Genomic DNA, 66,827 nt, shown 5'->3' with positions numbered 1-66,827 from the left:
CACTATGGTAATGTAAATATAATATGGCCAATATTATAGTATTGTCAGATTATTATGAGATAGATAGATAGATAGATAGATAGAGATATATATCTCTATCTATCTATATATATATCACTGACTGTCAGCTTGTTGTGTTTGTGGATATATGACTGACTTTAATTATCCATAAAATCATCAGATTCTCTGTAAGATTAAGGTCGACTATATGTATATTTAGAAGTAGAGGCTTTAAAACCAAGTTAATGCTGAAAGTACAAACATCACTAGTGTCACATAACTTTGCCAACATGTGGTCAACAGCAATGTTTTAATGTTCTTCGTTATTAAACATTCGCACATGAATAAGTGACGTCATATTCAGTACTTACTTTTGACAGTTCACTTTTCGGCCGCTCCCTTCTGCCGTATTTTGCGGCAAAATTATCCACACCCACCGCCGTGCTATGAATTGTGGGATATATGGGACCACGAAGCGTGCACCGGACCACGCTTGATATTTGGGGAAATCAGCGGCGCATTTGGAGTATGCATTTCAAGTACACTTCGAATTGGGACAGCCGTCGTCGCGTGGCGGTGACGTAACCGCACTTAAAATGCGTACTTCAAGCGTGCATACCCCGAATTGGGACACAGCATATATAGCACCGGACGCTAACGTAAACACAGCTCTCCCTCTGCTGCTAAATGCCATCACTTTTCACCAGCGCATCCACCCTAATGGCGTCCACATCATAGCAGGGGATTTTAATAAGGCAAATCTCAAGACTGTTTTACCAAAATTTTACCAGCATGTAAAATGCCCAACAAGAGGGGAAAACACTCTGGATCATGTGTCTTCCAACATCAAGCATGCTTACAGAGCCGTACCCCTCCCTCACCTGGCCCAGTCAGACCACCTCTCTCTGCTCCTCACCCCAGCATACACCCCTCTTAGCCAGCAAACAAAGTCCATAAAAAGGACCATCACCACCTGGGGACGCCCTGCCCCGACTACAGGACTGCTTCGAACACACACAGTGGGATGCCTTTTACAATGAAGATCTGGCAACATTCACAGATATGGTACTGTCTTATATCAAGTACTGTATTCCCGAACCAGAAACCCTGGATGAGGAACCAGGTCCGTATGCTCCTCCAGGCCCCCGATACAGCCTTCAGGTCAGGTGACAGAGCATTGTAGAGAGAAACATCTCAACGACCCCAGACAGGTGTGGCGGGGCATATGGACTATTACCAACTACAAAGGATGTCCTGTGACACCTGGGGACTCAGATGGGGGGCTAGCGGAGGAGCTCAACAGCTTTTTTGCCCGTTTTGAGTCTCAAACACAGCACTCAGCCACACCACTCCAATGACCACAACCACCCACACCAGCCTCTAGCAACCCCCCACTCCCTCTTGAGGTTCAGGATGTGTGGGTCCACTCTGGACACCATAGCCATTGCTTTCCACACAGCACTGAGTCACTTGGAGCAACAGGGTCGCTATGTCAGAATCCTCGTCATTGACTTCAGCTCGTCATTGACTTCAGCTCAGCCTTCAACACAATAATACCGGACATTTTGATAACCAAGTTAGCCAACCTGGGGCTCCCTTCACCGACCTGCTCTTGGATAAAGTTTTTGGTCAACAGACCCCAGCGGGTGAAATTGGGTCCTCACCTCTCTTCCCCTCGCACTCTCAGCACCGGCTGTCCCCAGGGCTGTGTACAAAGCCCACTACTCTACTCCCTCTACACATATGACTGCAGTCCTGCCCACCCAGAGGACATCATTGTCAAATTTGCTGATGACACAACAGTGATGGGGCTGATCACAGGGGGAAATGAGGCGGCTTACAGAGATGAGGCCCCGAAACTGGAAGAATGGTGTGCATTTAACAACCTGGCACTTAACATCACCAAGACCAAGGAACTCATCCTGGACTTCAGGCGAAACAGAGCTGCCGCTGCCCCCCTGCACATCACCGGAGAATGTGCTGAGCGAGTGGAGTCCTTCAAATTCCTTGGCGTCCACATCTCTGCAGACCTCTCCTGGTCAGTCAGCTCCACGTCGCTAGTCAAGAAGGCCCAGCTGCGACTACACTTCCTAAGGGTGCTCAGGATGAAGCAACTAACCACCCCACTTGTCACACTGGACGGAGGCCAGCAACTTGAACAGAGCCCAAGCGCAGACACCCAGGGCAGAGGGAAGGGAGCGTTTTAACACAATTTATTAGTGAATGAAACTGTGGCGTGGAAGCGTAGCCGTGAAACTATTAGAGTGGCATGAACGTAAGGACAACTGGATCTGGGCAGGTAAGTAATGGTCACACTGGGGAGAGAGGAGAGCAGAGTTAGAGCTAGGTTAAAGTGGATTACCAGAGAGGGTGAGTATAACAGTCTTTCCAGCTTACTTGCAGGAGGTGCAGGTGTGGTATTGAGGGGGAGGTGATGTAATTCCTTAGAGTTTGAAAAAGGTGAAATGGCTGACCTGGGGTTCGTTGGATCCAAAGTGGTGAGTGAGCAGGAGGGCAGGCAGGTGAGGTTTGGAGATACTTCCCAGTGAGTGGAAACGAACCAAGATCCAAGTGGTAAGCAGTGGTCGACACTGGAGAAAAGTCCTGAAGCACAAGAAACAACGTGAGTCAATCTACCTGGGAACAGAAGAATGAACGTGAGAGCCAGTTACCAACATCAGGTAGCTGACGAACTGGCAGGGAGGAGATGACAGCGCAGAGCTTAAATCCCCTTTGGCCTGATTGCCCCAATTAGCTCCAGATGCGTGAAGCTGAAGTAGTCCTGCCCATGGGCGGAGCCAAGGATGCTCAGGCACTGATGGAAATTTCCAGCTGCTCACTCAGACCATGACACCACTTCTGGTGACCTTCTACAGCTCCACCATCGAGAGCCTGCTGACCTATGCAGTGACAGTGTCACACACCACCTGCACAGAGGCAAGGACTGCAGAGGGTGGTGAACACAGCACAAAGAATCATCGGCTGCCCCCTGCCCTCCTTGTCTGCCATCTACAACTCCCGTTGTCTCAGCAGGGCCACAAACATCTTGAAGGACATTAACTTCCAGCGCCGCTCCGAGCTGGCAGCCAGTATCAGCGGCTCCGACCTGACCGAGTCCTTTTTCTCTTTCTTTGTTGTTATTGTGTTTCTTGTTCTTGTTTTTCTATTGTGGACTGTACTACTCCACAATGGAGCTCAGAATTTTATGGACAATTGTGCTTTTTATCACATTTTTTACGGCATCTGTGTCCGGAGAGTGCGTGAAGGTCCGACCTCCCATTGTTTACAGCAGGGATCAGCTGTTAGCCCTCGGGGCCTCTGCTGTTCTGCCTACCGCCGAGCGAGCCAACATCCCCCACGAGGTGAGGAGGAAGAGAGGCGGCACTTGGGCCAGGATCGGGCGTTGCAGTAAGGTTAGGAGGTACCGGCCAGCGATTCCATCTGTTATTATGGGCAACGTGAGATCTCTCCCCAATAAAGTGGCTGAATTGGCAGCTCTAACCCGACATCAGAGGAGCTACAGGGAGTGCAGCATGATGTGCTTCACAGAGTCCTGGCTAACTGCGCTATCTCCAGACTCATACATAAACATCGACGGTTTCCATTTGATCTGGGCCGACAGAACAACGGAGAGTGGTACGAAGAGAGGAGGGGGTCTGGCTGTGTTTGTGAACGATAGATGGTGTAACTCTGGGAATTTATCTATCAAAGAGACGCTATGCTATAAGGACATTGAGCTGCTAGCAGTTAGCATGAGACCGTACTATCTACCGCGAGGGTTTACACACGTGATTATGATAGCTGTGTATGTCCCGCCCTCTGCTAACGCTGCAGCAGCCTATGAGGTCCTGCGCACTGTAACCAGCAGACTCCAAACACAGCACCCTCAGGCCCTTTTCCTGATCTCTGGGAACTTAAATCACATCTCCTTGTCCTCCACTCTCCCCACCTTCACCCAGTACATCATCTGCCACACCAGAGACAATAAAACATTGGACTTATTGTATGCCAACACCAAGGAGGCATACAGCTCATCACCTCTACCTCCCCTGGAGGGCTTAGATTACAACTAGGGAACGGTATCGTTTAGGTTTTATCTGATACTTTAGAAATGGTGCCGGTGCTTAAACGGTGCTCAAACCGGTGCTTAAAGAATGGAGAACACAAACTTTGTCCAAAAACCTCTTATGTTTTTATTTTTAGCAGTCTCTTTTTTTCTGCAACACGATAACCAAGTTAGCCTTTTCTGTTGATGCAACATACCTCCTTTGGTTGGAACCGGTGCTTTAACAATAGGAAACACAAACTTTATCCTAAAACCTCTCATGTTTAGCTGTTTTTTTTTGTAAAAAGTTAACAATGTTAGCCTTTTCTGCAGCTATAGGGCATATATGATATCACTCTTGGCTGGAAGCAGTGCTTAAACAATGGACAAAACACAAACTTTGTCCAAAAACCTCTCATGTTTAGCTGTTTTTTTTGCAAAAAGGTAATCATATTAGCCTTCTCTGGAGCGGCATTGCTCTTGGCTGATGGCATGCCCAGCACAAGAGAAAACTCTTTCAGAAGGCGTTGAGGCTGGGACACACAAGTATTTTTCTGATAGGGCAGATAAATTGGGGAGTGTATCCCTCTTACTCCACCACCAGGCCACAGGGTCTTGTCCAGAGGGAATTCCTGGCAGTGCTTTGTATATTTCAAGCTCCTTCTGTACCTGCTCTGTGATGGAGGGGACTCTACCTGCTTGAGAAGCAGCCTGTTGAAACTCTGTCCTGTTTCTGGACCTTTCTTAGCTGAAAAACGAAAAAAGATGTGTGAGGTTTGCAAAATAAATAAAGATCAATTTTAGAATGTAGTGGTTGTGGTTGTGTTAGAAAAACTCTGAAATTACATATTTTTCTGGCTTGTCCGCTGTGTGCTTTGGGGTCCTCGGTGGGAAGCTATGGACACACAGATAGTAAAAGAGCATTCCTTCAACATAGAAACTACATCATGATGCAAAAGGACAAGATTGTACACATGCAGTGAAAATACTGTGCAACTGCTGCTGTGGCATTTACAACTGCTGCTTTCTCCAACCTGTCCCAGATGTCAGTAGCTGCCTCACCATCTAGCCTGCCTTTAAAACGTGGGTCCATCATCGTGGCCTCCTTCAGAAATTTCTGAAGGTTTTCATCCTTTAAGTAAAACAAGATATAACATAGGAGCTGATACTGTAAAAGGTACCCCTATTTTTCATGCGCATTGATATTGTCTGCAACTACCTGATATCTGTTCTGCAGACTACCCCAGACTTTCTCTTTTATTGAAGAGGTGAAAACACTGTCTTCATCACATCATCTGAAATATGCCTCCAGCTTGGCCAGGATGGGGATGATTTGGCTGCATGTGGGAGACTTGTCACTTGGCACACACATGGTTGACGTGTACAGGACTTTCATGCACTTAATAAACTTCTCTGCCTTGAAAAATATTCACAATGTTAAAGGTAACTGACGTAATTTAGCTCTTACAAGTGATGCTGATGTCATTCACTCACTTGTCCTTCTCAGTGACAAGTGAGAAGGACTTGCTCAGCCGGTGATCCAGAGCAGCTGCCTGGATTGCATCAAACTGCTCCATAAATCTCTCCACCATCAAGAAGAGAGAATTCCAGCGTGTCTTAACCTCTAGAATGACTTTATGCTCTGGCTCTAAAGCACAGATAGACACAAACATATTTTAAATTACTATAAAAAGGTCATATGAATAAGAATACTTCTTGATATGTAACTGCATGTGCTACTTACTCAGGATTGTGTGGCAGCAATTATTTTCCCTCCCAAGTGAAATTGCTCCACAACGTTTGACATTTCTTTAGCCACAACTGGACCTGTTTGTGACTCATAAACTGCTTCAGTGCTGAGGACATTCTGCTTCATTTTGCCTTTGTAGATGTAGTGAACAGTGACTGTGAGGAAATGGTCCTGAGCAAACACTGGTCCATCCATCACAGGTGATAGCGACCTTGTTAACCTGTGCCAAATTCTGGATGAGGTTGCTTTTCTCCACGGAATACCAAGCAGGTATAAGTGTGTTGGATAGATCATCCCTGGATGGGGGCTGATACTTTGGATTAAGGGCAGTGGACATCTCCCTGAATTAAAAAAAATAAAAACTAAATTTATAAAAAGAAAGTGGTTTTGACTTGAAATTTAATTCTTTTTTCCACATAAAATAAATAAAACATATAACCCATCTCCCTGAATAAACAGAAAATACATTTGAATTTGAATTCGATTTTTTTCTTCCAGATAAAAAAGAAAAAGTAAAAACATATAGCTCACACTTTATTCAAATATAGTTTACCTATAAACACCTACGTCAGTCTGCCCCAGGGCAGCTGTGGCTACAACTGTAGCTGCCTCCACCAGTGTGTGAATGTGTGTGTGAATGGGTGGATGACTGGGTGTGTAAAGCGCTTTGGGGTCCCTAGGGGGGGCTAGTAAAAGCGCTATACAAATACAGGCCATTTACCATTTACTTACATATTTACACCAATAATTTAGAAAAGACTTACAAAGCTAAGCAGCTATGAACATATTAACTTTTACAGTATTATACAGTCTATAAGATACTATTTTTTATGTCAGAGTAATACAACATTTTTCACCTGAATGATTCAATTCAATTCAATTCAATTCAATTTTATTTATATAGCGCCAAATCACAACAAAAGTCGCCTCAAGGCGCTTCATAGATACAGAGAAAAGCCCAACAATCATATGACCCCCTATGAGCAAGCACTTTGGCGACAGTGGGAAGGAAAAACTCCCTTTTAACAGGAAGAAACCTCCGGCAGAACCAGGCTCAGGGAGGGGCGGCCATCTGCTGCGACCGGTTGGGGTGAGAGAAGGAAGACAAGATAAAAGACATGCTGTGGAAGAGAGACAGAGATTAATAACAGGTATGATTCAATACAGAGAGGTCTATTAACACATAGAGAGCGAGAAAGGTGACTGGAAAGGAAAAACTCAATGCATCATGGGTATCCCCCGGCAGCCTACATCTATTGCAGCATAACTAAGGGAGGATTCAGGGTCACCTGGTCCAGCCCTAACTATATGCTTTAGCAAAAAGGAAAGTTTTAAGCCTAATCTTAAAAGTAGAGATAGTGTCTGTCTCCTGAATCCAAACTGGAAGCTGGTTCCACAGAAGAGGGGCCTGAAAACTGAAGGCTCTCCCTCCCATTCTACTTTTAAATACTCTAGGAACAACAAGTAGGCCTGCAGAGCGGGAGCGAAGTGCTCTAGTAGGGTAATATGGTACTACAAGGTCATTAAGATAAGATGGGGCCTGATTATTTAAGACCTTGTATGTGAGGAGCAGGATTTTGAATTCAATTCTGGATTTAACAGGAAGCCAATGAAGGGAAGCCAAAACAGGAGAAATATGCTCTCTCTTTCTAGTCCCTGTCAGTACTCTTGCTGCAGCATTTTGGATTAACTGAAGGCTTTTCAGTGAGTTTTTTGGACATCCTGATAATAATGAATTGCAGTAGTCCAGCCTGGAAGTAATAAATGCATGAACTAGTTTTTCAGCGTCACTCTGAGACAGGATATTTCTAATTTTAGAGATGTTGCGCAAATGGAAGAACGCAGTCTTACATATTTGTTTAATATGTGCGTTGAAGGACATATCCTGGTCAAAAATGACTCCAAGGTTCCTCACAGTGTTACTGGAGGCCAAGGTAATGCCATCCAGAGTAAGAATCTGGTTAGATACCATATTTCTAAGCTTTTCAGCACCGAGTACAATGACCTCAGTTTGATCTGAGTTAAGAAGCAGAAAGTTAGTGGCCATCCAAGTCTTTATGTCTTTAAGACATTCCTGCAGTTTAACTAATTGGTGTGTGTTATCTGGCTTCATGGACAGATACAGTTGGGTGTCATCTGCATAGCAGTGAAAATGTATGCTATGTCTTCTAATGATGCTGCCTAGGGGAAGCATGTATAATGTAAACAGAATTGGTCCTAGCACTGAACCCTGTGGAACTCCATAATTAACCTCAGTGTGTGAAGAGGACTCTCCATTTACATGCACAAATTGGAGTCTATTAGATAGATATGATACAAACCACTGCAGTGCAATACCTGTAATACCTACAGCATGTTCTAATCGCTCTAATAGGATATTATGGTCAACAGTATCGAATGCTGCACTAAGGTCAAGAAGGACAAGCACAGAGATGAGTCCACTGTCAGAGGCCATAAGAAGATCATTTGTAACCTTCACTAAAGCTGTTTCTGTGCTGTGATGAGCTCTGAAATCTGACTGAAACTCTTCAAATAAACCATTCCTCTGCAGATGATCTGTTAGCTGTTTGACAACTACTCTTTCAAGGATTTTTGATATGAAAGGAAGGTTGGAGATCGGCCTATAATTAGCTAAGACTGCTGGGTCTAGAGATGGCTTTTTGAGTAAAGGTTTAACTGCAGCCACCTTGAAGGCCTGTGGTACATAGCCGATTATTAGAGATAGATTGATCATATATAAGATCGAAGAATTAATCAATGGCAGGACTTCTTTGAGCAGTTTTGTAGGAATGGGGTCTAAAAGACACGTTGATGGTTTGGAGGAAGTAATTATTGAAGTTAACTCAGAAAGATCGATTGGAGAAAAAGAGTCTAACTTAACATCAATGGTACTAAGAGTAGCTGTAGATAATATTACATCTGTGGGATGATTATTGGTAATTTTTTCTGTAATGATAAAAATTTTATTTGTGAAGCAGTTCATGAAGTCATCACTAGTTAACGTTAAAGGGATGGTTGGCTCAAAAGAGCTCTGACTTTTTGTCAGCCTGGCTACAGTGCTGAAGAGAAACCTGGGGTTGTTCTTATTTTCTTCAATCAGTGATGAGTAGTAAGCTGTTCTGGCTTTGCGGAGGGCTTTCTTATAAAGCAACAAACTATTTCTCCAGGCTAAATGATGATCCTCTAAATTTGTGACACGCCATTTCCTCTCCAGATTACGAGTCATCTGCTTTAGGGTACGTGTTTGAGAATTATACCACGGGGTCAGGTACTTCTGATTAGAGACCTTAGTTTTCACTGGAGCTACAGTATCCAGAGTCGTACGTAGTGAGGAGGTGAAATTATTAACAAGATAATCGACCTCTGTTGGGGTAGCGTTCAGATAGCTGCTCTGCTCTGTGTTGGTACAGGGCATTGACGATGATAACAGTGGCTGGATTATATTCTTAAACTTAGTTACAGCGCTTTCAGAAAGACATCTACTTTGATAAAGTCCACTCTCCACTGCTGCATAATCAATTATTGTAAATGTAAATGTTATCAGGAAATGATCAGTGATGATGGTGACTACTCTGTTTAAAATGGATGGGGATCTTTGACTATAAATTTTGTCACTGCCCTATGAATTTTATCCACTTTTTCTTTGGTCATTTTAGCCTTTTTGGCCAGGGTGAAGGGAGTATCTGCCATCAAACAAGAAGACAGCCGCATGTAACTATGACGGTGTTTGCTAGTTCACCTTAAGTGCATTAATGTAATAATGTGGTTAGCCTACTCAACGTAAATTACACACGAACAACATTAAGCTACTGAGACAGAGAAGAACGGCTGCTGCTGTTGCCATCATCATCTGTCATCATTTCTGCTACACTGGCAGGGCTAGGGGCCAGGACTCTACTCTTCGGGTTCTTGGGAGATGTTGCCAGCCCCGGGTCCGATAACAGGCACCACACACGCAGTAGATGTGCTCGGTGTGAGCTCTCGCAGCAAGCTATCAAATACAGTGGGGCAAAAAAGTATTTAGTCAGCCACCGATTGTGCAAGTTCCCCCACTTAAAATGATGACAGAGGTCAGTAATTTGCACCAGAGGTACACTTCAACTGTGAGAGACAGAATGTGAAAAAAAAAATCCATGAATTCACATGGTAGGATTTGTAAAGAATTTATTCGTAAATCAGGGTGGAAAATAAGTATTTGGTCAATAACAAAAATACAACTCAATACTTTGTAACATAACCTTTGTTGGCAATAACAGAGGTCAAACGTTTACTATAGGTCTTTACCAGGTTTGCACACACAGTAGCTGGTATTTTGGCCCATTCCTCCATGCAGATCTTCTCAAGAGCAGTGATGTTTTGGGGCTGTCGCCGAGCAACACGGACTTTCAACTCCCGCCACAGATTTTCTATGGGGTTGAGGTCTGGAGACTGGCTAGGCCACTCCAGGACTTTCAAATGCTTCTTACGGAGCCACTCCTTTGTTGCCCGGGCGGTGTGTTTTGGATCATTGTCATGTTGGAAGACCCAGCCTCGTTTCATCTTCAAAGTTCTCACTGATGGAAGGAGGTTTTGGCTCAAAATCTCACGATACTTGGCCCCATTCATTCTGTCCTTAACACGGATCAGTCGTCCTGTCCCCTTGGCAGAAAAACAGCCCCATAGCATGATGTTTCCACCCCCATGCTTCACAGTAGGTATGGTGTTCTTGGGATGCAACTCAGTATTCTTCTTCCTCCAAACACGACGAGTTGAGTTTATACCAAAAAGTTCTACTTTGGTTTCATCTGACCACATGACATTCTCCCAATCCTCTGCTATATCATCCATGTGCTCTCTGGCAAACTTCAGACGGGCCTGGACATGCACTGGCTTCAGCAGCGGAACACGTCTGGCACTGCGGGATTTGATTCCCTGCCGTTGTAGTGTGTTACTGATGGTGACCTTTGTTACTTTGGTCCCAGCTCTCTGCAGGTCATTCACCAGGTCCCCCCGTGTGGTTCTGGGATCTTTGCTCACCGTTCTCATGATCATTTTGACCCCACGGGATGAGATCTTGCGTGGAGCCCCAGATCGAGGGAGATTATCAGTGGTCTTATATGTCTTCCATTTTCTGATGATTGCTCCCACAGTTGATTTTTTCACACCAAGCTGCTTGCCTATTGTAGATTCACTCTTCCCAGTCTGGTGCAGGTCTACAATTCTTTTCCTGGTGTCCTTCGAAAGCTCTTTGGTCTTGGCCATGGCGGAGTTTGGAGTCTGACTGGTTGAGGCTGTGGACAGGTGTCTTTTATACAGATGATGAGGTCAAACAGGTGCCATTCATACAGGTAACGAGTGGGGGACAGAAAAGCTTCTTACAGAAGACGTTACAGGTCTGTGAGAGCCAGGGATTTTCCTTGTTTGAGGTGACCAAATACTTATTTTCCACCCTGATTTACGAATAAATTCTTTACAAATCCTACCATGTGAATTCATGGATTTTTTTTTCACATTCTGTCTCTCACAGTTGAAGTGTACCTCTGGTGCAAATTACTGACCTCTGTCATCATTTTAAGTGGGGGAACTTGCACAATCGGTGGCTGACTAAATACTTTTTTGCCCCACTGTATAATGACAATAAAGGCTTTCAATTCAATTCAATTCATCATTACTTGATGATCACCTTCGTTGGGTGGGATGGTGTACCGGGGGGCATAACGGAGGTGTATGGGGGGCGTACAGTAGGGCACTGCAAATGCAGTCCTGTGAGCATCTGGTGCTGAGTGACAGTGGGGGGAGAGGTGGGGGGACTGATTGAGGCAAGTTGGTTAGGAAGTCTTTGAGGGGGGATCTGAAGTTGGTCCAGTCTGGTGGTGAGGATATCTTGGATTATGATGTTGAACACTGAGCCGTAGTCTACAAAGAGCATCCTCACGTAGAACATCCTGTTCTCCAGATGGCATGGCATCCTCCAGGGACCGATTTGCTCTCTAATCAAACTGGTGGAGGTCAAGGGAGGAGGGTGGTCTCTGATATGCTGAGACAAATCAGAGACTGTCTACTGAGAAACTCTTTGTGGTGGAGGTATGGTCCCCGGCTCGGCTACAGGGGAGGAGTGGTGCAGTGAGCTCAACGAGGCGGTGCTGGGGAGGCAGTTGAGTACACACCTGGTGGCGTTTGGATTGATGACAGTCTTCTTTCCCCTTTTTTAGTGAGGCGGGAGACGAGAGAAGGTGTGCTTGAAAAAGCTGAGACCGGCGCTGACCAGACTGTGAACTGTCGCACAAAAAGTGCAGGTAAGTAAGTAAAAAAAATAAACGTGACATCTCTCTACATCAAACTGTGTGGGTGTGGAGTGCATTCTACACTCTTCACTTTATGCCATGAGGGTCTACAGTCTATAGGTCTGTAGTCATTGAGGCTATCTATATTAGTCTTTTCGGGGATGGGAATGATGGCAGGGGCCTTAAACAGGTGGGAATGGTGGTATGAGTCAGGGAGAGGCTGAACAGCCTTGTGAAGATCCCTGCCAGTTGGTTGCGCAGGGTTAAACCACAACCCCTGGGATGCCGTTGGGACCGGCAGCTCTCCTGGGATTCACCACTCTTAGTCTTCTCCTGACCTCAAGTTCCTGGAGAAGGAGGTGGGGTGACCTGGGTGAAGGGAAGGCGGATATGGGGGGAAGTGGGGTGCAGAGGAGAAGTGCTATTAAACCGAGCAAAGGTGTTTAGCTCCTCTGCGAGTTTGAGGCTGCTGTCAGGTGTTGGGTGGCTCTGTCCTTTGTCGTTGATCAGGGCTTAGATGCTTCTCCACACCTGGCGGGGGTTGTTGTCAGTGAGTAAGCCCTCTGTCCTCCTCCTGTAGGCCTCACTGGCCTGTTTGATCCCCTTCCTTAGGCTGGCTCTGGCAGTGCTGTACAGGGAATTGTCCCTCAGCCTGAAGCTTCAGTTACGTGTTTTGGTCACAGCCTGTACTTCACTCATCATCCAAGGTTTTTGGTTAGAAAACACCTGGATGGTTTTAGTAACCATCAAATTCTCTTTCAGTGCTTATTGTATAAAAAGACTGTGGGAAGGTCTCCAGGTCCTGCTGTTCAAAGATGGACCAGTCTGTCGGATCAAAGCAGTCCTGTAGCTGCAGGATAGCATCATCTGGAGGGTTTAGTTTCCTTCCTTAGGGTAGGGAGGGATGAGGAGCAGGTGAGGTGGTCATATTGTCTCAGGTGGGGGAGGGGTGTTGCTTTGTAGGTCTGTTTGATGTTGCACATGGTCCAGTGTCCTGTCCCCCCTGATAGAACATGTTGGTGGAATTTGGGTAGTCCCCAGCAATAATATGGACTTCCTCCAGGTGCTTTCTCTGCTGTTTACTAATGGACGTGGTCTCTAGATCTGGTGGCCTTTAGGTCTGGTGAGCAGTGACTGTCTATAATTCTACTGTTATGGGACCTGTCCTGGAGCACATAAGCACAGAGCCCACCACCGTTTTCCTTATGGCAGGGGTGGGCAACTCCATTCCTCAAGGGCCAGTGTCCTGCAGGTTTTAGATATCACCCTGGGTTAACGCGGTTAACCTGAATCACCTGAATTATTTTATTACCAGGCCTCTGGAGAACTTCAAGACGTGTTGAGGAGGTAATTTAGCCATTTAAATCAGCTGTGTTGGACCAAGGACACATCTAAAACCTGCAGGACTCCAGGACACTGGCGAGTTGGCCACCCTTGCCTTACGGAGACTTTTGGAGTCCTGCTAACTCCACTGAGGCATCAGGGATGTTTGGATGGAGCCAGGTTTCAGTAACAATCAGTAGACAACACCGCTGTCTGCATCGCTTGCTGATCAAAGCGTTGCAGGAAGACGCAACGAAAAAGAATAAAAAGCACAAAAAAAGATGCACAGTAGTTGGAAGCGCTGTGCTGCCTCATGTGTCCATACGCATCACCATCTTATAAAAATAAATAAATAAAAACAAATAACAACGTTTTACAGTTTAGAGAAAAATGATCATCATTTATGATTAATTTCTGTAATATTCTGGATATTCATAATTGAGCTATTTGTATATATTAAAGCAATTTCTTACATTTTGTAACTTTGTAATATATTTGCTTAATTTAAATTAGTTCGGTCGGTTACTGTTCTTAATGTCTTGGAGCTTGTGTAACCTTACTTAGGGAACTTAGGGAATAGTAAACCTGGTGTTACTATTGACTTTGGACGCTCATGTTAAATCTCTGGTCCGCTCCTGTTTTTATCACTTGAGAAACATTGCTAAGCTGAGTTCCATTGTATTGTGCTCCGAATTAGAAATTGTCATTCATGCATTTGTTTCACCTCATCTGGATTATTGTAATTCTTTATTTACTTGTTTATGTAAAGCCTCTTTGAAACATCTGCAAGTTGTTCAGAATGCTGCTGCAACACTTCTGACCAAGTCCTCCAAGTACTCCCATGTCACACCCCTGCTGATCCAGCTGCACTGGCTCCCTACTAAATTCAGAATCCACTTAAAGGTTATAACCTTGACTTTCAGGGCTCTGCATGGACAAGCACCACCATATATCAGTGAACTTTTACATCCATACATTCCCAGCAGGTCCCTGAGGTCATGTGATCAGGGCTTGCTGGTTGTCCAACACACAAGGCTGAAAACAAAAGGCGACAGAGCTTTGGTAACTGTGGCCCCCAGATTGTGGAACTCTCTCCCCGTGAGCCTGAGATCTGTGGACTCAGTGGTCGCTTTTAAAAAACAGCTAAAAACTCATCTTTTTGAACTTGTGTTTGGTTGATTTTTATTTTTATGTTTTAGCTTCTGTGAAGCACTTTGTGATTTTTATCTTGAAAGGTGCTATATAAATCACATTTTACTTACTTTACTTTAAAGTATTCTGATTAAGATTCTTCTCTGGAATTGGAGTGTAACAACTGATTTTCCTCAAATCTATTATCAAGTTCTTGCTGTTTTTGCTTTTTTATAGGACAAGTATATATTTTCTCTGATTTTAATCTGATTAATTAGGTGCTTCCAAAAGTCTTCCTTTGTTTAAAAGGCTTTGGGATGGCCTGTTGGGCTGTGTTTAAATCCATTCAGTAGTGGCTGTAGCAGTAATTGATATAATCCTCCTGTTGTGTTAATTTCTCCAATATATTAGATATAGTAGATTCTAGACAAACTCCAGTATTTACTTGCCAAAAATTACATATAGTTTAGTTTTCTCTCAGTGCCTCGATGAATCTCCTCCTCAGAGTAACATCTTAGGATGCCTCTGATCCAATGTGGAGCAAACGTCCAAAACAAAAAGCTGCACCTCCACAGAGCCCCTGGAAGTCTTGGAAAGTGGCAGTTTTCCTTACATTATCTTTTTGAAGGACTTTACTATCTAATTTGTGAGGTCACAGTGCCTGTCACCATCTTTCATATACAGTCTATGGATAAGTAGCTTTGTTTTTGCTTGTTGTTGTATTTTCACTTATTCTTCGTTGTTATTGTTTTTAAACTGAATACCGTTGTTATTTGTGTGAAGAGAGCTTTCGCTATGTAGCTCATGGCTAATGCTATTGGTGCTTAGTTGTGATAGTTGAGGTAGTTTGATAGCTAATTTGTCAGTGGATTCCATCAGGTTCCCGTCCCTCTCCGCTTTGTACGTAATGACGCAGGAGAACGTCATGGACGGCGTACACTGCGTGACGCGTCAAATCTTCCAACTCAACCGCCGCTTCCTGGCCGGCCCAGGCAGCCGCCCCAGGCCCCGCTCCTCACTGAACCGCTATCCGCTTATTATTGTTATCACACCGACTGAAGAGAGCTCCGCTCCGGCTGCGTGGAGCTGCCGCCGGGATGAGTGGACGGGAAGGCTAAAATTTGCACATCCTCCGCAGAAGTCTCGCCGCTTGGTTAGTGTTTGACTTCTTTTTATTTGTTTGGGTAGTTAAAGGCTTGCAGGGATTGTTTGTATTTGTCTTCCTCCAATAAGAAACGTTACTGTAAAACTCCAATGGCAGCTAACTCCACGGAGAAGCTTATCTGCTTATCACAAGTTTTATTGTCGCAGGAGCTGAGCGCTGCCGTTTTCTGTTTTTATTTTTTGTGTGTGCACAGATATCATCTGCTGCCATTCATTGGATCAACTCTCACAGCCCCATTTTCCTGTCCTTTCACACCCAGCAACATGAACACACAGTGGTACACTCACACATTTATCAGTCTCAATGAAGAAGCTGGAAACCTTCATTACATTTGTTTTAAAGGAGTTTAGATACATATGATGATGGGATTTTTGAGTGGTTGGTTTATTGGCTCTTAGTAATAAAATTGGGAATTTATGTTATTTCATTTCATGTTTCCAAATATTATTTTTTCCATATATATGGATTTATATGTCCGTATATAGGCTTTATTATATGCTTGTCTATAATAAGAATAATAAGTCTAATAAAATGAGTGCTGTGCATTAATCTTGCTATTGTTACAGCAGCGCAGGGCTGAGCGAGGTGCAGCCTGAGGAGCAGCTGCTGTGGTGATGGTGTTGGACTTGGGCGCAGTCTTCATGGATCGGGTCGAGGGTGAAAGAAGTGCTGGGGACCTGTTGAAAACAGACGCTCGAGAAGATCCACCCAAAGCTGTTAAAAGGTGCGGCGTCACAAAAAGGGAGACGGTGTCACACAACGGGCTCGCAGCCCCGACGAGCTGCAGCAGCCAGGTAGTACAGAGAAGATCATCAACATCATCGTCATCCAAATGTGGGACTGCATCCAGAACGCCACTCCGGAGGCCCCTCAGCCTGGAGGTGACATCCCAGCGCATGAGAGGGTCTCAGGAGCAGATGGTGGACCGAAGGATCCTACAGCCTCCTTGGCGCAGTGGTACGGCTGCCCCCTCCCCCCCGGCTCGTAGCCTGACCAGCCCCAGCCTGGGAGCGAGTGGCTGGATGCGCCGTAGTGAAAGCACCTGCTCCGTGAATTACTCCCTGGGGCTGCGGGGCAGTAAGGCGCAAATGCGACCGGCCACCTCCCTCCCTCATATTGCTAAAGGAGTGGGTGTTTCAACAGTCCCTACAGCCACCAGGCCCTGCCTGCTCGTTGCCCTCAGACCTCTAAACTTGGAGCAGGAGAAGCAGGCTTTCTTCCAGTCTGACTACAAGTATGAGCCTCAGTTTGAGTATGCGCAGCCTGAGCCCAGGAGCGTGCTGGACAAGTACAGAGAAGGCTCGGGTCTCTTTCTTGAACAGGTGTGTCACATTCAACCAGTCTAACAGTCAGCTCTGAGCTCATGAGATCATGAGGATGATGATAATGATGATGATGTGTTTAACTGCAGGCAGTTGGGATCATGGAGTGCGTCCTGAGGAAGTTTGGCTCCTATGAGAACTTTGAGGAGGTGACTGGTGGCAGCGTTCTGCCTAAGAGTCAGGTGTGGGCTGCTGTGCGCAAATACCTGCAGAAAGAGGGCTGTGTAGGGGAGGTGAGTGCAGTAGCCAGATTTCAGTATATCTCTGCAGGAAAGACTATATTGTGTCCATTGGCTTTAGTTTAATTATGTAAGCTTATAACAAAGCTTGATGGTGATTGATCAAAATCCTGAAAATGCTGAAAAAGCAAACAACCTCCCCCCCCAGAAGTGTTTTTGGTGAGACAGTAATGTGACAGCTGCAGAAGTGACAAGCTAACAGTAAACCTATATCTACAGGATTACTTGAACCCTGTGACTGATTTAGCTGAATGACTTTCCACAAAGGAGCTGATGAGCAAAATCTGATGATTTTGTGTGTGTGTTTGTGTCTCCAGGTTGTTGTGCGTCTATCTGAAGAGCTGCTGTCTCAGGCTGTGATGGTGGTGGAAAACTGTCGTCCTACTCTGACCATTAACCTATCTGGGGCTCGACAGCACTGGCTGGAGGGAATGCTGAGACATGAGATCGGTGAGCAGATAATAATACGTAAGCTTGGTAGGAGTCTTTCCACATGGTTTCTATTCCCCATAGCAGTTGTGACACAAAGAGGTAATTGATTATTGTTATTGTTAATATGGCTGACATCATTTATGGTTTATAACAGTGGTCCCCAAACCCCGGGCCATGGAACAGTACCGGGTCTCTGAGTCGTTTGGTACCGGTCCGTGAGAGTTGAGGCTCGGGTGTGAAATTTATGGTTTTCAAACTTTTCATGGTTTTTATCGTTAACTCGGTTTCCCTGGGTCTTTCCCGTGTTGTAGCTGTGCGTCTTATTTTGAAAGAAATATTTATGCGTTACCATAGCGACCGGAGAACATTAAGGGGCAGAGAGGAGGATGTTACTCTCAGTGTTGTTGTCAGGAGGACGCTGCTAATAAAGTTACACATTTACACAGTGAATTCGTGTTTATTATTATATTTACAAACTACCACAAGTTTTTGTCTCGGTCGTATTATTTTATTTTGCTGTATTTATCCGCCACACCGGTCCGTGGCACAAAAAAGGGGACCGCTGGTTTATTATAAGCTCTAGTCAAATGATTTGACTGAGCTTGAGTTGCAGCTCCCAGAGCAGAAAAATGAAGACTTATAACCAATTTTCAACTTCATGACAACAGCACGGGGCTGCGTTTTCATACAGTTAGCCTGGCGGTGTCAGAATGGTAGACAACAAACTGACAAATGGTGTCATGCTGGCTATACTTTAATAAATGTCTGTGGTTGAATCAGCAGTCAGTTGCTAAACTTCAAGTGGCCTTGAGGTTTCCATTGATGAAAAATGGACCCACTATTGTTGTACCCCATATACCACACCAAACCATCACTTTTGTTGTTCCAACAGTCTTGAAGGGATCCATCCAATGTGGGTTAGTGTCAGACCAATAGCGGTGGTTTTGTTTGTTAACTTCACCATTCACATAAAAGTTTGCCTCATCACTGAACAAAATCTTCTGCGTGAACTGAGGGTCTTGTTCCAATTTTTGTTTTGCCCATTCTGCAAATTCTGTGCGCCGATCTGGGTCATCCTTGTTGAGATGCTGCAGTAGCTGGAGTTTGTAAGGGTGCCATTTGTGAGTAGCTAATATCCGCCGATGTTCGACTAATGCCACTCTCCAGTGACATGCGGCGAGTGCTACGCTGTGGGCTCTTGCCGAATGAAGCTAGGACAGCCACTGATGTTTCTTCATTAGTCACAGTTTTTTTGCGTCCACATTTTGGCAAATCCAACACTGAACCAGTTTCATGAAACTTAGCAAGCAGTTTGCTGACTGTAGCATGGGAGATGGGTGGTCTCGTAGGGTGTCTTGCATTGAAATCTGCTGCAATGACCCGGTTACTGCGTTCACCAGATATCAACACAATTTCGATCCGCTCCTCACATGTTAACCTCTTCGACATGTCAATGGCTGTGAACAAAGAGAAACTTGTAAATAACTCATGAAAGAATGAAGTTACGTTGAAACCAAGCACACCATTGTTTTTCTTGTGACATTACCAATAAGTTTGATGTGTCACATGGCCCTCTTCCTATTGAATAAACAAAAGTTGTATCCAAGATGGCCGACTTCTAAATGGCCACCATGGTCACCACCCATCTTGAGGAGTTTGCCCCCTCACATATACTAATGTGCCACAAACAGGCCTTTAATATCACCAACCATTCCCATGTTATTACGGTGTATCCATATAAATGGCCCACCCTGTATATGTATACAAGTGTGCACATAGCACTGCAGCAGACTGCTGAGGATCTGATTGTTAATAAGGTTGTATTTTCTCTATGTCAAATAAAGTTTGAATTGATGGTCCAAACCCACCCATGTCTGTTCAGAGATTTCCTGCTGTTATGAGAATCTGTTCTTCTCACCTTCGTGCGGATTCCTGAAAGAACCAGATTTTTGCCAGATTACAAATTAATCTGCGGCAGCTCTGGGCTAAAAACACTGTTACTGTATGCCAGTTAGCATTCTGATAGCATTTGGGTCAAACCACAGTGGTACATCTGAAAGGTGACAGAGTGGTTTTTAGATATGTGTTTTATCAAACTACAGTGTGAAGCATGTGCAGACAGCATGGAGGGGCAGCAAAGTGACTGCAGACGCTTTCCTTCCTCTCAGGCACACATTATCTGCGAGGTGTGAACAACAGCGTGCAGCCATGGGCCACCGCCGAAGGCAGGAAGCAGTTTGGACTTAAACCAGCTAATCCCACAGAGGAGGGCCTGGCCAGCCTGCACAGTGTGCTGCTACGGAAACAGCCCTACCTGTGGCGCGCGGCTCTGCTCTACTACACAGTGTACCACGCCACCAGCATGAGCTTCAGCCAGCTCTTCAGTCACATAGCACGGTTCGTCCAGGACCCGGACGTCCGCTGGGAGTACTGCCTGCGAGCCAAGAGGGGACAGACGAACACCTCGCAGCCCGGTGAGCGTGCACGCACAAACACACACAAAAAACATGCAAAATTAATAGACTTGGCATTTTCCTAGGCAAAACCTATAAGATTGAATGCAATGAAATGTAACAGTATCAGGTTAGGATTTCATGCAGTGATTAACTTTGACTATTTAGGCTTTTTTTCTTCTATAATGAGTCTCTCCTGAGTGGGGAAAAAGTCTAAAATAACCTTTAATATAATAATATGAACACCCAAACATAAAGCCCGTAATCCAAAAAATGATCCCAGCGAAAAACTGTGAAAACGTGTTTTCATGATGTTTGTCATATTGAAATGTTTCAGATGATCAAACAAATTTAAACATTAGACGAAGACACAAGTAAACACAAATTACAACATCAAGTAACTGTGGTGTATCGCATCTTTGGAAGCATTTACGAGTTCAGTTTCCCAGCCACACCCAGGCCTGATTATCGCCACACCTGTTCACAAACAAGCCCGGCTATAAAAGGTTATAAAGCCACGTCTAAAGCTGCCAGATAACATTCTGGTGATCCCCGAGACTTTTGGGGAAATACTCTGTGGACTGATGAGACAAAAGCATGAATTTTGCTGTTTACCAAAAAATACTCGTAAATACTCTAGGAATTACAAGTAAGCCTGCAGTCTGAGAGCAAAGAGCTCTAACGGGGTGGCACGGTTAGATACGGCCTAATCAAGACCTTGTATGTGGGAAGCCAATACAGGAGAAATCGCTCTCTCTTTCTAGTCCCTGTCAGGACTCTTGCTGCAGCATTTTGGATTAACTGAAGGCTTTTCAGGGAGTTTTTAGGACTTCCTGGTAGTATAAATGCACAAACTAGTTTTTTAACATCACTCTGAGACAGGAAGTTTCTAATTTTACATGTTACAAGAAAAATGTTTTTTATTTCTTTCAGTGCCACTCCCTATATAGGTTTGGACTTCCCCCTTGATAATAAACACGTTCATTTAGAAACTACATTTAGTGTTTACTTGTGTTAGCATTGTCTAATATTTAAATTTGTCTGATTATCTGAAACATTTAAGTGAGACAAACATACAAAAAAAATAGGAAATCAGAAAGGGAGCGCACACTTTTGTACACCACTGTAACTTAACACAGCTAATTACTAGTGCTGTCAGCGTTACTTAAAATGACGTTAATGCCATAACCGCATTAACACGGCAAATCTCCGTTAGCGAGTCGCCCCGTGCGTGGGGCTGCATGCCGTGGTTAGCTTGTTAATGCGGTTATGGCGTTAACATCTTTTTAACGAGAGTAACGCTGACAGCACTAGTGATTAGCTGTCAAGTGTCAGTGTAGCACTCAAATACACCATGCCTCTGTGGACTGTGGTGGTGGTTTTGTGGTTTCATTAATATCAGTTTAGGGTTCTTTTTCAGCAGAGATAAATGATAAAATGAGAATTATGAAAACCTCAACTTGAATGTTCAGATTGTTCACATTTAAATTTTGGAAATATGTGCAAATTGGCTAATATGTAGATATTATTAAAATTCTATTTCTGAAAACCTTCTGAAAAATCTTGCTGTGAGGCAACAGTGCTAACCACCAAGCCTACTTGGAATAACCCTTGAAGTAGAGCAGGGCGATATGACCAAAAATATTTATCACGAAAATTTGCGATGACGATATAACTGACGATATAATTGACACGAGACAAAATGCTTTACAACTCCACAACTTTATCATGATGATGAGTTTGGTTGGCACAGTGGCACTTTTCCTTCATCTTTCTTTTTGCAAGTGTTTTTCTTTTTGCAAGTGTTTTTTGAAGTTGCAGTCCGTTTGGCCTCTCAGGGCCACCGTAATATCACGATATATATTTGAAAATTTGCGATAACGATGTAACTGACGATATAATTTCTGCGAGACAAAATACAACTCCACAACTTTACTAGCGCAAAAAAACCCCATCCATTTATTTTACTTAAACAAGCAGCTGTTTTTTTTTATGTGCATTAAAGCTATATAAACATTTAACAGTGTAAAAGTAAATTCCTTGCTGAAAGTTTAACCAAAAGGCATTTCCAGTAGAAATGGGCTGACATATCCTGAGCATAACCATGTATAATATCCACTGAAGTTAAAAAGAGGTGCTTTGCTACATTAAACTGCAGTGTGCCAAATAAAAAAGTCAAATATGTATTTTTCGGACCATAAGGTGCACGGGATTATTAGGCACATTAAGCGAAACAGAGCAGTCAGATAAATCAAACTTTATTCAACTCATTCTTCTTGCTTCCTCCACTTCTGTACCATTGATTCATTAATGCTGTATTCTCTCACAGCTGCTCTATTCCCATGTTGTTGCAGTATATTAATGACTAACCTCGTATTGTGGATGGATTATCTCAGTTGTTCTCCAGACTGAAGTTTGGTCTGTTTACAGCATCCTGCCATGCGATTGCATTTGTCTCTAACCATCAGGAACCTTCACGTTAACTTTTATCGAGTGGAAAAGTGTTAGCGTTCATCCTGCAGCTTCACTGTTTATGTTATGCTAACATAGCTGTGTCGCTAGCGATCACGTAGCACATCACTATATAGCAGCTAGCCCAATTTCAGTAACCTTACAAACGTCACTGCTGTGTAGTTTTCTGTCTTCATTTATGTTGGAAGTGATAGCAGAGCTGTACGTTTGAATTTTTTTTCCAGAACTCTCTCAGTCAGAACATGCTATATCCTGCTTAGGTAACTAGCGAGCTAACTTCCCGCTAGCTTCTAACTCTGTTAAATGCAGTGTTGGGTAAGTTACTTTAAAATAGTAACTTAGTTACATTACTAGTTACTTCTATCAAAAGTAACTCAGTTACTTCAAGTTACTCGTTACTTTAAAAGTAACTAGTTACTAGGGAAAGTAACTTTGGTTTTACTCAGAATTCTCTTGTTAATGTGTTGCTTCCACAACTTTGCCAGTCTTCTAGCTTGCTTATTTGCCACAAGTGCACTGTGCCACCTACCAATAGAAAGGAAAAGATAATGTGCATATTTCCACGAGAGAAATCCCACGCCTGGACCGTCATTGACTGCTGCCATTTTGACTAGAGACCGGCCATTATAGGAAAAATCATAAAGCCTTTGAATGAAAACAAACGCTGTTGTGACAGTGATGTACACTGTTTTGATGGTATATATGCATCAATCTATCAATCCTTTGTTGTAAGATTCAGATAATTATTTTTTAAAAGCTAGACATTTTAAATGAGAATAAGAAAGAAAAGTATTTCTTTGTGCCCCCCTCTCCCTGCTAATGCCCTACCTGGCCCCCCTGGCAAAACTTTGCTAGATCCGCACCTGCACAGTTACCAGCTGTCAGCTACTTAGAAAAGGATCCTGGGGTTATCTGTCTCTCAGAAACAGTTCATAACTTCCCTTCAACTCATTCATGTCACCTAAAAGGTAAACCTGTTTCTCCATCACCTGTTCAGCTCTGATGATTTAGTAAGGACATCTCCTGGTTTCATCTTCATGTTTCCCTCTCACCAGATAACCAAACCGATATCATGACCAGCAGCTTTTTTGCAGCTGTGGCTCCAGCAAACATCAGCTGATACTAGAAATTAATATTAAATAAATTCTAATAACAGCTGATCAAGCTTAAACGTGCTGCTGTTGTTTAACGCGACATCGGCTGGTTTCCTGTTTCTGGCGCAAAGTGGGCGATAAACAAACAAGAGAGAAAAGCCGATCAGCTGATCATTGATCAGTTTTCATGATTGAAGTAGAAACAGGAGAGGGAGGGGAAGAATGAGAGAAGAAGAGGCAGCTGTGCAGCAAAGACACAGAATAAATCCAGCTTTGTGTCTTTTTCATTGTAGCTGAATTACGGGACAAACTGTTCCTTTTCATCTCAATAAGAAACGCGTAATATTTTCTCTGAATACCAGACGGGACGGTTGGCAACTCTAATAACTTATGAACAAAATAAAGTTCAACATCATTAATATCATAGCACCCACCCAGCTGTATAGAAACTCCGTCATGCTAGCTAGTACGCAGTAGGAAAAAGTCAGAATAACGAAAATAAATTCCACCTAAACTTGGTTTATATCTGACCCAGATAGACTGCAGGTCATAACTTCTTACCTGAAGTTCAGTTCACACTTGGACCAGCGGCCGCCTCGGGTCTCTTTTCCTTCTGCGTCCACTTTCCCTCATCCACCTGCTGCCTCCACCACTTGCTAATGTTATTGAGTCTGTGGAAGCTCCGCGATAGCCACCACACGAAGTAACGAGTAACGACCCTATCTAAATCCGAGTAACGACTAACGCGTTCCTGATTTTGGCATAATAACTAGTTACCGTGCTCGTTACCACAATAATAACGTAGTTACTGTAACGCGTTACTTAATAACGCGTTAGTCCCAACACTGGTTAAATGTAATAAATTCCGTTTTCATGGATGCCTGGATGTTAAACTTCATAGTTACACCTGGTAAAGCAGCAACGCTGATTGTTTTATTAAAGATGGAAGAATTTAGACAGTTTTTAACTCTCAGTGATGTTTGTTTGACTTCGGGACCTTAAAGGACGGAGTTTAAGACCCAGATTACTCCCAGATTTACGAGCACCTTAGTCCGACAATTACGGCAATAACGACGGCCCGCTTGTATGTTCTACAAAAGAAATGTGCTGTGTTGTGTATCTGATGGACAAACACCAAACCAGTTAAGTTGCACCATTTTTACAAACTAATTCTGGTTCATTCATTTCACTCAACAATCTACTTTCCCCATTCTCATTCTCCGTTACCGCCGTGCTTTTTCGGCACTGCGCATGCGCGTTTCCCATATTCTATCGCGATATTTCATTTTCTTATCGTTGCCTAGCATTGTACCGGTATTACCGTGAACAGTATAATATGGCCCAGCCCTAGAATCATGTATGATTTTCATTCCACTTCTCACGTGTACACCACTTTGTGTTGGTCTTTCACGTGGAATTCCAATAAAATTGATTCATGTTTGTGGCTGTAATGTGACAAATTGTGGGAAAGTTCAAGGGGGCCGAATACTTTTGCAAGCCACTGTAGGCCTGCTTCTAGACCAAATTAAGTGGGTATGCATCAGACCTTAGTGAGGGTGGTCTCTGCCTTTGCAGCAAATCTGTTACAGCAAACAGTGCTACTAACCTGGCAAAGAAGATTTTATTATTTAAGTATTTTCAACTCTAAAGATGTGTTGGACCACAGGATCCTTTATAAAGTTCTTAAAACCTTTGGAGGAAGTTTCCCCCTTTTTTGTGTCTGTTTTGCAGGAACTAAAGGAACAATTGTGTTCTTAAAATCCCAGCTGTTGTGTTTTTGTTCATTTTGTTTTTTTAGCTCAAATTTCTGATAAGTGGTGCAACTCCAGTGTGTGCACAATACATCTTCTTGAACAGGAAACTTTGCAAAGTGCAAAGGGTACGAGGGTATGACAAGCAGATCCCATCTGAGATGTTTTCTACGCACCACAGTGGAGGGGGCGCCATAATGGTCTGGGGTGCTTTTTCCTTCAGTGGAAAAATGGAGCTTCAGGAGGTGCAGGAGCATCAAACGGCTGTTGGCTGAGTCCAGATGTTGCAGAGAGCATCCCTCATGACTGAGGGCCCTCATCTGTGTGGTAACGACTGGGTTTTTCACCAGAACAACTCCACAGTACACAATGCCTGCAGGACAAGGTCCTTCTTCCAGGAGAATAACATCACTCTTTTGGACCGTCCTGCGTGTTCCCCTGATCTAAATCCAACTTTGGGGATGGATGGCAAGGGAAGTTTACAAAAATGGACAACAATTCCAGACAGTAGATGCCCTTCGTGTGGCCGTCTGCACCACTTGGAGAAATGTTTCCACTCACCTCATAAAAATGCTTATATCAAGCATGCCACAATGAATTTTTTGAAATGATCAACAATAACGGTGGAGCAACCCATCACTGAGTTCATTTTTGGAACTTTGATTTCTGTTTTGGGGGATTTTACAGGGTTTTTTGGAGGTGTGGTCCTTATTAAACCCGATCCTTTTATCCCCATGATAGAACAGAGAAAACCCGACTCATAGTGGTCAAAACATTTATTTCTTTTTATTCAATCATCTTCCGGAAGAGAGAGCCCTGCACAGCCCAAACGCCAGTTGCAGAAACTCTAACATTAGAATTTAAAGTATTAAGAATTTAGAATTTTATGTACTTGAGTCAAAAGTGGCCTTGCTGTACAAACCTTCATTATTTAAGTACATAAAACAATATAATAAGAAAATAAGCCTTAAAATATATATTTAAATCTCAACATCCTAAACCTTGATCAGCTGTAAAACAGCCTGTTTTAATTTAAGCATTGTTTTCAATAAACTGCATGCTCAAAAAAATGTTTTGTCTCTCTCACATTTCTTTTTGTTGCATGTTGAAGCTGTACTTGGAACCTTGTACAATTCAAATTATTTAAGTTAAAAAAATTCTCCACCCAAATTCTTAGCTTCAATGCTTCATTAAATCCGCGGCTGTGTAGTGCACCATTGTGTTAAACACAAGTGAGACCTGCAATAGAAACATATTTAGGAGCAACACATGAATAAAAAGTTTGACAACATTAAGTCCACGCAGCCCTCAGTTTTAAACAAGCAGCAGCTTTCCTGTAACCACCATTAAAACTTTACTGGGAAAAAGCTCAAAGGAGTTCTTTGTTATTTTAGTCAGCCCTAAAAAATCTCTGAAATATGGTGCTTTTAATGGGGCTTACACTGGATAGCATTACTTTGTCCCCCAGTAACACTGCGAAGGATCTTGGAGTTCTTTCTGACCAGGATATTTTCTCAAGTGTGCGTATCAAACAAATATGTAAGACTGCTTTCTTCCATTTTATGGAATATCTCTAAAATGAGAAACATCCTGTCTCAGAGTGACGCTAAGTCTTTACCTTACAATATAAGTGCGTTGAGGCACCTGTTGTGGTTTGGTGCTATATAAACAAAATTGAATTGAATTGGAAAAAAAAATTTAATTTTGCAACATGACAAATAATCGTAATTGAAAAGTTAGAGGCTATTTAAATCCTGTAACTTATCTGTAACTTTGATTATTATTTTTGTATATTTCTGTCTTAGGTTGCTTCAGCAAAGATCAGGTGTATCTGGATGGGATCCTGCGGATTCTTCGGCATCGAAGGACCATTGACTTCAAAATGTTAACTTCTTTAGGCAAGGTCAGTCAGACTACCCACAAAAAAGACTTAGAATTAGATTTAGAAGTATTAAATTAAATCATAGATGGCGTTGAGCTCCCTTCATTGACGCATGAAGGGAGTTGTTGCAATATGGGGTGTTGCAATATGTGATATTGCAACACCCCAACCTCTTTCACCCCAACCGGTCGCAGCAGATGGCCGCCCCTCCCTGAGCCTGGTTCTGCTGGAGGTTTCTTCCTGTTAAAAGGGAGTTTTTCCTTCCCACTGTCGCCAAAGTGCCTGCTCATAGGGGGTCATATGATTGTTGGGTTTTTCTCTGTATCTATGAAGCGCCTTGAGGCGACTTTTGTTGTGATTTGGCGCTATATAAATAAAATTGAATTGAATTGAATTGATAATATGTACACTCTCTGCCCTCCACATGGTTTCTACAGTTTTGGTCAGAAGTATTGAATAAATTTAAAACTCAAGGACTGGGTACATGAGTTGGAGTTTATGTTGAATGTGGTCCCCCATCTGTTTTGGGGATAACCACCTCAACAGCTACCAACCACCATGCTCCTTGCAGCAGCCTGGAACCCTGCAGAACTAGGCACCAACTCTTTATCCTCTCAAGGATATTTGAGGGTGCATGGCAGTTTGCACATTCAGTTCACTTATGTTCTGTAGACTTGGAGAAAGCATTCAACCACATCCCTCGGAGTGTCCTGTGGGAGGTTCTTTGGGAGTATGGCGTGTCTGGCCCGATGCTTTGAGCCATTTGTTCTCTGTATAACCATTGCTCCCCTTTGTCACTGATTCTGTTCATAGTTTTTATGGACATAATCTTTAGGCACAGCAAGGTGTTTGAAAGTTTCTGCTTTGGTGGCTTGGGCAGTACGGTGGCATGGTGGTTAGCACTGTTGCCTCACAGAAGGTCGTGAGTTCAGTTCTACTATCAGGCCGGGAGCTTTCTGTGTGGAGTTTGCATATTTCTTCCCCGTGTTTGTGTGGGTTTTCCCGGGTACTCCGTCTTCCTCCCACAGTCCAAAGTGGGGATAGGTTAATTGGTAACTCTAAATTGCCCATAGGTGTGAATGGTTTTCTGTGTCTATGTGTTAGCCCTGCAACAGACTGGCGACCTGTCCAGAGTGCACCCTGCCTCTCACCCTTAGACAGCCGAGATGGGCTTTAGCCCCCCCACGACCCTGAAATAGATGCTATGGTGCCTTCAGAATCTCATGTCTGCTTTTTGCAAGTGATGTGGTGCTGTTGGCTTCATCAGGTGGTGGCCTCCAGCTCACACTGCAGCGGTTCAAAGTCTTAGGCCATGGTTCTCAGTTACAAAAGGGTGGAGTGTCTACTCATTGCAGGGATAAATTGCTGCCCCAAATGGAGTAAGCTTTTTATCCATTGAACAACCAGCTTTGATGCATGGTTGGGATCATTGTCTTGTGGAACATCTTGTTGTTTACAAGAGTCAATCACTTAGCTGCAGATCTGAGGTGAAGTTCAAGAAGTGGGTGGTAGTCCTACTCCTTCATTATATCATCCTCTTTATGCAGTGTACCACTGTCAGCAAAATAGCTCCAGAGCATAATGCTACCACCACCCAGTGCAATGTTCTTAGGTTTGAAAGCCTCGCTTTGCTCTTCCAAATATATCTCTCGTCACTGTTGGCAAATAACTCGGTCTTTGTATCGTCTGACCATAAAACGTTTCCCCAGTAGGTATTTGGCTCGTCCATGTGGGCAGCTGCACATTTCTATGTAAAACTTGCTTCACTGTGGACAGCGATCCTGGTTTTCCACCAGTTTCCAGTTAATGGTAGGCTTGAGCCTGTGTTGTTCATGAACATACTAACCAGTTTTCAGTCATTTGAGGGTACATATTGAAAAAGGTGTGGGAGCAGTGCTTTATGTTTGGACGGTTCATGAGTCCTTTCTCCCTTGACATTTGTAGGTGTCTTATGAAGATGTGGAGAGACTCCGACATCTGGCAGTGCTCTCCAAAACTAGAATCCCGCATTTCATGCGAGACCAAGAGCGGTACCTGCAACATCTGGACCACATCATCACCATCAATGAGCTTGAGGATTCAACTCTGGAGCACCTTCTACCGTGACCATCCCACCCAAAGAGAAGAGGAACTGGAGGATCTTCAGACTCTACCATGTGGTGACCCAATTCTTGCTTAAGAGATCCAGTATTACTGATGCTTTATTGGAGCAATTTTGTTTTCTTAAAACTTGAATGACATGAACAAAAGGGACATACACACTAACACCTCTATCTACATTTCACCTGTGTCCAATGCATGTTTGTGTGGCTTTTCCACAGAGCCAAGTACAGTTTCTGTGCCCCGTCGCCTTTACTGCTATTATGAAATTACCTCAGTACTAAAACTTTATGATGTAATCAACTTTATATATGTAAACTCACTCATAATCACAGAAATGTTCACAATCACATGCTTTATTTATGCAATTATTTAAGTTTTTTCTTTTTTTTACTTTGAGAAAACAGACTGAATGTTTCTGGTATTAGCTTTATACGTTCTTTTTTAGACTGCATTGTTTTTATGCCTTTGATTATTTGCATTTTAAAAAGAAGACACCAAGGACACATTTCAAAACTGAGACCATGAATCTTAAAGATATCAAGTGCCAGCAGACTCAGTCTGACCTTCCACCAGGGATAATTAAAATATCAGTGTTATTAAGAAGATAATCAGCTCTTTTATCACTGTCTTAACAGTGTCCTTGGTGGTCTTTGATTATCAGTATGCTACTGTGATGTGTGCCTGAGACCCTGACCCCAACTCCACCCCACTGCGCAACAACCAAATTTTCCTTTGAAACATTGGAGGAATGGTTGAACATTTTGGGTTGCTTACATTTATTGAATAACTTGCAGAGTTATATTACGATTTATAGGATTGTCATGTCTTTGTAGTTAAACCGCTTCTATGCTTTGTGTTAAAGAAGGCAAATAAGGGTTTGCTTACCCTGAGCTGAGTCTGTCTAAAAATACTTTATTTCATTACTTGGCACATCAGCCTCGTCAGTCTGGTTTTTGCTATGTGCTAAAATATTTTCTAAACAAACAGTAAAAACTTCCTGGCTGGAAAAATGAAGTCCCTGCAGAACTTGTGACAATAGGTCTCTGTTTTGACCTCTGCAAACACTTTGCTGCTGAGTTAATGGGCTCAGTCACTCGTTTGGGGTCATAAATGCAAACTAATTAGGTCTGTAAATCTTGGTCATACCATAAAAATCCATAAAATCTATATCAAGTGAGTCATGACAACAAAGTCCCTGATATTTCAGTTGAGCTTTGCAATGCTGCTTAATACCTTAATGACTCATAGTTAGTCCTGTGGCCAGGAATCACGATCTTTATTCCCGTTGTAGCAGTAAAACTGAAGCTCAGTTCTCTCGGTGCAAACAAAGAGTCACACAAAAAATTACATTTAAGTTACAGTTCCAGCCAGGCTAAACGTTCCCCGATTAGTGTGTCGCTGTTGGTGGCCTTTAGCTGTGGCTTTATATTTAACTGAGTCTTTTCCGTGATGGAATCAGTCTCTTATGACTCTGCAAGAGAACAAATGTAGGTATTTCCCCTAAAAGTCTCAGTTTTTATTGGAAAATGTGCTAAAGTAACATTTTTAATACTGTGTTGGGCTTTTTGAGACCGTCTCATCCAGACCGAGTCGCTTGTTAAGGAGGAAACGGGTGTAGTGGGTGTGCCTTTAATGGGTGTAGCGCTCATCTGCTGTAGCTAGCCATGTGTTTTGTAAGCTGCTTTTATTGTGTTTGACACTTAAAACTCTAGATGTGAGTCATTTTGGGCCAAGCTGTCAGTCAGCACAGAGAAACCAGAAGAACCAGGTCAGAGCAGCATCACGACACTAGCCTCGAGTTTTTAACTTGAAGATGAAAAGACCGGGCCAACATGTGAACTCTACGAACACGGTGCATTTTAAACACTTGGATTTGAAGATCAACATGTAACCCAATTATATTCTGCTGTGTTTACGGTTTTAGCCACGTGATAAGCTGATAACGGCAGCCTGGTTTCACCTAAACGAATGCACCGATTTATAAACGCACGAATGTTGCAGAAGTGTTATTTTGTGGAAAACAACTTGAATTTCCAGTTTATTTATTAAAATGTACATACACTGTTTGTGGTCTGTTTCATGTTGCACATCACTCACCAGGACAAACCAAACTCTAATCAGGATTTTTCAATTTATAATTCAATTCAATTTCTTTATTGTCCCATAAGGGGAAATTAGTTTAGCAGCAGGATATAAATAAACATAACAATACTATAAAATAATAATGACAATAATAGTGATAGAAAGTCCAAGGACAGTTATTTGCCATTGAGTAGACAAGATGCAGTGGGGATAAAAGAGACCTGGAGTCTTTTAGTCTTCCTCACAGGTACTCTAAAACGGCGGCCGGAAGGCAACAACTCAAACTCACTGTGAAGTGGATGGTTCAAACAATTAATAATAGAATGAGCCTTTCTAAGCACATTTCTATTGTAAATGGCCAAAAGTCCATCTTGCCAGCGCCCTGAAATTTTGCTAGCAGTTTTTACCAGAAGTCCCAACCGATTCTTATTCTTCACCGTCAGGTTACCAAACCAGGCAGCGATACAAAAAGACATCACAGATTCAATAAAACTTCTATAAAACAAAGACATAAAACAAAGACAACATCTCAGATGAGACATTAAAAGATCTCATTTTCCTTAAAAAGAACAGTCTTTGTTGAACTTTTTTAGTAGTGGCATCAGCATGAGATTCAAAACACAGTTTATGGTCAAGTACCACACCTAGATATTTATAACTCAACGATCCCAATATCAGTGGTTTTAATGATAGTGGGTGATGAGCTATAAGAGGACTTCCTAAAATCAATAATCATGTCTTTAGTTTTTGACACATTAAGTGAAAGGAAGGACTCATCACACCAAATCACAAAATCATCTACAACCTGTCCATGGCCTGACTCGCCCCCACTAGAAGACTGACGATCACTGTGTCGTTAGCAAACTTCAGGATGTGTCTGTTCGTGAAATTGCTGCAACACTCACTCATGTACAGAATGAACAGAAGGGCAGAGAGGCAGCATGCTGGGGTGATGCAGTAGAGGAGGAGAGCACATCAGAAAACACATGATTCACCCTCACGCATTGTGACCCATTAGTCAGAGTCTGTCACCCAGCCGACTAGACTAGTGTCAAGCTTGAAATGATTGTAAAGCCTGTCAGCAAGTAAGAAGGGTTGAATTGTATTGAATGCCGATGAAAAGTCAGCAAATAATAATCTTGCATGGGTGTGGGGGACCTCAAGATGCTTATACAAGAGATGCAGGAGTGTGACAACAGCATCCTCCACACCTCTCCCTGCTCTACAGGCGAACTGGAAGGGGTCAAGATGGTTTTCAACATGCATTAAAATCTCCTTCTTAATTATCTTCTCAAATGACTTCATCACTAAAGAAGTCAGAGCCACAGGCCTAAAATCATTCAGTACCTTAGGAGAACTGCCCTTAGCAACAGGAACAATGACAGCATGTTTCCAAATCTTAGGTACCGTCTGTAGCTCTAAAGAAAGTGAGAAAATATGGTGAAAATCCCACTCAACTGATCAGCACAAGTTCTCAGTACCTGTCCACAGATGTTGTCAGGTCCAGGACTCTTACTTTTCAGTAAGAGTTTTAGTGTGTCTAAAGAGATTAGCTACCCCCCTCTCATCAATACAAATTGATGGGGGAGTGATAGTCTTTTCCCTCAGCGTGCTGGTCTGCCTAGAACAGTCAAAGTTCTCAAAACGAAGGTAAAAACTGTTAAGACTGTCTGCCAGATGTTTGTCAGAGGTAAACCCCTCTAAGGTAATATTACTTTTACCTTTCGTGTGTAGCCCTGCCATTGTTTTCATACCAAGCCAAGCTCTTTTGAGGTTGTTACTGCTGAGTTCTGCCTCAATCTTATTTCTGTACCTCATCTTGGCAATCTTTATTGCAGCCCTCACCTCCTTCCTCAATATTCTCATAGTGGGAACGTCTCCCTCGTTAAAAGCAATTTTCCTTTTAAGAATCAGATCCTTAATATCTTTAGAGAGCCACGGTTTGTTATTAGGGAAAGTCTTAAATTCTCTGACTGGAACCACAGAGTCTTTGCAAAAAGAGATGTAGCTACACACCACATCAGTGAGTTCATCCAAATCAGAAGTGCTCAAGGACCAATCAGTGTAATCAATTGTTAAAATCACTAAGAATAAAATTAGGAGCATCCGGTGAGAGTCTGCAGATTGTGTACCACTTTAAAAATGGCATCAGCAGCAACTTTAACGTCAGCTTTAGGATGAATGTAAACAACAGTGACAAAAATTTGAGGGAACTCCCTCGGTAAGTAAAACGGCCTGACAGATACTGAAAGGAGCTCGATGTCAGGAAGACACAACCGCTCCCGCACAGTAAAGTTATTACACCAGCCCTGGTTGATATACAGACATAGCCCTCCTCTGTGGGATTTGCGTGTTACTCCACAGTTCCGATCCAATCTGGCAGGGGTCCCAAAGCTGCTGATTTGCAGTGAAGTGTCACTGTCCATATCGGTCAGCCACATCTCGGTAAGCGCCATCAGACAAGCCTCCCTGTATTCCCGTAGATGAAGCACATTTCCTTGTAATTCATCCGTTTTGTTCCTAAGAGATTGGACATTGGCCAGAATCATAGAAGGCAGAGGAACACGATTCTTCCTCTTCGGAGGAAGAATCGTGACTAACTTTGTAGTCAGTCAAGATTAGTCTTAGCGTTTCTTATAAACAGTTATTTTAGTTGTCACGTCAGGACTCTGCAGTCCTGTGAGAAACAAAAATAAGGTACAGTAGCCTCCAAGGACTGAGTTAGTTACTGGCTACTGGGGCTGTTTGATATAACGATATATATCGGATTATGATATAAAAACGTCTATCGTTTCATTTTACGCTATCGTTTGTTTCGTGGTGTCATAAAATAAACTGTTTACAGCAATATTTTTTCATGGTTTTGATGGTCACTGTAGTGGCTATATTAATTTCTTAAAGTTCTCTCTTTCTCTTATATTTAACCCTCTGGGCTTGTTCAAAATCACTACCCTTTCAGCTTGTTCGTGACCAAAAGATTAGGTCTGTAATTTTTATTATTTTATGTTTTTTTTGCCATTTTTTCTGCATAAAGCTTTTAACTAACTTGAATTCTTTTCATAAATATAAAATAATTATTACGTTTTAAATTTTTAACCCTTTAAACACCAGTTTGTTTGTCCACTGCACTAGCTGGAAGACAACCTCAAATCTCGCAATTTTATATAATTGCATTGCTACTGAAATTTCTTGTATTATTAATAGTAGAGTCTGGGGCATGTAATTGATTCACATCAACATTGATTATAATGCATTGTTATTTTTGGGGATAGCAAAAAATATAAAAACTCCCTCTCAGCTTGTTCGTGGCCAAAAATGGCCACCCCTTGTTTACGTTTACAAAATGCTATAAAATTCATATATATCAAGAAAAAATACCACTTTTTTTGACTTCAATTGGAAAAAATGGCCACGATAGAGTCAAGAGGAACAATTTGGTGTATAGTGAATATTATTGACATTATTAAGGAGCTGATGTTGAAAATTAAAAAATCTGAAAAAAATACACACCTTTGGAAAGTTTCATTCCATTTGCATTAATAGAACAAAAATGGTTGAAAAAAGAAAAGTGAAGTGGCCACAAATGGCGAGTATAGAGCCCAGAGGGTTAATATAACCACACTATGGACAACAAGCGCTAGTGTGACGCGTGGCTCTGCTGTCCGCTTGTTTGTTTTCCATGTAAACCTTTCACAATAAAGCTCAAGATCCTGTTGAGACTTTTCAAAGAGTTGCCCGAGATTCACAGAATTTACAGAAAATATTACATTTTGTGATTTATATCGTTGTCAGGACGATAAATGTCTTATATCGGGATATTAGATTTTTGTCATATCGCACAGCCCTACTGGCTACACTAAACTTTAGAGACCAGGTCTGAGCGATGTGGACCATAGTGTTTGAAGATGAATTTCAGTTCAGAGACAATAAAAGTCCAAAAGACACACCTTTAAATAAAAATGGTTTATTCTCTTTTAATATAGCTTTTGTTCTATCCATAGCAGAAAAGAGCCTCCACGCCACTCAGTGCTTAAAACCCGCAACTGGATCTGAAGTCGTCGCTGCAATAACCGACAAAGGTCTTCACAGCAATAACACCAGCTTGATACCCATCCAACAAGTCATTTTGCTCATTTTAAAAACAAGTGGAGATGTTGGCAGGTAGGAGGAGGAGGAGGAAGAGGAGGGTGAAGGGGTCAGATCTGATTCCAGATCTGATTTATTTGTGACTCAGACCAAGCAGCGCAGATTCCCAGGGTTTTGTTGGGAGGAGTTTATTCCGTGCGTGTTTGTTTGTGCTGCAAAATTGACATCTTGCTCCAGTATGGCTGTTGATGTGGAGGCAGAGGTTTCTGCCACGAAAAGGTCACAAGTTGAGGTAATAAAGATTCTTCCTGAATGGACAGAAAAACAAATACTGAAAACTCATCCTGTAATCACAGAGGTGTGAGCAAGCAGAACACAGGCAAAAGGACACTATTTGATATTCATAACAGGCCGGCTTTGTCTAAGCAGGTTCTGTTGCAGCAAATATTTCATACTGAGCCTGTCTACAAATGCTGATGCACAGCTGCTGCTTTTTATTTTAAGGAACAATAACTTTGGCTCGTGAAGGATTTTATTTTGAGTCAGGTAGTTTAAAATCATCCTAAAATTTTCCAGTAATGCTCCGCAGTCTTTCCTGGGTCACCACAGGGTGTCTGAGTAAATAAAGAAGCTCCATTTAAGACAACCAGAGTTGTCTTAAATGGAGTGCGTGAAGGTGCCGGGTGAAGAGGAAAGATAACAGTGATGGTCAACATGAGGAGGAAGAGGTGAATAAAATCATCAGATTTCAAAACAACATTGTAGACAGACCGTTGGCTGCAGTTTCAGTTTACAGTGTTTGAATCTTGGTCTCAGGCCTTATGTCAGCTCACAGAGTGAACAGGCTGAGGTGCACCTTCCTCCACTGCTTCCTTTCTACTCTTCACTGCGCTCGCCGATTAAAATGTCTCCAAAAATAAAAAACATTAGTTTTACATCACTCCAAAGTAGCTGTTTTGTCTTTATTGATTACTGTGCTCACTGTGGTAGGAAATAAACTAAAGGAACACAAGAACATCTGCACCCCTGGTGATGCAACATGTTCTAACACTGCCCCCTGGTGACAACAAACTGCTACCACATGCAGAAAACAGCCTGAAGCACAAATGCACGACCACGTTACGTGCTGCTAGATAAAAATTCAGGTCCCTTCTGAAGAAGCTCGGCTTGTGTTGTTTTTGTATCGTTTTTGGTTGATATTTAACATTCACAGAAATAATATGTAAACAGACTCAGACTAAAGCATCAGCATTTGTAGGAAAGCCCGTAGCTTCTGCGTGCTGCAGTGGCTGTAATCACTTCAAAAGCCAACAGTGAGCCTTTCATTCACACACGCATTGGCATGACATGTAAAGTGGCACATCCAAGCTTTTGCATACCTCTACATCTCTACATATTATAAATAGAGTACTGTTGTGTGTCTTACCTGTTCTCTGGGTATCATGTTGCATTGGAGCTGCTTATTGCCTTTGAGCCATCTGTGTTGGCATTTGCTTGTTCCTTCACCACAGGATCTGAGACATAAACACAAAATGTTTTCCGTGAGCTTTCTTGTCGTTTGTTTAGGCCGTCTTCAGGCAGGAGGACAGAGAGAGGGAGAGAAAGCAGACGCAGATGTGGCCAAACACAACTTTCTGACATGACTTCTGTAAACTCTGCTGATGAGTGCACGGGCTGTCACTTGTTATGGGTCACGTTAAATTTTTAAAAATGACGTCATGTTTAAAAACAGCACTTCCTCATCACAACCTGATTACCAGTGGCCAAAATACCTGGAATAACATCAATCTTTTATCCTGCCTACGGACACAGAAAGAGCAGAAGCTGAGAGACAGAAAGAGACGTGAGAGAAACCAGAACTCTAAGTGTTTTCAAATTGCACCATCTTTCTTAATGTTTTTATAATGAATTTAGATGATGCCACCCCTTATTTACCCCCCCCCCCCTTTTTATGTATAATTTATGACCCAGGTAAGAGTGCAGATGTGTAAGGATGAAAAAGGAAACCCTGGATGTGAAAAGCTGTACTAATAATCACGCAGTGCACATGCATCTGTAATCAGTCCACATAACAGACAGCTTTGATGTGGACTGAGACATTTTTATCTTTTAAAAAGCAAACTGAAAAGTGAATTTCTACATGATCAAAAAAAGAATTCTCCTGATTTTAAACAATGATTCTGGAAGACGAGTAAAGTATTTTAATATAAATGTTGCTTTGTCAGCATCATAAGGAGTATCAGCTGATCGAGTGAAAATATCAGATCAGGTCCACAAGGCTGAAGACGAACGGCCTGCTGGTGAATTCAGGTTACTGTGTGTTTGGCCACTGTGGTCACACATCGCTGCTTTATATTTGGTGAATGGAGTTAACTGATAAAATGGAAGAAGAGCTTGTATAATCTTGAGAGTGAAATCAGATTTGTGACTCATTATTTCAGCAGGCAGCTGTTGTTGCAGACGTGCTGCGGCTCGCGCGGTACTAACAGAAGTACGGGTGCTGCATGGCCTCGGCCGCCGTCAGCCTCTGCTGGTGGTCGTAGCGCAGCAGCTTGTCCAGCAGGTCCAGAGCCTCTGGACTCACCAGGTGCTGGTTCTCTGATTGGATGAACTGCTCCCAGCGTTTCCGTGTTTGCCTGGAAACAAGTGACTATTAACATCTAGTTAAGCTGCCTGGGTGTGAGCTGCTTTCAATACATTTGAATATGTTTCAGCAGTTTTAGGGGAAGTCAGCGATACTCACTGCCCCAGCATGTCTTTGAAGCGAGTGTCCAGTTCTATGTGATATTTGTGCAGGTAGCCAAAGAGCTCATCGGTGCCGAGAACCTTAGCGATGCGGACCAGCTGGAAAACAAGATGCATACCACGTCAGTGCGCCCCCTAATGGCTCAAATATGTCAGTGCACTGTCACAGCAGAAGACACTGTTTATGAAAGCAGAAACAAAGACAACACAGTCAGTCAGTGGCTTTTTACATCACTGTTCATCGAGACCTGAACTCTGACCTTTTAAAAATAAAATGTTATCTGTTGGCCGTTTTATCCTAATTGAGTGAACTGTTGTTACAGTTAGTGTAGAAATGTCTGAGTTGCAGCTTTCAGAGCATGAAGTGGAGGCTGACACAACAAGCTGTCGCTCCTTTTAAAGCAGCTCCTTCGACTCACTGCTGTCTGGATTTTTCTTAGAAAACACACGGCTTATATTCAGGTCACTACTATGTATTATCATTGGCTTACAATTTATTATAGTTCAAAAGCATAAGTACAACCCACCAAAGCATTTTTGTGTCTGACCTGCAGGATCACACATTTCTGAAAAACCACTTCATGTTGTCTCTCTTACCTGGTCATAGTTGTCCTGGCCATGAAAAAACGGTTCCTTCAGGAAAATCATACTGGCCAACATGCAGCCTAGTGCATTGTCATTGTTGTGTTAGCAACAATGACAGTAAAACCATCGCGTGGCTCTGCTGTCCGCTTGTTTGTTTTCCATGTAAACCTTTCACAATAAAGCTCAAGATCCTATTGAGACTTTTCAAAGAGTTGCCCGAGATTCACAGAATTTACAGAAAATATTACATTTTGTGATTTATATTGTTGTCAGGACGATAAATGTCTTATATCGGGATATTCGATTTTTGTCATATCGCACAGCCCTACTGGCTACACTAAACTTTAGAGACCAGGTCTGAGCGATGTGGACCATAGTGTTTGAAGATAAATTTCAGTTCAGAGACAATAAAAGTCCAAAAGACACACCTTTAAATAAAAATGGTTTATTCTCTTTTAATATAGCTTTTGTTCTATCCATAGCAGAAAAGAGCCTCCACGCCACTCAGTGCTTAAAACCCGCAACTGGATCTGAAGTCGTCGCTGCAATAACCGACAAAGGTCTTCACAGCAATAACACCAGCTTGATACCCATCCAACAAGTCATTTTGCTCATTTTAAAAACAAGTGGAGATGTTGGCAGGTAGGAGGAGGAGGAGGAAGAGGAGGGTGAAGGGGTCAGATCTGATTCCAGATCTGATTTATTTGTGACTCAGACCAAGCAGCGCAGATTCCCAGGGTTTTGTTGGGAGGAGTTTATTCCGTGCGTGTTTGTTTGTGCTGCAAAATTGACATCTTGCTCCAGTATGGCTGTTGATGTGGAGGCAGAGGTTTCTGCCACGAAAAGGTCACAAGTTGAGGTAATAAAGATTCTTCCTGAATGGACAGAAAAACAAATACTGAAAACTCATCCTGTAATCACAGAGGTGTGAGCAAGCAGAACACAGGCAAAAGGACACTATTTGATATTCATAACAGGCCGGCTTTGTCTAAGCAGGTTCTGTTGCAGCAAATATTTCATACTGAGCCTGTCTACAAATGCTGATGCACAGCTGCTGCTTTTTATTTTAAGGAACAATAACTTTGGCTCGTGAAGGATTTTATTTTGAGTCAGGTAGTTTAAAATCATCCTAAAATTTTCCAGTAATGCTCCGCAGTCTTTCCCGGGTCACCACAGGGTGTCTGAGTAAATAAAGAAGCTCCATTTAAGACAACCAGAGTTGTCTTAAATGGAGTGCGTGAAGGTGCCGGGTGAAGAGGAAAGATAACAGTGATGGTCAACATGAGGAGGAAGAGGTGAATAAAATCATCAGATTTCAAAACAACAGTGTAGACAGACCGTTGGCTGCAGTTTCAGTTTACAGTGTTTGAATCTTGGTCTCAGGCCTTATGTCAGCTCACAGAGTGAACAGGCTGAGGTGCACCTTCCTCCACTGCTTCCTTTCTACTCTTCACTGCGCTCGCCGATTAAAATGTCTCCAAAAATAAAAAACATTAGTTTTACATCACTCCAAAGTAGCTGTTTTGTCTTTATTGATTACTGTGCTCACTGTGGTAGGAAATAAACTAAAGGAACACAAGAACATCTGCACCCCTGGTGATGCAACATGTTCTAACACTGCCCCCTGGTGACAACAAACTGCTACCACATGCAGAAAACAGCCTGAAGCACAAATGCACGACCACGTTACGTGCTGCTAGATAAAAATTCAGGTCCCTTCTGAAGAAGCTCGGCTTGTGCTGTTTTTGTATCGTTTTTGGTTGATATTTAACATTCACAGAAATAATATGTAAACAGACTCAGACTAAAGCATCAGCATTTGTAGGAAAGCCCGTAGCTTCTGCGTGCTGCAGTGGCTGTAATCACTTCAAAAGCCAACAGTGAGCCTTTCATTCACACACGCATTGGCATGACATGTAAAGTGGCACATCCAAGCTTTTGCATACCTCTACATCTCTACATATTATAAATAGAGTACTGTTGTGTGTCTTACCTGTTCTCTGGGTATCATGTTGCATTGGAGCTGCTTATTGCCTTTGAGCCATCTGTGTTGGCATTTGCTTGTTCCTTCACCACAGGATCTGAGACATAAACACAAAATGTTTTCCGTGAGCTTTCTTGTCGTTTGTTTAGGCCGTCTTCAGGCAGGAGGACAGAGAGAGGGAGAGAAAGCAGACGCAGATGTGGCCAAACACAACTTTCTGACATGACTTCTGTAAACTCTGCTGATGAGTGCACGGGCTGTCACTTGTTATGGGTCACGTTAAATTTTTAAAAATGACGTCATGTTTAAAAACAGCACTTCCTCATCACAACCTGATTACCAGTGGCCAAAATACCTGGAATAACATCAATCTTTTATCCTGCCTACGGACACAGAAAGAGCAGAAGCTGAGAGACAGAAAGAGACGTGAGAGAAACCAGAACTCTAAGTGTTTTCAAATTGCACCATCTTTCTTAATGTTTTTATAATGAATTTAGATGATGCCACCCCTTATTTACCCCCCCCCCCCCCCCTTTTTATGTATAATTTATGACCCAGGTAAGAGTGCAGATGTGTAAGGATGAAAAAGGAAACCCTGGATGTGAAAAGCTGTACTAATAATCACGCAGTGCACATGCATCTGTAATCAGTCCACATAACAGACAGCTTTGATGTGGACTGAGACATTTTTATCTTTTAAAAAGCAAACTGAAAAGTGAATTTCTACATGATCAAAAAAAGAATTCTCCTGATTTTAAACAATGATTCTGGAAGACGAGTAAAGTATTTTAATATAAATGTTGCTTTGTCAGCATCATAAGGAGTATCAGCTGATCGAGTGAAAATATCAGATCAGGTCCACAAGGCTGAAGACGAACGGCCTGCTGGTGCTTCAGGTTACTGTGTGTTTGGCCACTGTGGTCACACATCGCTGCTTTATATTTGGTGAATGGAGTTAACTGATAAAATGGAAGAAGAGCTTGTATAATCTTGAGAGTGAAATCAGATTTGTGACTCATTATTTCAGCAGGCAGCTGTTGTTGCAGACGTGCTGCGGCTCGCGCGGTACTAACAGAAGTACGGGTGCTGCATGGCCTCGGCCGCCGTCAGCCTCTGCTGGTGGTCGTAGCGCAGCAGCTTGTCCAGCAGGTCCAGAGCCTCTGGACTCACCAGGTGCTGGTTCTCTGATTGGATGAACTGCTCCCAGCGTTTCCGTGTTTGCCTGGAAACAAGTGACTATTAACATCTAGTTAAGCTGCCTGGGTGTGAGCTGCTTTCAATACATTTGAATATGTTTCAGCAGTTTTAGGGGAAGTCAGCGATACTCACTGCCCCAGCATGTCTTTGAAGCGAGTGTCCAGTTCTATGTGATATTTGTGCAGGTAGCCAAAGAGCTCATCGGTGCCGAGAACCTTAGCGATGCGGACCAGCTGGAAAACAAGATGCATACCACGTCAGTGCGCCCCCTAATGGCTCAAATATGTCAGTGCACTGTCACAGCAGAAGACACTGTTTATGAAAGCAGAAACAAAGACAACACAGTCAGTCAGTGGCTTTTTACATCACTGTTCATCGAGACCTGAACTCTGACCTTTTAAAAATAAAATGTTATCTGTTGGCCGTTTTATCCTAATTGAGTGAACTGTTGTTACAGTTAGTGTAGAAATGTCTGAGTTGCAGCTTTCAGAGCATGAAGTGGAGGCTGACACAACAAGCTGTCGCTCCTTTTAAAGCAGCTCCTTCGACTCACTGCTGTCTGGATTTTTCTTAGAAAACACACGGCTTATATTCAGGTCACTACTATGTATTATCATTGGCTTACAATTTATTATAGTTCAAAAGCATAAGTACAACCCACCAAAGCATTTTTGTGTCTGACCTGCAGGATCACACATTTCTGAAAAACCACTTCATGTTGTCTCTCTTACCTGGTCATAGTTGTCCTGGCCATGAAAAAACGGTTCCTTCAGGAAAATCATACTGGCCAACATGCAGCCTAGTGCATTGTCATTGTTGTGTTAGCAACAATGACAGTAAAACCATCGCGTGGCTCTGCTGTCCGCTTGTTTGTTTTCCATGTAAACCTTTCACAATAAAGCTCAAGATCCTATTGAGACTTTTCAAAGAGTTGCCCGAGATTCACAGAATTTACAGAAAATATTACATTTTGTGATTTATATTGTTGTCAGGACGATAAATGTCTTATATCGGGATATTCGATTTTTGTCATATCGCACAGCCCTACTGGCTACACTAAACTTTAGAGACCAGGTCTGAGCGATGTGGACCATAGTGTTTGAAGATAAATTTCAGTTCAGAGACAATAAAAGTCCAAAAGACACACCTTTAAATAAAAATGGTTTATTCTCTTTTAATATAGCTTTTGTTCTATCCATAGCAGAAAAGAGCCTCCACGCCACTCAGTGCTTAAAACCCGCAACTGGATCTGAAGTCGTCGCTGCAATAACCGACAAAGGTCTTCACAGCAATAACACCAGCTTGATACCCATCCAACAAGTCATTTTGCTCATTTTAAAAACAAGTGGAGATGTTGGCAGGTAGGAGGAGGAGGAGGAAGAGGAGGGTGAAGGGGTCAGATCTGATTCCAGATCTGATTTATTTGTGACTCAGACCAAGCAGCGCAGATTCCCAGGGTTTTGTTGGGAGGAGTTTATTCCGTGCGTGTTTGTTTGTGCTGCAAAATTGACATCTTGCTCCAGTATGGCTGTTGATGTGGAGGCAGAGGTTTCTGCCACGAAAAGGTCACAAGTTGAGGTAATAAAGATTCTTCCTGAATGGACAGAAAAACAAATACTGAAAACTCATCCTGTAATCACAGAGGTGTGAGCAAGCAGAACACAGGCAAAAGGACACTATTTGATATTCATAACAGGCCGGCTTTGTCTAAGCAGGTTCTGTTGCAGCAAATATTTCATACTGAGCCTGTCTACAAATGCTGATGCACAGCTGCTGCTTTTTATTTTAAGGAACAATAACTTTGGCTCGTGAAGGATTTTATTTTGAGTCAGGTAGTTTAAAATCATCCTAAAATTTTCCAGTAATGCTCCGCAGTCTTTCCCGGGTCACCACAGGGTGTCTGAGTAAATAAAGAAGCTCCATTTAAGACAACCAGAGTTGTCTTAAATGGAGTGCGTGAAGGTGCCGGGTGAAGAGGAAAGATAACAGTGATGGTCAACATGAGGAGGAAGAGGTGAATAAAATCATCAGATTTCAAAACAACAGTGTAGACAGACCGTTGGCTGCAGTTTCAGTTTACAGTGTTTGAATCTTGGTCTCAGGCCTTATGTCAGCTCACAGAGTGAACAGGCTGAGGTGCACCTTCCTCCACTGCTTCCTTTCTACTCTTCACTGCGCTCGCCGATTAAAATGTCTCCAAAAATAAAAAACATTAGTTTTACATCACTCCAAAGTAGCTGTTTTGTCTTTATTGATTACTGTGCTCACTGTGGTAGGAAATAAACTAAAGGAACACAAGAACATCTGCACCCCTGGTGATGCAACATGTTCTAACACTGCCCCCTGGTGACAACAAACTGCTACCACATGCAGAAAACAGCCTGAAGCACAAATGCACGACCACGTTACGTGCTGCTAGATAAAAATTCAGGTCCCTTCTGAAGAAGCTCGGCTTGTGCTGTTTTTGTATCGTTTTTGGTTGATATTTAACATTCACAGAAATAATATGTAAACAGACTCAGACTAAAGCATCAGCATTTGTAGGAAAGCCCGTAGCTTCTGCGTGCTGCAGTGGCTGTAATCACTTCAAAAGCCAACAGTGAGCCTTTCATTCACACACGCATTGGCATGACATGTAAAGTGGCACATCCAAGCTTTTGCATACCTCTACATCTCTACATATTATAAATAGAGTACTGTTGTGTGTCTTACCTGTTCTCTGGGTATCATGTTGCATTGGAGCTGCTTATTGCCTTTGAGCCATCTGTGTTGGCATTTGCTTGTTCCTTCACCACAGGATCTGAGACATAAACACAAAATGTTTTCCGTGAGCTTTCTTGTCGTTTGTTTAGGCCGTCTTCAGGCAGGAGGACAGAGAGAGGGAGAGAAAGCAGACGCAGATGTGGCCAAACACAACTTTCTGACATGACTTCTGTAAACTCTGCTGATGAGTGCACGGGCTGTCACTTGTTATGGGTCACGTTAAATTTTTAAAAATGACGTCATGTTTAAAAACAGCACTTCCTCATCACAACCTGATTACCAGTGGCCAAAATACCTGGAATAACATCAATCTTTTATCCTGCCTACGGACACAGAAAGAGCAGAAGCTGAGAGACAGAAAGAGACGTGAGAGAAACCAGAACTCTAAGTGTTTTCAAATTGCACCATCTTTCTTAATGTTTTTATAATGAATTTAGATGATGCCACCCCTTATTTACCCCCCCCCCCTTTTTATGTATAATTTATGACCCAGGTAAGAGTGCAGATGTGTAAGGATGAAAAAGGAAACCCTGGATGTGAAAAGCTGTACTAATAATCACGCAGTGCACATGCATCTGTAATCAGTCCACATAACAGACAGCTTTGATGTGGACTGAGACATTTTTATCTTTTAAAAAGCAAACTGAAAAGTGAATTTCTACATGATCAAAAAAAGAATTCTCCTGATTTTAAACAATGATTCTGGAAGACGAGTAAAGTATTTTAATATAAATGTTGCTTTGTCAGCATCATAAGGAGTATCAGCTGATCGAGTGAAAATATCAGATCAGGTCCACAAGGCTGAAGACGAACGGCCTGCTGGTGAATTCAGGTTACTGTGTGTTTGGCCACTGTGGTCACACATCGCTGCTTTATATTTGGTGAATGGAGTTAACTGATAAAATGGAAGAAGAGCTTGTATAATCTTGAGAGTGAAATCAGATTTGTGACTCATTATTTCAGCAGGCAGCTGTTGTTGCAGACGTGCTGCGGCTCGCGCGGTACTAACAGAAGTACGGGTGCTGCATGGCCTCGGCCGCCGTCAGCCTCTGCTGGTGGTCGTAGCGCAGCAGCTTGTCCAGCAGGTCCAGAGCCTCTGGACTCACCAGGTGCTGGTTCTCTGATTGGATGAACTGCTCCCAGCGTTTCCGTGTTTGCCTGGAAACAAGTGGCTATTAACATCTAGTTAAGCTGCCTGGGTGTGAGCTGCTTTCAATACATTTGAATATGTTTCAGCAGTTTTAGGGGAAGTCAGCGATACTCACTGCCCCAGCATGTCTTTGAAGCGAGTGTCCAGTTCTATGTGATATTTGTGCAGGTAGCCAAAGAGCTCATCGGTGCCGAGAACCTTAGCGATGCGGACCAGCTGGAAAACAAGATGCATACCACGTCAGTGCGCCCCCTAATGGCTCAAATATGTCAGTGCACTGTCACAGCAGAAGACACTGTTTATGAAAGCAGAAACAAAGACAACACAGTCAGTCAGTGGCTTTTTACATCACTGTTCATCGAGACCTGAACTCTGACCTTTTAAAAATAAAATGTTATCTGTTGGCCGTTTTATCCTAATTGAGTGAACTGTTGTTACAGTTAGTGTAGAAATGTCTGAGTTGCAGCTTTCAGAGCATGAAGTGGAGGCTGACACAACAAGCTGTCGCTCCTTTTAAAGCAGCTCCTTCGACTCACTGCTGTCTGGATTTTTCTTAGAAAACACACGGCTTATATTCAGGTCACTACTATGTATTATCATTGGCTTACAATTTATTATAGTTCAAAAGCATAAGTACAACCCACCAAAGCATTTTTGTGTCTGACCTGCAGGATCACACATTTCTGAAAAACCACTTCATGTTGTCTCTCTTACCTGGTCATAGTTGTCCTGGCCATGAAAAAACGGTTCCTTCAGGAAAATCATACTGGCCAACATGCAGCCGAGACTCCACATGTCCAAACTGTAATCATACATCTGAAAGAACAACACACAACTAAAAATGAGCTCGGAGAAAACTGAGACGGGCAGGTGACCGTGTTCTGCTGAGTGGAAGCATACCTGATAGTCCACTAGCAGCTCGGGGCCTTTGAAATAGCGCGAGGCCACCCTGACGTTATATTCCTGAGCGGGATGGTAAAATTCAGCCAAACCCCAATCTATAAGACGCAGCTGTCACACACAAACAGAAATGACAACATTACACACAGTGTCTTGTTGAACCATTCTGAAGGTTCACATTGTGGTTTGACAAAGTTACAGCTCAAGTATTAGCCGTTCTCCCACTAGCACCTACTCACTTCAGCTCGGCAGTGCTCGACATGGTTTTTAGGGTTTTCTATTAGGGGCCAGTATCTGGTACTTTTATAGTACCCACTAGTGATGTGCGATACCACTGATTTTCTTTCCGATCTGATACCAAGTAATATTCAGGGTGGTATCGACGATACTGATCCGATACTTTGTACAAAAACTTATTTTATTTATTGTATCTCAAATTATAGCGTCATAATGATTACAGGACATCAGATTACTTGTTCTTATCACTTAATAATGCAGAGTTCATCATATAGAAATAAAAAAAACTGAAGTTGTGCACTATTTGAACACCTTGCCTGCCTGCAGCATTAAAGGACTCCGAGAGACGTCTGTCTCGCCCTGGCAGCACCTGTCCCTCTCCTCCTCTTCAGTTCGCCTCAACATACGCTCGTCATACTCTGTGATATGATTTACTCTGAGGTGTTTGACCATGTTAGTGATGTTGCCACAACCATACATGCCAACCCGAATTTGGTGCCCCTCCCGAAAATCTCCCGGAGCCACCATTCTCCCGAATTTTTCCCGATTTTCCACCCGGACAACAAAATTGAAAAACCATATCCCAGATTGGCCCAGCCAATTCCAGTTTCCAACAATGGCTACTACTACTGCAGCTACTTAGTTTTAATATTACTCTTATTTGTCTTTCTGGGTCGCAAAAAAACTTTTAACATGTTTTCAGGTGAGAATGTAGCTGTGTAAACTTCAAATATCTGAGCCGACCGACACATTGTCTTCAAACCCCCGCGGTCTTTCGCTACTCGGGTTAAACATGATATATAAGTCACTTTGATAACTTAAAAATGTTATTGTTTGGCTTTTTCAGTGTTTTATTTGTTCGTGAGTAAATCGGTTTGGCTGAGATTAAAGTGATTAGATTAGATTAAATTAAACTTTATTAATCCCTCGGGTGGGTTCCTCCGGGGTTTTCACACAGCTGAATAAACGTCAAACAGAAAACTGATTAAACAAAGTGTGAAACGGTCGAGAGTTTAAGTCAGTGCCTGGTTATATGTTAGATAGCAAGGAGCAGACGGCAGAGTTTCACTCCACCGAGGGAGCTCGTGACGTACTACCCAGCTTTCTTTAGACCGCGAAGGCCGGGTCCTCAGGTGGAAGCAGCCTCTGAATTTGGACACCCCCGCTGTTTTCGGGCCGGCCAATAATAACGGTGACATTTAACGTATTTTAGCTGATAAATAAACCCTGTAACATGTATTTATCACCCCCCCCCCCCCCCTCCCCCCTAACAGCCCTTCTGAATATCTCCCTAATTCTGAGGTCTCAAGGTTGGCAAGTATGGCCACAACACCTCACTCTTGGAGCACTTTTTTGCCACATGTATCGCAAACCACGTCTCAGCTGTTTGTGGAGGTAAAATAGGTTCGCACATGACTCCAACTACGCTCAGCCATTGTTGTGAGTGCGCACACCAAGGGGCTGCGAGACATTTATACAGCCGTATTTCGCACATGACTATGAAAGGCGGAAGAGGAAGTAGTTCCTTTGAATGTAGACAATCCGAATGTTATAGTTTCTTTCCACTGTGTTCCTGTTAATGATAAACTACAAATTTACCCTAAATTGCTAAAATATCGATATTTTAATGTGAGAATCGATTCTAGAACATAAATGACTGGTATCGGAGGAATCGATATTTCAGGATCGATCCACACATCACTAGTACCCACTTGGCCGGGGTTCCAAGTGATCAACAGACAGCATGTGTTTGACTGGTTGGTCAGTTATGTCACTCGACGGGGTATGGGAGTGTTTCCTTCACGAAAATCAAAACCGCCATTTTTTTTAAGGACTCTGAAACGATGGAAAGCCTCACAAAAATGAACCCGTCACCCAAAAAACCCACAGACTGAGCAGCAGGTGTAACATCGCCTAGACTACAAATGACGTCGTGTGGCTAGCACTCGATTGTAATGGAAAATGAGTTGAGCCGAGCACGTCCTAATGGAAAAAGGGCTACAAGTGTTTGCAGACACACAACTCGCCAACATTCCAGCATACAAAACAACCCATAGAAGCGTCAGCAGCACCTTCCTCAGCTGGTGGTCGATCATCACATTGTGCGGCTTCACGTCCCTGTGCATGATCCCCATACTGTGACAGAAGTCCAGAGCCTTGAAGAACACACAGAACAGGCTTAGTGAGCTGCTTATCGTGGTGGCGTTCCATCCAAATGTACCTCCAAAAGTCACTTTTCCCCTCTATGTCCGTCCCATTCAAATTCAAAGGTTGTGCGCATTCAACATTTTCATAGATAGCATTAATAAAAGCACTGAGGCCACTGCTTTGTCTGCTAATGCTCAGGACAGCTTATCTGAATGAATGTTTAACGACGTTCTATCATCAGTGAGTATTAGGGGTGGGGGAAAAAATGGATACTGTGTAGTATGGTGATATTTTGTTTGCTAATAATGTATCGATACAGGGACAGCAGAAATCGATATTTTGTTACAAAAAAGTTTTTGCTCTGACTTCAGAGCATGTTGATCCTTTTTCTGAGCAAGAATCCTGACATTCCTTCACTGTCCAAATGTGTTTAACTTGTTTTTTGGCAGCAATAAACATGACAGTTTACTTATTTTAATTTAAGACATGTTTTATTTTAATTAAGTTTAAAACTTTTTTATTTAATGTAAAATTATATTTTGTTTTAATTTACTTTCAAATTCTTCAGTTGCTGAAGGGGCTGCATAGTTTTCATAAACTGCATAGTTCAGAATAGCTATAATTGTACCAGATGGTTGATTCAGTTAAGTTGGACTAGACTGTAATACAAACCGTTCAGTTTGTCAACAATAAAACTGAAATGAGACAAAGACTGAGTGTGAGACTTTGATATTAGATAAAATGAATATTGATAAAGTTTACCTTTATGTACAGAATCTGAATATCGCAAAATATTTTAAAAAATTGCAATAATATCGTATCGTGCGTTAAGTATTGTGATAATATCGTATCGTGGGATGTATGGTGATTCCCACCTCTAGTGAGTATTCCCGGAGCGGTCCATATGGACTCGTGTGTTATCATGTGACAGTGCAGGCTGTTTAACACTTACAAAGTTTGCTTTCGTTTTTATTAAACTAAAGTGTTTAGCAGTCGTTTTATAACTTTACTTAAAACGTCCTGGATAAACTGTCCTAAGGATGCTTTCATATTTGACTCGTGCTGTGTCATTAGATATAATCCTGGCTCTGCTGCTGGCCCCTTGTGGCGACAGATTCACACTCTGAATTAGGAAGTCCCTCAGTGACCGCAGCACATTTGAAGAGTGGTACTCTGCAGTTCCACTTTGAAAAGTGAGGATCAGTTTACATGTGAAAACAAAGTAATATTACCTTTAGAAGCTCATACATGTAGTAACGGATATCGTAGTCTGTCAGCTTCTGGTAAAGCTCCTGTGGACCGCACGAGAGACATCAATGTATAAAAAGTGTTCTGATGTGAGCAGCTGGCCTCTACACATGTGGAGCATTAACTGGAGGGTTATGCATGTTATTAATAATGGACATCAACGTGTTTGCATGGATGGTAACCCTGCTGGTAGTCCAAACTTGAGTACCTTAAAATCTGTGTTATTGATGTACTCAAAGACTAGCGCTGGTGTTCTGGACTGCAAAGAGAGGACAACACATGGCTTCACTGAGGAGAACAGCAGGTATCACTGAGTTACAAGCATGACTGGATTACATGGCTCACACGCACGCATGCAGCTGCCGGTTTTCACAACTCACCACCGGGTCTTTGACCGTGTCCACCAGGCGGATGATGTTGGTTCCTCCTCGCAAGTTTTCAAGAATTTTGATTTCCCGTTTGATCTTCTTCTTCTTGACAGGCTGAGTAGAGATGGACACTCACAGTCAGCACAACGGAAATAAGTGGAAATGAAAATAGGGCGCTGCTGAGAGAATCCATCTTTGGGCATCCAAACACAAACACACACACACACACACACACACACACACACACACACACACACACACACACACACACACACACACACACAGTGTTTCCAACATTATGCTGCTCATTTAAAATGTTTAAATGTTCTGTGGATGACAGAAATAGTTACAATAAAGCTGCTACAATAACCATAAAGTGATACCATGTGTTAATAAAAGCTTGTCACGGCACAAAAATATCTACTTATTAAATATTCCTGCTGATTTTTTCTAGATCATCAACAGCTTCTTTATGTTCTTTAGCTTCTTTATCTTTATATTCTACTTAAGGGTTTCTGTAGCATTAACTGCATAGTTATTTGTGTATAAGTGTTGGGTATCTCATTCACTTGGCTGTTGATGCCACAGCCTTTTTTTGTTAACTCCTGTCCTGACTGGCAGCTTATGCAACCAGAGTTATGATCTGAATGCACTGTTGAGCCAAACAACTTGTTTTTCCAAGATCAGCTCTATAAATTCTCTATAGGCTCCTCTGGTATACAGTTTGATAATGTATAAGACAGGACAGGTAGTAGAAAGGGAAAATAATGGGGTGGGGTGTAATAAAACGACAGGGTACAAACAGAAATGCACAATGCATCGCCAGTTAATGCACCTTAAAACAAAAACAATAATATAGCACCTGGAACAAAATCTTGAAAATGCACAGGTAAATGGCCTGTATTTGTATAGCGCTTTACTAGCCCCCAAGGACCCCAAAGTGCTTTACACAACCAGTCATCCACCCATTCACACACTGGTGATGGCAGCTACATTGTAGCCACAGCCACCCTGGGGCGCACTGAGGCGAGGCTGCCGGACACTGGCGCCACCGGCCCCTTTGACCACCACCAGTAGGCAACGGGTGAAGTGTCTTGCCCAAGGACACAACGACCGAGACTGTCCAAGCCGAGGCTCGAACCAGCAACCTTCCGATTACAAGGCGAACTCCCAACTCTTGAGCCACGATCATAAATCAATCTTTCTTTGGTGTGTGTGTGTGTGTGTGAATAAGAGCGTGAAAGTTTGTGAGTGTGTATGTGTCACAAAATACACTTGAAAAGAGGGTGAGAAGCAATACTACCCCCCAGCAGGGGTGGGAGTCCAGGACCAGAGGCGATGGGCAGCCAATCCCACTAGAGGCCTGCCACCCCGTTGCGAGCTGAGTTCAGGATCCCAAAGCAACAGCAACGTCCAGTGGGGGGTGGTAGGGGAGGTGAACCCCTTCCTCCATGACCAGGCTCAGCAAATCCACCCATATGACTGCTCTACCCACTGTGACACTGTATGAACAATGTGCCGTATGAGGGAGTGCTGGGATATGTAGGACCAGGAGGAGAGAAGCAGCAAACAAGTGGCTCAGTGTGCACCCCATTTCCCACGCCCCACCACAGGGGTGTGCAGATGAGCCCAAAGAGACCACTCAATTACAACAGACACACTGCTCCCCTCACCTGGACACCCTACCCCACCCAATGGGCTTGCAGTTACCCACGAGCCCCATGGTGCAGACCGGACATCCCAACGTGCGCTAACACACACTACACTGCAAGGCAGTCAACGGGGTGCAGACCAACCCTGTGCAAGAAGGTACCCAGCCGGACACCAGGCAACCCCGGGCACCTGGGCAGCCACCCAGCCTGGGATCAGGGACCCCAGGCCCCACACCCTAAGATTGCTAGGCAGCACCCACCCCAGTCCCCACCGCTACCAACTGAGGCAGAGACCCAGACACCCCAAAATACCAACTGCAGCTCCCAGGGAGATGCCAGATCCCAGTAGTCCCAGAGACCGCCTTCATCCTGCTGCAAGTCATACAGGGAAACAGGACTACAACCGACCATCCCCACTAAGTAATGGAACTGATCAGTGGGAACCAGAGAGAAACACATTCATCCAGCTGGTTTTCTGAGGGGGAGGCATTCTCTCCAGACTGATGGGATCCAGAAGTAAATTAATGCCACAGCCTGTTCAAGAGATGATGCCAGAGTACAATGTAAGGTTTGACAGGATTACAGAAAGTAATCTGACAAAGAAAAGTCAGCAAGTGCCAAGAAAAGCTTAAACAGAAGATATTTTAAAAATGTTTGAGGATTTGATGAGGTTTTCAGAAATGGATAACTGCCAAAGTGAGAAGACTCATGTTACCACAATACAAATTAGAGATTGTAGGTATAAAAGGTAAAAAACAGACACACACACACACACACACACAGCCCTAGCAAAAAAGTCAGTCTAGTGCTTACCTTGAGGATTTTCACCACCACTTTCTCGTTATTGGTCACATTTATGGCCTCAAACACTTCACTGTACTTCCCTCTGCCCAGTTTACGCACCAGCTGATAGTTGTCTTGATTACTGAGAAAAGCAAAAACACTTTGGCAGTGAGTAAAAATTCATTAAAAAAAATCATGCTCTCACGAAGCCAACATGTATATATATACCTCCAGTTTGGCACATGAGCATCATAGTCCCAGTACTCTCTGTTCTTCTGTGTATTAACGTCGGTGTAAACCCGAGCTTTGCTGAGGGTCGGTGTGGGGCCAGGCATTGCTAGCTTTGAGGATCCGAGTCGAGGACCTTCACCTCCTTCTAAATACTTGCTGGCTCGATACTGGAAGGCAGCGCACCGACTCTCCAGAATATGCGGCTCTAAGGTCCCCGAGCCGTGCTTACCATTGGCTTTGGCTGCTCGTGGCCTCTGATGAAAGCTGTCAGGCTGGTCTGACACAGTCGCCGTGCAGACTGACAGAGCTACAATGACTGACTGAGTGAAGCCCCTGAGCAAGGTGTTCAGTAGGATGGGATGAAGAGCCGCCAGCTGCAGGAAGACAGGAGAGGAGCATAACTGTGGGTCAATGTCTTTCTTCAAAGTAAAGCTCAGACTCTTTAGAAATGTATGAACATTTCCATGCGGTGGAAGATAGCTGCATAACATTAAGGACACAATAACACAGGTCAACAGGTCAAAGTCATCAGAGATAAGTTTATGTGGGTTTTTCATGCCGATATCAAATCTGTGTTTTGTTTTTTTTTAAGCGCGTAGCTTCTGTGATGAAGCTAGTTACATATTGCATGATAGTTGGAATAATTAACCATAAGCGTATTGCCAGATTTAATGACAGTTCCCTGTGTTTTATGTTACAGACTGCATTAACTGTGATTGATTTCAGTTGTTACCATGCCTAGAAATTGTATCAATCATCCAGACAGTTTCTGTTAAGTGCGGTTCATTCACGACGTCGCCCAATTACCACGGACCTTAAGAAGATGTACAAGTTGTACTTTATCCACTGGGTGACCAGGATAAATCTTGGGCTCCACATGTCATCTGCAACAGTTGTTCCAATGGACTGCGTGACTGCCTAAATCTGCGAAATGCCACTTGCAATCCCGATGGTGTGGCGGGAACAGTGAGATCATCTCAGCGATTCCTATCTTTGCCGCGTGAATACAACAGGATTCTCAAAAAATTGTATATCCCAGTCTGGAATCTGCAATAAGGCCTGTTCCTCATGATGACTTACTGCCTGTTCCTGTACCGGCATATGATGGATTAGCTTCTGTAGAAGGTGACGAGGAACACGGTCAAGCTGCATCTGGTTACAATGAACGCCAACTTTTTTTCCACTCGATAAAAGTTAACGTGAGGGATCCTGGTGGTCAGGGACAAATGCAATCGCATAGCAGGATGCTATACACGGGCCAAACTTCAGTCAGGAGAACAACTGAGAATATTCATCCACTATAGAGATTGACAGACCACGTGACTTTCGCGCATTGCATGCCGGGAACTCAGCACTGCAAAACGTTCATTCTCTGGCTCCAATATGTTCTTGGTTTTTCTTTGCCCCCCAAAAAAGGTTTGTACAAAACGAAGGAGAACAATGCCGGTCCGTACAAAGACAGACTTGATGAAAAGTCAAAGAAAATATACGAGGACAAAATCAAAGGAGTGAAAGGGTCAGACCCTTACGAGCACACAGAGTGGACAAAATACGTTAGCGTGCTGCCCAACTTTCACCACGCTCATATTTATAATTATACGGTTCTTGGAGTGAGTGCATACACTCATGAAGTTTAGTAACTTCAGGTCACTGCAACAAGCCCAGGTACAGTTTACCGACGGATGGGTACAGGAGCTTGAAATGCACCGTGTAGAACGAAAGACCATCGTACGTATCATAAGTTTACCAGTCTCACAAATCGTCTTCATAAATACACATTCGTTAACCGTTTATTAATAGGACCTTTGAGCTCAACGGTAATTAATTAGTAGTGGAAATAATTTCTAGTTCGCATTACAGAAATGTAGCATTGACAATAATATTGTATGCTGTGATCGTACTGGGCAATTAGTGATAAAAAAAAAAAGTTTTACCCTGCGAATAAAAATATATGTTTTTGTCAATGTACCATGGTAACAACAGAAGCGAAGCGCAATATTGTGTCAGGACAATTCACTATTTATGCACAATAAACAAAGGAGCATAGCGCGACAATTTCTGTTCAGCGCCAGACTTGCTTGTAACCTATATCACCAATTATGTTATGAAAAATGACGTATTACCTACAACAAAACACTGACCTTTGTGGGAATGCTTGGAGCAGACTAACATGTGAGCTGGAGTGTTCTGGGACGTTATATTTGGTCTTTGAATGGCTACAATCCAGGCCATCCGTCGCCTCTTTGTTACTTTGGAAACATGACTCGAACAATTTCTCTTCAACGACGTAATCCGATAACAACCGATCTCTTCCCGTGGCTGACATGCGACCGGCTATTGCAGTTAATGAATGAATGACGTCACGTTTTCAATCTCTATACAAGGTTAGTTATTAATATACTGCAACAACATGGGAATAGAGCAGCTGCGAGAGAATTCAACATTAATGAATCAATGTTACAGAAGTGGAGGAAGCGCAGTTTTTGGCTTTCCTCATATTTCAAAAGTGCTTCATCTCTTTGGTATGACTGTCGGCATAATTTGCAGATGATAATGGTTGTAGCCACTGCGATGCTTTCGACCAAAACAGGTCTATACCGCTCTATCGCGATAGCGATAGAGCGGTATAGTCAAAATCTCTATTGTTGGCCAAATTTATATTGTTTCTATCGTATATCGTTTATATCGCCCACCCCTACCACCAACCTTCCAATCAGTAGATGGCCTGCTCTACCACCTAAGCTACAGCCACCCTATCAGCTTCTATGGCTTTGGGGATCTCAGCTGGGCTCGGTGGGACCAGCTCCACTCGGGCGTAGTGCCAGAAAGTCGCTAGCCGGGGTTTGGAGTATTTAAGAGCGGCGCTGACTAATGCAAGAACTTTATTCACAACTTTCTTAACTGCCTGCGCCATGATGAGGACTTCCCAGGAGGTCACCAGAAGAAGAAAGCAAGTCTGTTTTGCAGGATGAAAGGTACAAACAAACTCTCTCAACAGTTGAGTTTGAAGCTTGGGTGGTGTTCAAGTGGCTCTGCGAAAGTTTTCTGGACATCCACAAGTCTCCTGGATACAAGGAAGGAGTTCGGCATCTGCTCGATTCCTACCAGAAGCTGGGCTGTCGCATGCCATTGAAAATACACATCCTGCACTCACAATTTGAGTTCTTTCCAGAAAATGTTGGCATGGTGAGCAATGAACAGGGAGAGGGTTTTTATCAGGATATTCAGTTAATAGAAAATCAATACCAAGGTTTCGGGAATTGTAGCATGATGGCGGACTACTGCTGGATGCTGTACCACAACAATGCGGACACAGTATACACAAGAAAAATCACATGCTAAGCATTTTTGAAGAAACTGTGGTAGCTGAGCAGTTTTTATGCTTCTTCATTTCACTTTGTAAATATACTTGAATTCATCTCGCTATTCACCAAAGCTCCTATTTCATTCACATATTATTTGATCTTTGCATTTACCAATTTTAGATGTCTTATGTGCACCCCCTCCCTTCTTTTTTATGATGTTTGATATAAAAGTAAACTAGTGGTTTGTTTTTTAAATTTTGGCAGTTTCAGTCATCCACAGAGGAAGAAAAGCACCTGGACTAGATTAAAGCAGAGACTACAGCTCCATGATTATGGCCAAAATATAAACATAAGAATTTTAACATATAAATGCTTCCACATCCATGTCACGCTACATTCCAACTAATATACAAATCGTTACTTCAAAATAAAATTCATCCTCCATCATGTGAATATCTTAAAAAAAATATATGTATATGTGACAAAAAAAAAAAGTTCATCACAAAGGCTTCCAATTTTATATTCTGCTGCATTCGTGATCATTTCTTTACAGACATATAAGGTGTTTATTCACCTGTTTCAAGCAGATCTTCACAAAGCAAAGGTGAAAGATTTTCACTCCCTTCACTGTACCTGCCTGATGTGAATAAAACTTGCAGAAAAGTACTCAACAGCTTTGAGTTCCCTCTACAGTTCCCCATGTTTTGCGCAGTAACAAAACCTGCACAAGACTTTCACATATCTTTAGGCAATAAATCTTTGTTACCTGGTGTTTATCGGACACGACTTTGGTCAAATAAAATCCGACAGCACTGTTGACTTCACTATATCTTTGGCATTAATTTAAGAACCACATGATTATCTTTTGCTTTGCATTATATTGGTGAAGTATGCATTTTCAATATCGGTTAATCAAGTTCATTTAATGCTGGGAGGCCAAAATTGTGATTGAAATTAAAGCTGATTAACAGTGGAACCCTATTAAAGACTTATCAACGTGCTATTGAAAGTGATTTTCAGAAAAAGTCTGTACAATTCAGGTTCAATCTGGTCAAATGATTGTGTGCAGTTGCCTTTTCTCACATGTAACACATGACAGGACAGCGCAATGCAGGTGCACTGTAAAGAACTGGAAATGCCACATTTGTTTTAGGGGAAAATGTGCTGCCTGAGTAAAACACGCAGGAGGAAGGACTTCACCAGACTGTGACCTGCTCTAATTTCACATGCAAGTACATTGTGTGATACATACAAATGTTCAGTGCTGCAGTGTGTGTGTGTGTGTGTGAGAAAAGATATTCCCGTCAGCACCTCTCAGGAGTAAGAGCAGTTTATAGTCATTTTCTGACTACTGGTCATTTTGTGCCCTTTTGTATTATCACTGTGTATCCATTTGTGGTTTTGGGGGTCATTTTTACATCTTTAGTTTTTTTAATTTATTTATTTAAATCTGTAGTAGTTTTGGTTAATTTCTTTGTGGTTGTTAACATTTTGCTTCTCTTCATTAATCACAGCAACAAGAACTGGTCTTAAGAATTTCAAGAATGAGAAACATGCCTCCGAGCCTGTCAGTCCTAGCATGCATTTCTGACAGTTGTGCATTGCTAAACAATGATGTCACGCTCATAGCAATGGAACCTTTTTCTCCTTGTTATGTTTCTCCCCTGCATTCAGAGTCACCAATAATAACATAATTGTACTGATGTGAATCTGTGCAGACCTTGTCTCTGTTCATTTTTGAGTATCTGTTGTCGTGTAATCTTTTTGGGGGCTGTTTCTTTCCTTTTCACCATGTTTGCACTTTTTATGTTTGTGTAGCTGCTCTCTCTGCAGTGGGCAAAGGTTTCACTTGAGTATTGGGAGAAACACAATTTAAGATGGGGAAATGAGGGTCCTGCCTCAGAAATGATTGAACATCAGACGATTTCAGGAGATTTTTGTAGATACAGATATTTTACTTAATGGGGGTACAGGTCTCCCGCGTTCCCCCTTTAAATCTACAGCTATTTGCGATTTTGCAGGTGCAGTGCTGGGGACCCTCGCATCCCTTGGGCTCATGCCCAAAAGGCCTGTTTTTAATAATCCATCTCTGCCTGTTTTGAACCAGCGCCATAAACACCTTCCTCTTAAAGACAAACCCTGTGGATTTTTCACCAACCACATTTACACTGTATAACAGAAACTGTGGCATCCAGTCCAGCTGGTCACCACTAAACTACCGTAGCATATCTTAAACATACGCCTAACGCGAACTAGCAACGTTTACCTAGCTAGCTTCCTTAGCATAAAATCTTAAAACGTCAACAATAATGGAGCAAGACAAAGACGATGGATGATGATTGTTCTGTCCTTATGCATAAGGGACACATACACGCCACATGCTGTGTGTCAGTGTGACATTTCTGTGACGAGAAATCAATAACGGGGCTAAAGTTAGCCTGCTAACCTCGTCGTAGAAATATCCGAGCTCGGAGGAAGTCCGCCCAACATCAGAGTTAGCTCGCTGGCTCCGGTATAAGTCGCTCTTCGTGGAGCGAAGCCGCTGCTGCACGTCTGAAGTTATTGAAATGGGTGTGATAGTCACACTGTCAATGATGTGATAGTTATTTCACTGGAGGGGTGGTGGTGATGATGGGGGTACATCTAGCAGCGGTTCGTTAGCAGAAATAGGATGATCTTCCCTTCGACAGTCAACGTAACCCGGAAGTAAAGCAAGCCTTAAACGACATAATTTAGATGTGAAAAATAAGACCCCATTTAAACGAGTAATTATTACTAAATATTTTCCCACGTATTATTTTCCGTTAGTAACTTTTGAAAGCTGGTTAACATTTACCTGCATTTATTTATGTTTGTTTTTAGTAGCAGGATAGGCAAGTACTGCAGCACAAATCTGCTACAATTTTACTTTCTTCTTGCAATCAACATCAACTATTTTGTCAGTCTTTACTAAACGTTATTTTACAAATACATATTAATATAATATATGCATCTAAAATAAAGCAGCGGATGGTGTGACAGCAGAGTATCTGCTTTTTCGTCCTTTTCTTCTCCTGCCTGGCATCTCCATGTTCAACATGCTTTGTCCAATGAAGTCACTATCCCTCATCTCCAAACCATCGCAGCTTCGCCTCAGTGTCTCCAAACTGCTCAACCCCCAAGTCTCCCTAACATCTCTCTCCATAACTCCCAACTACAATCTTCACATCTTCAGCAATGCTGCTGAACTGCTTTTTGTCAGAGCCACTGTCCCCAAACTACACATCAAGTTCAAACCACCATCTTGTAAATTTATCCAAACTACAAGTGAAATGATTTTCAATTACCAGATTACTAGTACAAGTTGATCGAATCAAATTTATAATAATAATAATAATAATAATAAATAACTAGTAGGGATTTACTGTTGATTGTACTGCAGAATTTTCCAAATTACATTAAAAACAGCTACAATTACAATTCCTACAATACCTAAAAAGAATGCGCTGCTCAACTAAGTTTAGTAAATATTAGCTATTTTATGTAAACCCTCATGTCCCAATTTGTTCAGTGGTTAAAAAAAATAAATGGAGTTCTCCGTGTATTTGTTTATACCCAGTTATTCTTTCCCTACTGACAGACGACCTGGCGTTTGGCTTGTGTACTCTAAACATATTCAACTTCAGGACATTTATGTTAGTACACGAGGAAGAACAAGACTGCCAAGACACATAAACAGCAAATAAACAATAAAAAACAAAATGACAGAATATCATGTCAATTTTATTTTTTCATATTTAATCTGAGGAATGTAATGGGATATATCTCTTTTCAGTGAGCTACTGTAAAGGCTTTCCTGTCTTAATAGCAGGTCAATTATAAATTAGTAACAGTTGCACCTTTTTCCCTAAAAACTCACCTCGATGTCCACGTACACCCATCAACGCAAACTTGACAGTACAAAGCAAATTCAGTTTACATTGGAGCTGGAATATTATGAGTCAGTTTTATGGTAAATGGACTGGTTCTTATAGCGCTTTTATACTCTGAGCACTCAAAGCACTCAACCTCCTTTCAAACACCAAATGCTGCCATATTTATTCAAATAAATCTGATTATAAGTAGAATGTACGTTAACCTGCCTTATGTATGGTTGGCTTGAAAGGTCACACCATCCCTGATGTCTATCCTCTTTAACCTTCATCATCATCATTCATTCATTCTCCTGATAATACAGCTGATGAAAACACTGTACACTTTAACTGTCATAAGGGTGGTTTATTTTAATTGTCTGTATACAGTATGAACAGGAGCCTATATTTGATATCCATATGTGTAAATCAGTGCTCCATTACAATTGCTAACCCCATACTGCAGCGTGAAGCAGACTCACCAGGATCTTTTAACCATGGCACACAATCCATCCATCTCACTTTCCCATTGCTAATCCCAGTTTGTGATCTTTTAAACCCCCACGTCCTTCTTTTAAATATACTGCAAAGATTGTACAGAATATAGAAATCCACACAGTAAACTAAAGGTACACACACTTTTTTTTTTTAAACTTTATCCCTGGTACAAACCAACACATAAGTGGCAACTTTGAGGCTAGTCATATTAATCTGCTGAACATCTGCTCTGGACCAAGGGGAGGCTACAATCCCATGAAAACATTACAAGGCCAATTCTTGAAAAATAATAATAATAATAATAATAATAATAATAATAACAATAAAAATAATAATACTTTTGTTAGATCTATCATACAGTAACTAATGCAGCTAATTTGTGGCAAGTGAGCAACATAATGCTTTGAAGTCCTGTTGGGTTAAATGTCCTTCTGGAAATGGAACTAAGGTGCTTGCAAAATACAGCAAGCTCATTCATAGTAAATAGAAAAGCAGGTAACGTAAGCACTATACAGTTCTCAATGTTTACATAGCGTATACACACAATCTATAATATAACAGAGTAGACTATGCCATTAATCAGTAGTCATAAATATTACATTGTGCATGTTCTATTGCACATGTCAAGTGTTCGTATGACATAATAGGTATAGGTTAGTTACCTACATGTCATCTGTTTTAATACAAAGATGCAACAACACACATTTCATAGGACACTGGCTATACATTTTCACAATCCACTTGTATTTTTTTCCTTCTTCTTGGATGTTTTTCTAAATAAATCAAACCTATAATACAACAGTGATATTAAAGTGTGATAAATATTCATGCACAAACAGATGATACTACCTAAGACCTAGCATGTGAAAAGATACTGCAGCTCAAGCCAACTGCTGGAAGGGAGGACTTTTCTTTGCGCTATACTGGACATAAAATTAAACACCACAAAATGATTGATTGATTTTAAAAAAAATAAACGAAAAGAAAACAGAAAAAACAAACAACAGAAAATGAAGGCACACACGGATTGCAGAGGAGCCTACACATGTACTGGAAACAACTATCGGGACATTCCTGCCATCTTTCTTAACAGAATCAAACGGGTACAAAACAGACGACCACATGCAACCACAGGATAAGGTTCCACACAGTATTAAACAAAATCGAGATCTTTCCACGTTTGACATTACACATCTTTCTCTTGCATTAAAAAAAAGAAAAGGAAAGGAGAAGAGGGAGCCTAACCCCCTCTGGCGATTTACCTTTTACTCAGAGGATGAATCAAGTCTTAACATTACTGATGCTAAAACTCATAGTTAATGGGGGCATGTTCTAAAATACAAATGAGCAAGTGGAGGCTGGCACATTTCCTGCCCAGGGCTTGGCAGCAGCTCAGCTCACGGGATGCAGGGAGCTTCAGGAAAACTCTCGCCCTCTGCGGTGTGCTGGACCGTGTGCTCCTGCAGGGCTGTGAGGTCAACAAAACGCTCGCCACACCACACGCACTTAAACTGCGTCTCACGCGAGTGCACACTCTGGTGCTTGGCCAGGTGCTCACGCTGCTTGAAGCTCTTGTCGCAGCTTGCGCATTTGAAGGGCTTCTCCCCCGTGTGAACGCGGCGATGGCGTTGCAACTCGGACGAGTACCTGAAGCGCTTTTCACAGTCGGGGCATTTCAGCGGCTTCTCCCGAGTCGGGTCACAGCGGTGCTGGACAAACTCGGAGGATGACACGAAACGCTTGTCGCACAGCGAGCACTTTAGCGGCTTCTCTGTGCAGTGAGAGTTCTGGTGGCGCTGCAGCGTTGAATTCTTTTTGTAACCTTTGCCGCACACATCGCACTTATAGGGTTTCTCCACTTCGCCGCCGCATTTGTGCCGCAAAAGTTCTCCCGACTGACTGAACGACTTCTGGCAGGAGGCGCACTTAAAGAGGCTTTCCATGCCATGAACCTGCTGGTGGTACAGCAGGTGGGATGGCTGGAGAAAGCCCTTATCGCAGAGGTTGCACTTGAAAGGGCGGTCAGCTGGGTTCTTGTGAGTGCGACGGTGGCGAACGAGGGCATACTGCTGTTTGAAGCTCATCTGGCACTCCTCGCACTGGAAAGGTCGCTCCTCAGAGTGGGTGCGCTCGTGTTGTCGCAGGTCAGACGGCCGCTTAAAGCTCTTTCCACATGACCCACAGCGGAAAGGCCTCTCGCCTTCTGGCTGGCATTGATGGTGCAGAAGCTCGGATGACTCCTTAAAATGCATCTCGCACAAATTGCACTTGAAAAGGTGCTCGCCTGAATGAGCGTACATGTGCCGCACGAGGTGGGAGCGGTGTTTAAAGCTCTTCTCGCATACAGCACATTTATATGGTCTCTCTGAGCTGTGCGTACGCTGGTGGTGTGCCAGGTGTGAAGACTGACTGAAGCTTTTATCGCACGTGTCACATTTGTATGGCTTTTCGCCAGTGTGTATCCTTTCGTGACGTGTCAATTCTGACAAATGGCGAAAGGACTTGTGGCACACGGAGCACTTATATGGCCTGTCTGGTGCAGAAGCCTCAAATGCAGGAGGAGACGAGGCACTGATTGCTGCGCCTCCACCGGATGTCTCCCCGGTGGAGGGCTGCTGAGGGTTGGCAGCTGACGAGGTGGGGGTTGCGTTCCCAGAACCCGGCCGGTAGGTTTTCTCACAGATGGAACATTTCATTGGATTGTTTCCGTTGCCATGTGAGTTGTGATGCTGAGCCAAGGAGGTGAGTAATGAGAAACCCATCTTACATACACCACACACAAAAGGCTTCTGTTCCACCTGCACACACTGATGCTCTAAAAGGTCTGTCGCCTGACTAAAGATCTTCATGCACTGCGTGCACTGGAAGGATCTGTCTTGAGTTACCATACACTGGTGCTCATGGGGGTTGGCCAGGTGAGATATGTCGTGGCCACAGGCTCCGCACTTGTGCCCTCTCTCGCCCCCTACCTGCAGCGAAGGCTGCTGAGCTTGAACAGCATGCTGCTGGCCATGCTGGGGCTGCTGCAGGGAGGTGTCTGGCTGCAGGACGACTCCATACACAGCGCAACCCAGAGGGTTGTCAGTCCCTTGGGGAAGCGTGTGCACAACAGAGGGTGGAGCCACTGCATGCTGTTGCTGTTGCCACGCCTCCGTCATCTTCCACTTCGCATGCAAGGGCTCAGCACTCGGGAGATGACAGGGGAATTTCAGTCCCAAACTGAGAGAATGGTGGATGTGGTTTTCAAAAATGGAAATGAGCTCACTGACAAGAGCTCAGTGCAGTATCTCTGTTTACACGTGTCCTCTGAGACTAGGAGAGAAAACCTGTTTGGATAGAAGAACATAGATTTAAGTATGATTGGCCAGCGAACACACAAAAGGGAGTGTAAAATATTAAAGCATGCAGTTACCACAGTATGTAACACTCAATATCAACAACAATTTACAAAACTTACTATTGGCTACAAGAAAGTAATACAAGCCTGCCTGAATTTCAGGTTTAGACTGTGGTGAGGAAAAACTGAAAAATACCTCAAATTTGAGGCCTAAAACTTGTCCCATACTTATACTAGAGACAGAAGTCAAAGTACTTCGTACATTTAGTTAGCTAATGCAGATGTAGAGTGCATGTATGTACTTCTCCAGAAAACCCTAAAACCCTCAGCTAAGCTAGCTTTGATCATTACCATAACCACAATTATTTGGCTCGGTCTAATTCCTGAAACGTAACTCGGGAAATTAACAGACGAGTTTTTCCAATTACAAGTATGTTTTAAATGCAAGTGGTTTACGATTCAAGGTTTTGTCTACTTGGCCCTGAAAATAAACGCTTTCTTACAACGTATTTCATTTTCCCCCCCTCGGTTCCAGGGAGTAGCTTGCTACCCGACGTTAGCTTGTCAATTGCGAAAGCTAACAGCTAACCACTAGTAACAGCTAACGACACTAAACAACTGGACTTCCTTAGCAAATAATACCGGTTTTCTTTCACTAGAAAACCACTCTAACTTCCCGTATTTCTTGGTCATAAACTGCATATCGTGTGTTAATCAAACATTGCAAAAGCGACTCAAGTACCACGGGCTTTAAGCTATATTTTTTGGCTTCAAAATGCCGCTTCATGACAGGCCACAATAGCATTTATACTGGTCTAACATTTGATATGAACCTTCACTGTATGCAGGACCCATATCAAACTAGGCCTCCCCGAAGCTGCGGGAGGAAATCCGCCTCCTGCAGCGGAGTCTCGCACGTTTGCAAAAAAAAAAAATCGCATTCAGAAAAAAATGAATTCACGATAACTTACTTGAGCTGCTTAGCATTGCTTTTCACGGCCGTCTTCGGCCTCTGGTCGAAAACCGTCGGTGTTTTCTGGACTCGGAGGACCAGCGGTGGTAGGGATGCGGTTGAAGCCGGACGCCATCCTCTAGCAGACGGACGGACACCGGAAACCGCCACGCAGCGAGCTGTCGTCGCTGTTACTGCGATACTATGTTAGAGAAGCACCGAGGAACCAAAACGAGCTCCGGTGGAGATAAAATAACTCTCGCTGATTGTTGGAAGAGTTTACAATCCACCACAAAAGCTAAAAGGTGTTGTTAACGTATCAGAAAGTCTACTTCCCCGTTTTGACAGTAGGGGGAGTGTTTCAACTGTGTACGCTGTCTCACCAGCTCCGTCGTGTACACCATGAACCCCCACAGTCTCAACTGATACCATCGTTTTCAACCGACAGACAAAACCGCACAAGTTAGGTGAACTTCTCAGCAGCGACACTTTTGTCTAAAATAAAGCTCATTTCACTTAATGTTTTCCACAAAAAAGCACCGTTGCCTAAAATCAATATTAAAGGCAACAATTTTAATAACAATGTATTCATATTTTTCAACATTGTTGATATTGTTCACTCACCAACAGGAACAACATGTTTCTGTGTGTCACAGGAAGCGAGAGGCAGCCTTCCTTTTTTTTACATTCTACATTTGCTCAAGTATTTTTAAAAAATTAGAATCCACAGTTTTATTTCTAAAGTAATAACGTGGGGAAAAAACTGTCTGTCTAGATAGATAAATAGACAGATGCAAGAAGCATTCAGTTTATTTAGTAAAATATGGTCTTTATTACCGCCAAAGAGGAAGATAAACATTGTTATAACGATGAGTTTGATGGGTTCCTCGGCATCACAGTGGGATCCGCATGCAGCACAGAATTATCACTTTCTGTGTCCTTTTATCAAAACTGAAAAAGATCATGTATTTTAGTTCAAAGGTGGCAGACTTTTTAACATGGGCTTCAGCTTCCTTAAGCACTTTTCAAACTGTTTCTTTGGATATAGGCGGCTCACTGGAAGCATGGCTGTCAGGAAGCAATCTGAAGGAAGTGAAGTGGCAAGAAAAGAGTGAGTTATGCCACATTATATAAGAACTGGACTGGAAATTGTTGTCAATAGGTTTTGTGGAGTGAGGAATCCAACTTTTAATTTAAATCATTACATTGTTCAAAGGAGGTCAGGAGAGAGGTATGACAGTCTCCACCTTCTATAAAACAT

At 42.7% G+C, this 66,827-nt stretch overlaps 4 protein-coding genes across 8 annotated transcripts; 1 reads left to right on the top strand and 3 right to left on the bottom strand.

The window, feature by feature from the left end:
* Nucleotides 1-15,453: 15,453 nt before the first annotated feature.
* Nucleotides 15,454-31,491, top strand: kiaa0895l. Of its 3 annotated transcripts, XM_035913789.2 has the most exons (8): nucleotides 15,454-15,665; nucleotides 15,871-15,954; nucleotides 16,247-16,999; nucleotides 17,089-17,232; nucleotides 17,556-17,688; nucleotides 19,839-20,144; nucleotides 27,246-27,343; nucleotides 29,267-31,491. In XM_035913789.2, exons 3-8 carry the CDS (start codon nucleotides 16,292-16,294, stop codon nucleotides 29,426-29,428), a joined length of 1,551 nt encoding a protein of 516 aa, XP_035769682.1. In that variant the 5' UTR covers nucleotides 15,454-15,665; nucleotides 15,871-15,954; nucleotides 16,247-16,291; the 3' UTR covers nucleotides 29,429-31,491. The 3 variants fall into 3 exon arrangements, with proteins under 3 accessions (XP_035769682.1, XP_006804630.1, XP_006804631.1); XM_006804567.3 differs by lacking the exon at nucleotides 15,871-15,954; XM_006804568.3 differs by lacking the exon at nucleotides 15,871-15,954 and having other exon boundaries at nucleotides 16,244-16,999.
* A 3,964-nt stretch (nucleotides 31,492-35,455) lies between these two features.
* LOC148106487 (casein kinase II subunit alpha'-like) lies at nucleotides 35,456-38,998 on the bottom strand. The gene is made up of 5 exons (XM_087842100.1): nucleotides 38,936-38,998; nucleotides 38,337-38,437; nucleotides 38,081-38,229; nucleotides 37,020-37,107; nucleotides 35,456-35,901 (listed from the first exon to the last, which is right to left on the bottom strand). Exons 1-4 carry the CDS (start codon nucleotides 38,996-38,998, stop codon nucleotides 37,034-37,036), a joined length of 387 nt encoding a protein of 128 aa, XP_087698226.1. The 3' UTR covers nucleotides 35,456-35,901; nucleotides 37,020-37,033.
* Nucleotides 38,999-39,352: 354 nt separating this feature from the next.
* LOC118453593 (casein kinase II subunit alpha'-like) lies at nucleotides 39,353-42,898 on the bottom strand. The gene is made up of 5 exons (XM_087845111.1): nucleotides 42,836-42,898; nucleotides 42,237-42,337; nucleotides 41,981-42,129; nucleotides 40,917-41,004; nucleotides 39,353-39,798 (listed from the first exon to the last, which is right to left on the bottom strand). The coding sequence occupies exons 1-4, from the start codon at nucleotides 42,896-42,898 to the stop codon at nucleotides 40,931-40,933; spliced, it is 387 nt and encodes a 128-aa protein (XP_087701237.1). The 3' UTR covers nucleotides 39,353-39,798; nucleotides 40,917-40,930.
* Nucleotides 42,899-43,252: 354 nt separating this feature from the next.
* znf319a (zinc finger protein 319a) lies at nucleotides 43,253-65,990 on the bottom strand. Of its 3 annotated transcripts, XM_087842097.1 has the most exons (14): nucleotides 65,586-65,976; nucleotides 64,247-64,603; nucleotides 53,582-53,958; nucleotides 53,384-53,495; nucleotides 50,931-51,032; nucleotides 50,759-50,809; nucleotides 50,535-50,594; nucleotides 49,227-49,310; nucleotides 46,918-47,028; nucleotides 46,732-46,833; nucleotides 46,133-46,233; nucleotides 45,877-46,025; nucleotides 44,817-44,904; nucleotides 43,253-43,698 (listed from the first exon to the last, which is right to left on the bottom strand). In XM_087842097.1, the coding sequence occupies exons 2-13, from the start codon at nucleotides 64,433-64,435 to the stop codon at nucleotides 44,831-44,833; spliced, it is 1,512 nt and encodes a 503-aa protein (XP_087698223.1). In that variant the 5' UTR covers nucleotides 64,436-64,603; nucleotides 65,586-65,976; the 3' UTR covers nucleotides 43,253-43,698; nucleotides 44,817-44,830. The 3 variants fall into 3 exon arrangements, with proteins under 3 accessions (XP_087698223.1, XP_087698222.1, XP_006804629.1); XM_087842096.1 differs by lacking the exons at nucleotides 64,247-64,603; nucleotides 65,586-65,976 and adding an exon at nucleotides 59,336-59,494; XM_006804566.3 differs by lacking the exons at nucleotides 43,253-43,698; nucleotides 44,817-44,904; nucleotides 45,877-46,025; ... (7 more) ...; nucleotides 53,384-53,495; nucleotides 53,582-53,958 and having other exon boundaries at nucleotides 61,132-64,603; nucleotides 65,586-65,990.
* Between the last annotated feature and the right edge of the window lie 837 nt (nucleotides 65,991-66,827).

Source organism: Neolamprologus brichardi, chromosome 1 (assembly GCF_056152115.1).
Source record: "Neolamprologus brichardi isolate AB-2024 chromosome 1, ASM5615211v1, whole genome shotgun sequence".
Lineage (NCBI taxonomy): Eukaryota > Metazoa > Chordata > Actinopteri > Cichliformes > Cichlidae > Neolamprologus > Neolamprologus brichardi.
The sequence above is the reverse complement of the archived record's forward strand: the minus strand, read 5'-3'. Positions and strand labels throughout refer to the sequence as shown.

Bases quoted from the DNA above. Each gene is read 5' to 3' on its own strand.
- LOC118453593 (XM_087845111.1), bottom strand. From the start codon at position 42,898: ATGTTGGCCAGTATGATTTTCCTGAAGGAACCGTTTTTTCATGGCCAG. The intron at 42,338-42,835 runs GTAAGAGAGACA...CTTGTTTTCCAG, and splicing joins GCCAGGACAACTATGACCAG to CTGGTCCGCATCGCTAAGGT. The intron at 41,005-41,980 runs GTTAGTACCGCG...TTTATGTCTCAG, and splicing joins CATGCAGCACCCGTACTTCT to ATCCTGTGGTGAAGGAACAA.
- kiaa0895l (XM_006804567.3), top strand. From the start codon at position 16,292: ATGGTGTTGGACTTGGGCGCAGTCTTCATGGATCGGGTCGAGGGTGAA. The intron at 17,233-17,555 runs GTGAGTGCAGTA...TTGTGTCTCCAG, and splicing joins AAGAGGGCTGTGTAGGGGAG to GTTGTTGTGCGTCTATCTGA. The intron at 17,689-19,838 runs GTGAGCAGATAA...CCTTCCTCTCAG, and splicing joins AATGCTGAGACATGAGATCG to GCACACATTATCTGCGAGGT.
- LOC148106487 (XM_087842100.1), bottom strand. From the start codon at position 38,998: ATGTTGGCCAGTATGATTTTCCTGAAGGAACCGTTTTTTCATGGCCAG. The intron at 38,438-38,935 runs GTAAGAGAGACA...CTTGTTTTCCAG, and splicing joins GCCAGGACAACTATGACCAG to CTGGTCCGCATCGCTAAGGT. The intron at 38,230-38,336 runs GTGAGTATCGCT...ACTTGTTTCCAG, and splicing joins TTCAAAGACATGCTGGGGCA to GCAAACACGGAAACGCTGGG.
- znf319a (XM_006804566.3), bottom strand. From the start codon at position 64,435: ATGACGGAGGCGTGGCAACAGCAACAGCATGCAGTGGCTCCACCCTCT.